This window comes from Bactrocera tryoni, chromosome 4, assembly GCF_016617805.1.
Source record: "Bactrocera tryoni isolate S06 chromosome 4, CSIRO_BtryS06_freeze2, whole genome shotgun sequence".
Classification (NCBI taxonomy): domain Eukaryota; kingdom Metazoa; phylum Arthropoda; class Insecta; order Diptera; family Tephritidae; genus Bactrocera; species Bactrocera tryoni.
Window position 1 is genome coordinate 20,630,558 of NC_052502.1, and position 72,089 is coordinate 20,702,646.

General features: G+C 35.7%; 3 protein-coding genes and 1 long non-coding RNA gene across 7 annotated transcripts; 3 read left to right on the forward strand and 1 right to left on the reverse strand.

Moving 5' to 3' along the window:
- Positions 1 to 3,828: 3,828 nt before the first annotated feature.
- Positions 3,829 to 15,439, forward strand: LOC120775228. 2 transcript variants are annotated; one of them, XM_040105300.1, is made up of 3 exons: positions 3,829 to 4,546; positions 12,443 to 12,637; positions 14,613 to 15,439. In XM_040105300.1, the coding sequence occupies exons 1-3, from the start codon at positions 3,830 to 3,832 to the stop codon at positions 14,943 to 14,945; spliced, it is 1,245 nt and encodes a 414-aa protein (XP_039961234.1). In that variant the 5' UTR covers position 3,829; the 3' UTR covers positions 14,946 to 15,439. The 2 variants fall into 2 exon arrangements, with proteins under 2 accessions (XP_039961234.1, XP_039961235.1); XM_040105301.1 differs by having other exon boundaries at positions 12,443 to 12,641; positions 14,613 to 14,871.
- Positions 15,440 to 21,749: 6,310 nt separating this feature from the next.
- Positions 21,750 to 31,314, forward strand: LOC120776198 (putative ATP-dependent RNA helicase SoYb). Of its 3 annotated transcripts, none has more exons than XR_005705404.1 (10): positions 21,750 to 23,209; positions 23,268 to 23,417; positions 23,611 to 23,808; positions 23,870 to 24,055; positions 24,541 to 24,606; positions 24,677 to 25,035; positions 25,698 to 27,132; positions 27,206 to 27,709; positions 27,784 to 28,869; positions 29,489 to 29,577. XR_005705404.1 is itself a non-coding variant. In XM_040106825.1 (10 exons), the coding sequence occupies exons 1-9, from the start codon at positions 21,902 to 21,904 to the stop codon at positions 28,801 to 28,803; spliced, it is 5,226 nt and encodes a 1,741-aa protein (XP_039962759.1). In that variant the 5' UTR covers positions 21,750 to 21,901; the 3' UTR covers position 28,804; positions 29,489 to 29,558. The 3 variants fall into 3 exon arrangements, 2 of the variants coding, with proteins under 2 accessions (XP_039962759.1, XP_039962758.1); XM_040106825.1 differs by having other exon boundaries at positions 27,784 to 28,804; positions 29,489 to 29,558; XM_040106824.1 differs by having other exon boundaries at positions 21,752 to 23,209; positions 27,784 to 28,725; positions 29,489 to 31,314.
- Positions 31,315 to 35,817: 4,503 nt separating this feature from the next.
- Positions 35,818 to 45,997, reverse strand: LOC120774762 (DENN domain-containing protein Crag). The gene is made up of 16 exons (XM_040104522.1): positions 45,727 to 45,997; positions 44,853 to 45,157; positions 44,246 to 44,792; positions 44,028 to 44,178; positions 43,758 to 43,859; positions 43,525 to 43,694; positions 43,252 to 43,465; positions 43,015 to 43,170; positions 42,433 to 42,835; positions 41,067 to 42,369; positions 40,690 to 40,986; positions 39,669 to 39,749; positions 37,427 to 37,796; positions 36,732 to 37,148; positions 36,485 to 36,663; positions 35,818 to 36,422 (listed from the first exon to the last, which is right to left on the reverse strand). The coding sequence occupies exons 2-16, from the start codon at positions 45,151 to 45,153 to the stop codon at positions 36,104 to 36,106; spliced, it is 5,010 nt and encodes a 1,669-aa protein (XP_039960456.1). The 5' UTR covers positions 45,154 to 45,157; positions 45,727 to 45,997; the 3' UTR covers positions 35,818 to 36,103.
- A 3,121-nt stretch (positions 45,998 to 49,118) lies between these two features.
- LOC120775384 lies at positions 49,119 to 52,219 on the forward strand. The gene is made up of 2 exons (XR_005705326.1): positions 49,119 to 49,375; positions 51,968 to 52,219. It is a non-coding gene; the product is annotated as an uncharacterized LOC120775384 (long non-coding RNA).
- The last annotated feature ends 19,870 nt before the right edge of the window (positions 52,220 to 72,089 follow it).

Consider the following 72,089-nt stretch of genomic DNA (forward strand, 5'->3'; position numbering starts at 1 on the left):
TTATGTACCGAATTTCATTGAAATCGGTGTAGTAGTTCCTGAGATATGGTTTTTGGTTCATAAGTGGGCGACGCCACACCCATTTTCAGTTTTTAAAAAAAGCCTGGGTGCAGCTTCCTTCTGCCATTTCTTCCGTAAAATTTAGTGTTTCTGACGTTTTTTGTTAGTCCGTTAACGCACTTTTAGTGATTTTCAACATAACCTTTGTATGGGAGGTGGGCGTGGTTATTATCCGATTTCTTTCATTTTCGAAGTGTATATGGAAATGCCTGAAGAAAACGACTCTGTAGAGTTTGGTTGACATAGCTATAGTAGTTTCTGAGATATGTATAAAAAATTTAGTAGGGGTCGGGGCACACCCACTTTTCCAAAAAATATACGTCCAAATATGCCCCTCCCTAACGCGATCCTTTGTGCCAAATTTCACTTTAATATCTTTATTTATGGCTTAGTTATGACACTTTATAGGTTTTCGGTTTCCGCCATTTTGTGGGCGTGGCAGTGGGCCGATTTTGGCCATCTTCGAACTTAACCTTCTTCTGGAGCCAAGAAATACGTGTACCAAGTTTCATCAAGATATCTCAATTTTTACTCAAGTTACAGCTTGCACGGACGGACAGACGGACGAACGGACAGACAGACATCCGGATTTCAACTCTACTCGTCACCCTGATCACTTTGGTATACATAACCCTATATCTGACTTTTTTAGTTTTAGGACTTACAAACAACCGTTATGTGAACAAAACTATAATACTCTCCTTAGCAACTTTGTTGCGAGAGTATAAAAATATATAAATTTATATAAATACACACACATGTTAAGTACATATGCACCTACATATGTATGTATGTACTTGGATATAACTTATGCATTTAAATTTGGTTGAGATTTCCGCGCGAATAACGGCAATAAGAGGAAATTTTGCAAAAACCGTATTTCATGTTTGCCTATTTTATGGTCCTTTCTTGTTTACGTCGTAAATTACACACAATATGAAAACAAAGGCGTGTTGCAGACTTTGGTGTGCCAATATAACGGAATCTTCCACCAAAACACCTTTCAACATTTAAAGCAAATATTCATTTGTAAACATTAAGTAAGGCAACAATTAAAATACATTAAATTACTGCAAACATTTACATTTGCATATGTATACATGTATGTCCTTTTGTACATACATATATGGATGATTCTAACAAAGTAAATTACGCGTTAAAATACTTGTATATAAGATTACTGATTTTTAAAAAGACGGTTTAGATACAAGGAGGCAAGGGCCACATTTTAGAAAGAGTCCACATTATGATCAGAAATAGATGGACCTTTATTATACCCTGAACAGGGTATATTAAATTTGCCACGAGGTTTGTAACACCCAGAAGGAAATGTCAGAGACCCTACAAAATATACATATATAGAATTCACCAGAGTAGCGATCTAAGTGGATTTAACCATATCCGTCTGTATATACGCGAACTAGTCCCTCAGTTTATGAGAAATCACACTGAAATTTTGCATACATCCTTTTCTCATCGAGAAGCTGCTTATTTGTTGGAACGACCGTTATCGGGACACTGTAGCATGTAGCTGACATACAAAGTGAACTATCGGAACCGAGTGCTTGTATGGAACACTTTTTTATTTGTGAAGATATTTTAACGGAATTTTGTGTGGATTATTGCTTAAGATAATCGTGCAATCTCCGTAAAAATAGATCAGATCGGGTCACTTTATCATATAACTGTCATACGAACTAAACAATCGAATTTAATTTCGTTATGTGTGAAGGTTATTCTAGCCTCAATACAACCGAAGTTAACATTTTTTCTTGTTTTTGTTAATATATATTTTTAACGAAGTCAATAACCCGTGACCAATGACCTTTTTGTTTATATTTTGGCGAAGTCGCCAATCCTAGTTCAATGGCCATTGGTGAGGTCAATTATGCCTTTGTTTACCTTTAGCGAAGACAACAACCAATTAACGTGATCAATGTTCCTTAAGGTTGTTGAGGTTAGTTTTAATCCAAAAGTGGCAATTTTTGAGACTGGAAACTAGAAAACTGGACATGCCCAGATACTTTAGAGGATTATAATATGTTTGAAAGTAAGACTAAGAAGTACTATTATTGTGATTTTCAGCAAGAAGTAGGTGTATGAAAGTTTTAAGGGGTCACATGGCGTTCCACGGGTAAAAAACAGCTTTTTTTCAACAATTTTTTTCTCATGCAAAAAATAAATTATTTTATTAAAATTTCAGCCGATGCGATGCCATTTCCGGTGACGCCTCGGAAAAAAGATGCGCCCGCGTTGGCAGGCTAACTCCTTACATAATCATTTAAAGTTAAAAAATACGTGTTTTAATTAAAACCTTAACTTAGACCTTGGACGAGGGAAAAAAATTGAATTTTTGGCAGACAATTTTACAAAAAAATAAAAATTTCAGTGAAAATTTGGCAAAATTTTTTTTCAAATATTTTTAATCGAAAAACATTCTTCGCCCAAGTCTTTAAGACATCTCAAAGACCTGTGTAAAATTTCATGAAGATCGGCTTAAAGACGAAACGCGTTTAAAGATGGCGCACATAGCTTAGCTAGCCTGGAGCAAACAAGTCCCCAGAGCTGTTTCTCCGAAACTATTTCTCGGATCAACACAAAATTTAGGACCATATTCTAGAGGTGTTGTAGAATTTAATAAGACAATAAAAAGCATTCGATTTTTTGAAACCCGTAAACCCATGTAACCCCTTAAACACGTTTTCTCGAAACTTTTATATAAACAATATATAGTATAATAATATTTTCGGTGATAAATTTAACCTTTTTTACAAAAGCCTATAAAATTTTTTTCTCAACACTCCACTCCATCTTTAAAAAACCCATAAAAGCAGAATTGCAATAACATATATCTGACCACCACTGTACTTGTATGCATATTTTTACTTCAACACCTGTATATATGATCAGCTGTGGGCAATATTTCATTCATTTAACAGCCTAATAATAAATAGTAATGATACGAAAAAGAAATACCAGAATATCCGCTCATTTGAAGTTCTATTACAACTGTTTTGGTTGCGTATACGCACTTGTGCACACGCAGCCAAGCATACTTTCATGTTTATTTGTAAATAAACACAGACATACTTTGCTACATACACACGCATGTAGCAGTAATAGTAGCAACGAGCACTTAACAGCATAAACGACACCCGCTGCTTCGCAAATGGCCGATGAATGCCAATTAGTAGCAACAGCAAACCAAGCAAACACAATGCTTGCGCAGCATGCTATAAGTGCATGTAAGTACGTTATAAGTATGCTGTGCGGCGACGATCGCAGCCGATCCCTCCTTGGTTAATTTATTTATACGATAAACAAACATGCGATTTTCATGGACTTCGTTGAATATGTCCGAGTGTGATATGCTTGGGAGCGCTTGCAATGTTTTCTTAATTTTTTCAAACTTTTTTTCAGATATTTTGTTTACAGCATTTTTTTATTTTTTCCAAAGCCAATGGCAATCGTGAGCACTTGTGTGCAAGAAATTCGCAAAGTGTTAAAGGAGAGCGAAAATAGAAAAAAATTGCCGATGATTGCCGAGAAAGTGTGCAAATTAGCGCGAGATCGGCACTTTTCGCTGGAAAATCTGGTAAGATTTCAGTAGCAATTCAGAAAGCGGCGCGTGCAATACTTATTTTATAGAAAACGGATTGTGGACTTATTATAAAATTTTAAACACAAAATTTTTTTTCAGTTTCCAATTTAATTTTTTTTAAGAAAATCCAAAAAAAAAAATTATTTATTTTTACAAAACAAAAAAAAAATGTCTGAGTATATAAAACTCGAAGTGAAAAATGAGAAAAATAACAGTAATTCCGTAAAACCACAAAATAATAATGCAAAACACGATATACTTTTCGAAAAACGTGACAATTTCAAAAATGAACATGTGCGTTTCAAGAATAACATACACACAGTTATAGTGCCAACACATCACTCGCATAGCCGAACTCTACCCAAAACTCTGCCAAAAAATGGTGTTAAACATTACAATGAAAATCTCGCCAAAAGTGATCCCAAACATATTTCAAAAATCCTAACCGTTAACGACACAAATAATGATTTCATCATACAAATTAAAAACGACACAAAACCAAGAAGAAAGTCAGATACAAAACCAACAGCACACACACATTCAACGCTTTCGAAGGCTGAATCGAAGACGTCACTGCGAAGCGATCACCGAGTTTTAATTAAAACCGATTCGAAATCGACGTTACGCAGCGGTGAATCCAAAAATGATTTGAAATCACTTTCGGGCACTTTGCCACGCCACGCATCGAACAGTACACTAAAAAGTAACAGTTTAGGTAAACCGTTGCACAAGTCAGACTCCAAGGCGACACTGAAGAGTGAGGCGATCTCAATCACAGATGTTTCAAGCGGCAGCAGCACGCATGCGAAGAAAAGTCTGGAATCGATGACCGACGAGGAGATCATCGAAGAGAATTTGAAGGAGTTACTCGAAAACAAAAATCGAGTAAGTTTTCAATAAACTTAGATTATTATTAATAAGATTTCGAAGTGTTATGCTTTGGTCAATGGGATTTGACGTTCTGAGATCGAAACGTGTGCCTAATATCAGATTAGACCAAATTTGTTTTAGCTCGAAGTAGTTTAGGGTACAATAAGATACTTATAGATCAGCTCTTCCAGCATTTTAAAATATGGCCTCTGTCAACAGTGACGTGAGAGCCACGTCGCAAGTGCGACGACTGTTTGTTTGATGGTAGGAGATATTTCATCTTGCCCTCGTTCACCACCAGACCCCTTTGTCATTTAGTCTATGAAAAAGTCAGATAAATATATACATATGTACGAATACTTATAAACATTTAACTTGGGAAGGTACTCTCCATGCTGTTCCCTATCAAACTGAATATAAGATTACTAGAAAAATAGTTAAAGAAAAGACTAGAATAATATGATAACAACTAAGATCATGGCACATATGCGGAATTAGTGATGATCTCAAAGACGTTCCATTTCTTCGACAGAGCTTAACAAACATAAGCATATATACTTATAATTCCAAAGTTTTCATAGATATTCCTCAAGATATATAGAAATTACGCAAAATTTTACCGTCACTTATAGGTTTAAAGTTTTAATTAAAGTTAGGTTAGTTTGGTAGGCTACTAAACAACGCATAGATCAGTTTCGGTGTCATTAGGTGTGCCATTTCGTAGTTCATCAAAGGTAGTCATCCTTTATAATGACAGCGTTTAACGGAAATGTGAATAAGTGGCCTTACTACTGACATCTCTTCCAGTGTCCTTATTAAGGAGACCCCAAAATACTTGAAGTTTTGCCTTGTCAATGCGGGATGCCACATTGTTTCCCTGGTGCAGTCATCTCAATCAACTCCATTCTGCCCTGTGACCACTAAGTACTATCCCAATCATGTTTCTACAGTCTCTTCTACATATGAAGATTATAAACTTTTTGTATTTCTGTGCTATCGTTTTGAACATGACTTTTGTGGTTTTGAACCCTAGTAGTTGATTCCATCGGAATTTAGCTCCCCTTGGCGTACTCCTGTTCAGATCGTCTTCAGATGACAGCCGAACACCATTCTTGGCAATCTCGTCCACTATCGCTATATCATTGTCATCGATGCCTTTGTGACCTGGCACCCAGTGGAAGTGAAGTCCTTATGACAACCTACACTGTTGCAATGTTTCCCAAGAAACTTCTGGACAAAATGCGAAACGATATTATTACCTTACCTGCTTGGCTATATACATATATAGTATATGTATAGATGTTAGCTTTGCAGTTGTCTGCTGATGCATTAGAGGCTAGCTCCTTTAGCAAAAACCTCTGTTTGAAATATGCTGGAACATCAGCTAAATTAATTGAGAATAACTACAAGAGATTCACTTTTTGGAAATATGTATACATTTCTGGCTTCAGACAAACCATTATTTGAAGCGCTATTATTATTTTTCATAGCTCGTTGAAATTAGGGAATTACTGCCTAGTCCATTGCCGTTGCCAGGTGTAATACCGGAACCATTCCTTACACATAGTAGACCCAACTGCTCAAGTAACAGTAAAGCGTGTATGCACGAATTCGTCTCGGCTCTACAGGATGCTGCCCACAGAGAGGAGTGCTACCCTTCCTGTTATGGAGTCTTGTCGTGGACGAAGTGCTCTTGTTGTTAACTAATGAAATCTGCTGTCAAGGATATGCGGACGACATTGTTATCTTAGCTAGAGGGAAATTTGTACAAAGGGCACTAGGCCTAACCAAGAGATGGTGCAGAGGGCTTGGACTGAACATCAACCCTTCGAAAAGGACCATTGTTCCATTTACGAAACGCAGGTCTGACCTCAGGAACCTAACCCTTGATAGCAGAGAGATAGATATGACTAATATGGTCAAATATCTTGGTCTCACGCTGGATTGCAATCAGCGGTGGAGACAGCATGTTGATCTGACCATGGTCAAAGCTACAAAAGTACTTACGGTGTAAAATCAGCTAGCTGGTAAATCCTGAGGCTGGGGCCATGATCGTGCGACCGATTATCACATATGGAGCGGTGGCTTGGGCATCGAAAGCATCACCGACTTGGGTAGGACTTGGCTCCAAATGACAGAGATTTCGCTTTCGAGCTACTGCTCAGGAATAGAACAATCAAGTGAACGGCTCGAAAAGACCAGAAAGAATTGAAGCAGAGATCACAGGACTACGCACCAAACTCTCCACACCTATGGGTTGTTTCCGAGCATATTCCAATCAGAGGTCTTTGCTACAAGACTATTCGTAGATATATCCAAAGCAACTATCGCAATGAAAGTGTAGTTATAAGTACTAAGCGATAGTCAAGTGACACTCAAAGCGATCTCTGCGTACGAGATCAAATCGCAATTGGTGCAGGAGTGTATAGAACGACTGAATTGTTTAACAGATCGTAGCCTTATCCAGGTGCCAAGTGACAAAGCTATAGCCGGGAATGAACTGGTTGATGACCTGCCCGAACCTTTCATTGCGGTTGGTTCCCATACTTTAAAGAAGCTGCTCCCCAAGCATGAAGCAGTGGGTTGGGAGAAGTATTGACAACAATTCCTAGGCATGCGCCGGGCCAAGTTGGTAATGGATGGTTACAACCTTAAAAGGTTAAAATATGTAATCAACCATCCAATGGATAAACTTAGGCTACTTGTCGCCTTCTGCACTGGCCATTGTAAACTCAAAAAGCACCTACTTGTACATATACATACACAGCTATTTTCGATAGCAGCCACGCAGATTCCACAATTTATAGATCAAAGGTGCTAATTATGAAAATCAGCGCTCATCCGGTATAAAAATGTGCGGATGCATGATTATAAAAGTTTTACACATATATGTATACACATACATATATATCTATTTAAACACATGTAATTGAAAATATTATTTTTTCCAATTATTAAAACACTGCGCTAAAATTAATATTCCAAGCACTACCTTAGCTCATCCGGTACATGGCATACTAGATATACTGAATACTATATATATATGAAAACAACTACATATTATATCTAAAACCTATTTATATACACATATACATGTTAGATATGTATGGAAGTGCATAGTAAAGGGTGATCCATTTCGAGGTTCCCTACTTTTTTTAAAGAAAAAACAAAGAAACTTCAAATTTAATGAGAGGTGTTTATTATCATTCGAAAAAATATTCGTTGGCATTTTTTTTTTTAATTATCTATTTCTAATGTTCTCCCCGGCTACGTCTTAGATGGTACATCCGTATAGTCCAATATTCAATTACTACTTCGATCATTTCGGCTAGTAACTGGCGAATGATATACGTGATTTTTTTCTTGAAGTCGTGAATCGAAGCGGAGTTGTTCGCACTGATTTTTGACTTTACATATCGCCACAGAAAAGATTGTAACGGTGTGATATCACACGATCATGGTGGACAATCCACCGGCTCAAAACGTGAAATTATCTGTTCACCGTAGTGTTCTCTAAATAAATCCATTGATTGATGCGATATGTGAGAAGTGGCGTCGTCTTATTGAAAACAAATGTGACCGAGATCACGAGCTTCAATTTCAGGTATCAAATAGTCGGTTATCATGGCGCGATAACGGTCACCATTGACGATTGCGTTCTCATCGGCATCAGTTTTGAAGAAATATGGACCGATGAGTCCACTGGCCCACAAATCACACCAAACCGCCCTCTTTTCTGGATGAAATGGCAACTTTTGAATCTCTTCAGGTTACTCTTCGTCGGAAGTGGTGAAAAGTGTTTTGTTTACATACCCATTGAGCCAGAAATGGGCCTCACCGCTGAACAAAGTTTGGTTCGAAAACGTCGGATCTTCTTGGAACCTTTCAAAAGTCCCTTAAGTGAAGCGTTTTTCCTTTGGGAAGTTCGAGCGGCTTCATTTCTTGCACAAGCTGTACTTTGTGCGCTTTCATTTTACTATCTCGACGTGTGGCTACAAATGGCGCCGAATCGACTCTTCACAGTCTTCGTATACACTTTCAGCTACGGCTGCTATATTCGTTTACGGCGTACTGAACGTGGTCGAATATTATCCAACAATGGATACTAGGTCTCAACGTAGGTTAAGGTGTTGCAAATAGCACGCTCAATAGGCCGATTATATTGACCATAAGTTAAGGCTATTGAAAAAATTACCTCTACATGGATCACCCGTTACATACCTATGCCTGCTAGACTTTGCCCAGATACTGTATCAATCATTTCATACAGTAAATAAATAGCACTCACATGTCTGGAGGATTTCAAAATGATGGACCAGTCAAAATTGCTGAGATTGAGTTATGCCGGCTGTCAGATATTGAAAACACAATTGATTTGTTTGCGGTGATGTTTTTTCCAGCAACAACATGCATGCACATACACATCTGTTGTCGGCAGTTGGACCATGCGTATAAAATTTTGTTTTCTTAAGACATAAATCTCGAATGAGCGCATCAACAACGGTATATTATTAGGAATTCGATTTAACGAATAAATCATTGTTTTATGATAATGAAAGCGAAGCGGTGAACCATGAAAATCGACAGACGTACATCTTTATATACATATGTATGTATGTACCCTTACTGCATTGAAGCGAAACAGCTTTCGAGGCTTTCAGCATTTCACCGTTATATAGAATGTACTTTGCCCATGTGCAGATAATTAAATTAGTGCGATTTCCAAAATTCTGCGTAAAAACGCCGCGGAACGATTTAAGTATCATTTCATATATGTGTAGTACAAACATATATGTGTAGATATGTATGTGTATTTTCATATTTCAATTCAATTTATACATACAATGATGCAATTTTGTTGATGTGTTTTTGACATTGTTGCTGGAGACGATTTAAATATGACCTTCTTCATCAATCAAAAAAGTGCTCGATATTATTTACGTTTCCTTGCGGCTTTCATGAGTAAATCGATTTTTAATTACTTTCTGTCTATTTATGCATACATATATACATGAAAATATGTACATATATATACGTGAACATGCATATAGTACATATTATAGGCTTCGCGATTCCTTGAACTATCACATTGAATAATTTGGTAGGAAAATTTCGCAATAAAATACAAAATTCGCACAGGCCGCTCGAAAAATTCGATGGAAATTTTCATATTGACTTTTATATATGGGCAGACTCATTATACTCGTGGCATTGAATTTTTACTACCTATTCAATTAAATAACACTACTCAACGAGTCTCAAGAAAAAATTACCGACTGTTGTGCTAAGCGGTCGTTCGTGTATTTGAGGTGTTCTGAATACGAATTTGAGTTCCAAAATTCTCTATTACGTACAGCTATTTTTGACATTTTAGTAAATGGTGGTGATTTGATCTCTATCCCTTCATTATAATACACAAATTCCAACTTATTAGGATATCTTTACCATCATTTTCGGTTTTAGCAAAACAAAATTAGCAAGAAACAGCCTTAACAGTCCACAAGTTTCCACAAGATGAATGCTCTCCAAAAATTGAAAACTTTTATCAATTACACTGGTCTAAAGCGGAATTGTTGACATTGATATTAGAACAATTTGGGAATAAAAGGTTAATCCAAATATAGGTACTTTTTTCCACAGCCTTTTTTTGACAGATCATGCGTGAGTCGTATCACGCTCTCATGTTATTTTTGTTCAGTATTGTTTAGCATTTCATCATGGAAAGACTAACGCCTGAACAACGTTTACAAATCACAACACCTTCGCCCATCTTGAGGCCCAGCATTCATTACTGGATAATATTCAACCAAATACACCACGACCAGCACTCAGTAAAGAAAATATAGCCACCTTAGCTTAGCTTGAAGCTCGTGATCTCGGCGACTTTCGGCTTCAAAAAGACGGCGCCACTTCCCACATCGCATCAATCAATGGATTTATTGAGAGAACACTTCAGTAAGCAGATAATTTCACGCTTTGGACCGGTTGATTGGACACCATGATGGTGTGATATCACACCGTTAGATTTTTGCCTATGGAGATATGTAAAGTATAAAGTCTATGCGGACAATCCTGCTTCGATTCATTCCTTGGAGCAAAACATCACTCATGTCAATCGCCAGTTACCAGTCGAAATGCTCGAAGGAGTCATCGAAAATTGGACTCAACGAATGGACCATCTGAGACGTAGCTGCGGCCAACATTTGAAAGAGATAATCTTGAAAGAAGAAGTGACAAAGTATGTTCTTTCGAGTGATAATAAATATTCCTCATTAAATTTGAAGTTTCGGTGACTTTTTTTTAAAGTGGGGAATCTCGAATCACGCGATTGCTTTGAAACTTTGGGAGAATTCGAGGCATAACATAGTATTTAAAAAAGACCAATTTTTCATAGCCCCACGTAGCCCCATAAGTAACATTATTTGACTAGTTCTATGGGAAAAATATCAGAAAACGTAGTACATAAATAACGATCAACAGTCCTAGTTTATTGAATATTTTTGAAGTTAGTATTTTTTTTGTTAAGTGGCAACATCAGTATAACCTATTTTTATATGATATCACTTCCATAAATATTAGCCATTTTATACTTATATTACTTGTGAATATTGGTGGACTATTAACTACTGAAATATAATAAAGATGGCAGCTATATTCCAACTTGTGCTTTAAAACGCTTAAAGTATTGTACATATGTATACTCTAAATAACTACATATATACACATGCAACACTAAATCTATGGTATATATACATATGTATATATAAGGATATATAAGGAACATCTGTGCTACCATACAAGCTTCACGAGACCAATTATTAATTTCTTAGTCATCCAGCCTAAGTAATTTTTGAAATTTTGTTTATAAATTTCAATTTTTTTATTTATCAATTAAAGTAAAAGTTATAAATTATTGCAAGGAATGTAAAACGAATGAAACACTGAGTGTATGGAGCATAGATATGCATGTAATACCTAAATGAATCATTCCTTGTACACGGAAGCCACGCGCATTAGTAAGAAGAACCAGGGCCTATCCATAACCTTTCTATCACCAAGCACACATTTTCAAACACTAAACAAACTAAATAATTTGTATAGCGTATCGTGATCTTATAAAAATGTTGTACTCCTACTCGTTCCACTCGCTGAGATACGTGTGCAATTGGTGTGGGTGGTTAGTCACCTTTTTGTAGGTTTTCGCCGATTTTAAAATTATACTTTATATTTGTTTATGCACATACAGCAACGAAAAAATCAATGACCGCATGTGGCAAAGGCAACAACTAAAATTAATTGCAATTTAATGGGTTTTCATTTCGCCTGTGGTTTCTTTCACTTCCTGGTCTCAAATTCAGTGTACATTGTGAAGAATGGATATACTTATAATAATAAACACGTCTATAATGTACTTATCTGAAAATATTAAATAATGAAGAGTGTCGAATCGAAGCGACAACTGGTATTAGGCACATAGACTGCGATAAACAAAAATACAGATGGAATATGAAGCGGTTATGTCACTTTAGCGAGGTATACTCTATTGGATTAAATTCAACTGAATGCTTTTGTTGTTTTTTCATCACACAAGTTTTTTGACAAGTATGTAGGGTTCAAATTTAGTGAGTAGAGAGGCCAAGAAACCAAAAAAATGCAACCAAACTTTTAACAAAAATGGCAACTTCTACAAGAGTAAAGTTGGTTCGGCGCCAATCATAGATATATTTTCCATATGGCGTCTTGAAACCACTAAATTTACGATTTTATCTGTAAGTCACTCAGAAAGTTATGTATTTCTAATACTTTCCTTCTAAAAAATATTTCAGTTTCTAACATAAAGAGAAAAAAGACAATTTTTTTGAACTTAAGAATATTACAGAATACTTCAATAATCTTTCTTTTAAATTTCAGGAAGAGCGAAAAGCAAACGGACGTCTCATAGCAGCCATCGTTGCCTTTCTGGTTATATTTGTGGGACTCTATAATATGTGGCTAAAGAAAGCCAATGGCCTGGCGGGCATTCTGGTGCCGGTGATAATTATGGTGTCCTATGGCGGTTGGGTGGTATTGCTCGCCAAACGCGATAAGCAGCGTCAAGTATTGTATGTAAGTAAGTACTAATATAATTTTATTGAGTAAGGATAGGATAAATTCATATGTTTGTCTGTAGGCAGGTCGTCATTGTAGGGTTCCGCGTAAAAAATCCACATTTTTTTTATTTTTATTTTCAAAAGGATTAAGAAAGATGTAGAGATCGCTTATATCTAAAGCAACAATTTTGAGTACATAAAGTATTTTTTTTATTAAAACAAGAAAAAACGTTAACTTAGGCTGCACCGATGCTAATATACCCTTCACAGGTGCATTTCTTTTAGTAACTATGTGTTAAGTTCGTATGGAAGCTATATGCAATAGTAATCCGATCTGAACAATTTTTTCGGAGATTATATTATTATCGTAGAAAATAACCTTTGCCAACTTTTGTGAAGATACATTGTAAAATGTGAAAGTTTTCCATACAAGAACTTGATTCCGATCGTTTAGTTTGTATCGCAGCTATATGTTATAGTGATCCGATATTGGCAGTTCCGGCAAATGAGCAGCTTCTTGAAGAGAAAATGACGCTTGCAAAATTTCAAAACGATATCTTAAAAACTGATGGACTAGTTCATATATATACAGACCAGACGGACAGACAGACGTGCTGATCATTTATATATGTATGTATATAATTTATAGGGTGTTACAAACTTCGTGGTAAACTTTATATACCTTGTTCAGGGTATAAATATGTCTTGAATATGTTTATAACGAATGTAATATGAAATATAAAACAGAAAAATTACTACTAGATCAGGATCGATAGTTTTTGAAAGCAGCGCTGTATGAAACCCGTTGGAAATGGAAGTTAAAATAACAAAAATTAAAAGAAAAATAGGTTTCGAGATATGATCAACCTCGTCCGAGACAATTTCCGTCTCTCAAGAAACACTTGTTCAACATGTTCATAGTTTTGCGACATGGAACAGGAAACTCCAGAACACCTGATTCTAGACTGCCCAGCAATTCGTAGAAGCAGGCTCAAAACCTTAGGATTCATCTACGTAGACAGGGATCACATCACTTCCTTCAAGCTCCTGAAACTATTCAGAATGCTGAACCTCTGTGGCCATACATATGTGATATAGGAGAGGGCACAATAGTCCATAGGTCGTTGTGCAAAACCTCAATTATTTTCTAACTATCTTCTATCTAAGGAAAAATAGTTTAAGGGTGGGAAGAGGAAGGTGTAAAAAGGATTTATTTAGATTTTCAGCAAAATTAGGAGTCCTATGAAAAAAATTGCATAGTAAAGTTTTAAGTAATTAAAAGATCTGTATGTACACCTTTTTCACATAACCTCAAAATATAGATGAAAAATTCGGAAAACCAAGTTTTTGGTTTTTATTTTTATCTCTTTGCAAAAAAATGTTTCTTTCACGAAATTTGGGGTAAACTAAACTTTTGTTTGTATTCAAAACATTTCTGAATAAGCATTAAGCAGTTTTTTGAGGAGAAAATGAGATCAATATTTCAAAAACGGACAGATGGACGGTTATGGCAAAATCGACTCAGCCGTCACGCTGATCTCTTATATGTCTATACATACATATGTATGAAGTTTATTAGGTATCCAACGTTTCTTTCTAGAAAGTACAAACTTCGTGACAAATTTAATATACTGTTTAGGCTACAGTAACTGTATACATGTAGACATGCTTGTGTCCGAAGGATGTTAAGTTTTAATTTTTCCCAATTTGATTTAAAAAATCAATGAATTTAAATTTTATTTTTTCTAAAATTCTAATGTAACTAATGTAACGAAATTCAGGGAATTTATGACCGAGCAAATACTTTCGCTTTGTTTACTGAAAGATTTTTCTCACGCTCTGTTCAACGAAAATGAATGAATTTTCAATGAAACCCATAAAATCGGCGCCAATATTTATTATTGAATAGCCTCTAAGTAATTTAAATTTATAATAATTTTTAAATTTTATTTCAATAACAAAATAATAATATTTATCGCATGCCATTTTAGGACAAACACGTGGAAGAAGTAATGGAACGCAACAAAATCGAATTGGCCGAAAAGGCGAGATTGCTGCGAAAGAAAAAGGCGGAGGAGGCAAAACGCAAGGAAAGAGAGAAAGCTGCCAAGCTAAATCGTTTAGGTCATCGTCCCAGTTTCCGAGAGAAACTATTCGGTACGCGTCCGCCGGCCTTGCAGCCCTCGGCTAATCTGCTGACAATCGCCGTCACTGCAGCGGCGCCATCACAAATTGTTGTAGAGTCGCCGAAGAAAAAGCGGCTGGAGCGCATGGATGCATTGGTGTTGCCGCACCCGCCGATGCGCACGGGTTCAGCGCCGTAGTGTACGCAAAACATAACAGTACTAAAGTTGCAGCACACATAAGCGCAAGTGCGAACACATACAGACAACACAAGACGCTTGTAAATCGAAAAGAAGAAAGAAACTTTACACAAACAGGAAACGTGCGAAACGTTTATACGACCGGAAATGAGGGTATTTAAAGCATTTTCGGTATGTTTCAGAAATAGTGTGTTTACGTTTCGTCGTGCCGTCATAGTGTAGTATATATGTATGTATCCTTTTCATAAATTACTTCATAATTATCGCTTTTTATTTTGATAAACACAAGAACTTTGTATATAAATAAAAACGAAACTAAACATATAAATCTCTAAACACGCGCGTGCTCTCTTCTGCGTAAACAGCTCAATTACTTTGAATTTTATCGTAATCCGTCCTTTTTATGACTTTTCTCATGGCTGTCTTTCGCTTACAACTACACACACACACGTTTGTGTATTTTCTAGTCACTACACTCTTATGCTACTTTTCTACACACGCATGTAGTATATAAAAATACATTTTACTTTTATTTTAGTTGTAATGATAATTAGTAATTCTATTTAAGACTATAATGTTAACGTGCTTTACATATATTAAAAAAAAGGAAATCTTTAAATAAAATTACGATTTTTTACACAAACTGTGTTTTTTTAGTTTTTCTCCTTTTAATTTTTCAAAAGATGAATGTTTTAGAGCATTGGGAGGGATAACAACTAGAGCTACTTTTTTCAATAGCCTTTTTTTGACAGATCACGCGTGAGTCATGTCAAGCTGTTTTGTTAGTTTTGTTCAGTATTGTTTGCCATTTCATCTTGAAAAGACACGAAGGCCGTAAAGAGTCGATTCGGCACCATACGCAATCTACGTCGAGTTCTTAAATTGAAAGCGTACAAAATACGGCTTGTGCAAGAACGAAGGCCGATCGACCTTCCCAAGCGACATAACTTTGCTCTATAGGACGTTGAAAAGTTCCAAGAAGATCCGACGTTTTTTTCGAGCAATACTTTGTTTTGCGATTAGGCCTATTTCTGAGTCGGTATGTAAACAAACAAAATTGTCGCGTCTGAGACGAAGAACCTTGATTTGGTGTGAATGGTGGGCCGGTAGAATCATCGGTCAATATTTCTTCAAAATTATGCCGGTGAGAACGTTGCCATCAATGGCGACTGATATCGCGCCATGATAACCGACTATTTGATGTCTGAAAGTAAAGTTCGTGATTTAGGCGACATTTGGTTTCACCAAGACGGCGCCACTTCCCACACAACGCATCAATCAATGTATTTATTGGGAGAACACTTCGGTGAGCATATAATTTCATATCTTGGGTCAGTCGCTTGGCCACCAAGATCGTGTCATGTCACACCGTTAGACTTTTTCCTGTGGGGATATGTAAAGTCTAAAGCCTATGCGGACAATACTGCTTCGATTCATGCCTTGGAGCAAAACATCACGCGTGGCATTCGCCAGTTACCAGTCGAAATGCTCAAACGGGTCATAGAAAGTTGGACTCAACGGATGGACCATCTGAAATGTAGCCATGGCCAACAATTAAAAGAGATAAACTTCAAAAAAGAAATTCCAAAGAATGTTCTTTAAAAAAAGTAGGGAACCTCATAATAAATCACCCTTTATTTGTAAGGAATAACATCAAGATGAACACTACAAATAGCAGGAGATAATCTGCTAATCATGATATGAAAAACCACATCCTAACTCCACAGAGAACCTGGGTTCCATATCGAATACGATAAATATAAAAAAAATTGAAATATCCTTCGCTTCTCGGAAGGTCAAAGCGACGTTTTTAGTTTTTTAAATAGCTGTAATTGAACAAAAAAAAACATTAGTTCAAGACCTTTTAAATTATATCTCGAAGACCTGTAGAAATTTTCTTTAAGATCGGTTGAGTAGTTTCGAGAGATATATTGAAAACCGATTTTGAAAATACAGTTTCGAGATTCGAGCGCTCACCTTTTGAAGGCTGTATCTACAAAACTGTTACCGGGATCAACTTGAAAATTTGGAACCATATTTCAAGGATGTTATAGAATTAAAAATTACATAACATATTAAAAATATTTTTTTTGAAGCTGTGAAATCCCTTAAAACCCCACAATGAAGAAATATCGTTATATTCGAGATCGTACCCCGTGGGGTCTATATAACACAAATACCATCTGATTTTTATCCACCAAATGAGTATCGAGTCAAGAGTATTCTGAAAAGTTATTTGTGGAAAAATTTCCGTCGCTACAACAACAATGATAAAATCATACCTGAAAAACATTTGCCGAGAATTGTCAAAATTGTTCAAAAATAGAAGTCTCTAAAAAACAATATAACATTGTTATATAAACAATATCACGGATAACCGTTTTTCGACAGAGAGGGTATACCATCTGATCAAATTTGACACGGATGGGTTCATATAACCTGCGCGTCAGAAATCGATTCGATTAAAAGTATTTTCCTAGATTTTCAATGTTAGACTCTGAATCTTTTGCAAAACCCACGTCGAATAGACGTCACAAAAGGTATCCTTGACAATACAGTTGAAGGCTCTACATTCATCAAATGCATCAATATTGGTGACAGGGCGTGGGCTAAACTGTTCAAAAATCTAGCAAATGGCACTCCAAAATGAGTCGAAACCGAAAAATCTTAATCTAAAATTTTCTTAAGGCACTGAAGGCTATCCCGATGCTTATAACAAGTGTATAGAAAATTGAGTTTGGCATTGGCATGTTTGTGTTGACTAAGAACAACATTTTGAAGACCCTATTACAGATTGCTATTAAAATACGTGAAAATCTATTTTTTTTTTGTCAGTCCGGGTCAAAATTGATCAGAAGGAATTTTTAGTAAAAAATCGATTTGAAGATTCGTAAAGTTTTATCTTTTGTTTTCGATCAATGTTTTAATCACAATCAAAGCGCTTTTTCTCAACAAGTGCGCATATACTTGTACTCTGCAAAAAACACACAAAATCAATTTTAGATTTATTTATTTTCATTTCTAAATATGTATATCACATAGGAATATATACATATGTATCGTATGTATGTATGTGCATTATACATATATGTATATTAGGAATGTGCATTCCTCCTCTGAACAAAGATTTATATTTTAGGATGCTATTTACGCCAGCAAATCTAAAAAATGGAAGCTACAATTAAACGGTACCGTTGCTGTGCTTAAAACAATATACAATTAGTATGATTGTATATACACACATATATGTATGTATATATGTATGTACATATATTCGTATATAATCAGATATGTAAATATTTTTCATGCAAGTCACGCAGATTTTTCTTTCAACATTGTAGGCACTAAGTTCTCCGCGCCTTATAAAAATACTTGAATACAACAAAAAAAAATTACAACAACAATGTGAATATAAACATGAAAGCAAACCATAAAAGTGCAGATATAAACAACGCTATGTGGATAGAAGGCTGAAAGTAGTGCTATTTGCAATATAAAAAATTTTTATTGTTTCTCAATGCATTAAATAATGTAATATAAATAAATATTTTTTGTTCGTCTAATATTGCGCCAATGAAAAATTGTGAGCAAATTATTTACTTTAAGGCTAGTGAAGTACTTTTAAGGCCTGACGGACCCGCATCTTGGCCTTGGATGTTACATGCTATACATATATTTTGAGAAAATTTTTTATTTTTGCATTAAAATAATAGTTAACTGTATTCATATTGATTTTACCAAAATCCCGAAATTTTGCGGGATCCCGATTTCAAATACCGAAATTTTAAAAATTGGAAAAATCGCAGTTTTGTATATTTTTTATGCACACTGCATTAGAAGACTCCTAAATTTTTCGGGATCCCGTTCTCTAATTTTGAAGTATCACAATTTGAAAATCAACACACTTTTAAATAATTATTATGCACACTGCATAAAATTAATTGTAGTTAAAAATTATTAGCATTCATATTGATTTTATTAACTATCGCGATCAATTTCGGGATCCCGTGTTGATCTCCCGAAATTCCAAGGCTAGAAAAATAGCACAACACTAAATTCAATAGCATTGGTATTGATTTTACTATCATTTTCGGGATCCTGTGTTCAAATCCCGAAATCTTAAAATTCGGAAAAATCGCGGTTTTGAATACCATTTATGCACACTGCGAAAATGTTACTAAAGAATCCTAAAGTTTCGAGATCTTGTTTTCAAATGGGAGAACTACCATTTTCTGTATTTTACTACTAATTAATAGCATTTATATTGATTTTACTATCATCTTCGACATTTTTTGGGATCTTGTGTTCAAATCCCGAAATCTTAAAATTCGGAAAAATCGCAGTTTTGAATATAATTTAGTACGCTGCAAAAAAATTACTAAAGATTCCTAAATTTTTCGGGATCCCGTTTTTATCTTTAAACTCTCATAATTTGAAAATCAACACTGTCTTAAATAATTTTTATGCAATCAATTTATTTTAATTGTCAATTGTATTGAGTTTACTAATAATCCCGAAAATTTCCGGGATCCCGTGTTGCAATCCCGAAATCTCAAAGTTCGAGAATTAGCACAGCAGTAAATACCTTTTATGCAGACTGTTTAAAATTTACCTTAATTGCCAACAATGCGTAATTGTTTTTAAACAACCTTTGTCTATAATAATGTATTCATATTTATATATGTATGTATGTACATACATATGTATGTATGTGCGTGTAGTCAATGTAATGTATTTGGCAATATGATATGCTCATAACTAAAATTGGTGAACGCTCTTATAGACATAATAAACAATATATTGAATTTTAATATTTTCATTCAAATTTCATTCATTCATTACATCATATCGCAACGCAACAATTAGCATATTTCATTCACAATGCTAGTGAGCACATTTAAATAGATATGTATGTACATACATATGTGGCTGTGTAAATAAAATGTATTAGAGGTCAGTACGCTGTAAAAATAGGCTTTTATTCATGAAATAAATATGCAGACATAAATATGAAAATAATGTTACTCATACGCCCCGCTGGCTGTTTAATAAACAAGTCATGGGGTTTCCATAACAAAACAATATTAAACATCATATGCATGCCGAGAGTTTTGTCGGAGATTTTCCAAAAATATGCCAAAAATAAAAGTAAAGTAGTAAATAAAAAATTCTTTAAAAAAATAAATTCTAAAAATATTTTATTTTATTAAGAAATACATCTTATTTTATTATAATGTAAAAAATATAAATAAATTAATAAAAAATAATAATCGAGAAATATGACCACATAAGTTATAGATACCGGTGCTTCCTATAACTTGGATTCGCTCCCGATTCCGACAAACGCCAAACGTTTATTCTTCAAAATAGCCCACGAGCTCCGGACTACCTCTTCATTGTCGATATATTTCCCGCGAACAATCTATTGTGATCTAAGAACAGAAAAACGTTCAGAATGGGTTACCACTCATAAAAGATCAGGACCCTCAAATCGCTCTTAATCGTTTTTCGTTTGAGAGTATCGCTCTGCCTTCCACATTTTACAAGTATATCTACTTTGCACTAAGCTTAAGCATACCCAGCTCAATAAATCCAATTTTAGGGTCATCTGTAATGTTAATATATATTTTTAATTTTTTTATCCTGAACAGAGTATATTCAGTTTTATCCGAAGTTTGTAACGCACAGAAAGAAACTTCGAAGACCTTAGGAAATATGTGTATGATCACCATGACGATCCAAATCGATTTAGACCGACATATACGTCTGTCTGTTTAAATACGAATTAGTCCTTCAGTTTTTGAGATATCGATCTGAAATTTTCTACACAAGCTTTCCTTAACAACAATCTATTCATTTGTCAGAACCGTCGGTATCGAACCGCTTTAGGCCGGCCAAGGACTATGAACTCGGCAGATTTTTGCCGCTATAACAGCAACAACAACAACCGATTTAGGGTATAGCTGCCATACAAACTGATTAATCGACCTCCCCTGGCGAAAATTATACACGTGCTTTTTGAAGGTTAGGTCTTACAACAAAAACTAACGCTTCAATTCTATTAGCGCCTTGTTATAAATAAAGCGAATTCCAAGTTAACATTTGCCTAGACAAACTCGCATAAACAAATATACATACACATCTACACATATAGTGTAAAATTGTTTATTTTTAAATTTTTTGCTAGAAAAATGTAAAGCTGAAATCAATAAAATAGATCAAGTGCACATTGCCAAAACACATATCTGATATGTTTTTGTACATACATACATATGTATATTGCACCTATGTTTGTCTCTGTGTATGTGTTGCATATATGACGCCTTTAAACTAGTGATGAGCGATATTTCGCCACCGGTGATTTTATCATTGTGATTGAGAAATCGCTTATAGTCACTGCTATTGCTAGCCCAAAATATCAGTGATTGGTGATTTTTCTTCATGCCAATATTTCACTGTGAATGAAATTCAACACCTGATGCCAATATTAAAGTCGGTCACTAAATACTTTACAGATATTTGAAACTTAAGTTCATTTTTATTATTATATTTATTAAAATTTCAACGAGGAATACAAAGTATGCAGTTATTTGAGGTTTCGAAATATTTAACTTTCCACTAATTTATTTATTGCATTTTTACTCAGCATTTTCTTATTATTTATGTACTAAGCACTAACTTTTTCTCAACAAGCACTATTGAAGTCTATAAACACACTAAATGTACTAAAAATCGATATTTATCGAAAAATTTGAAATAAATCGATTTGTGAGCGGCATATCTAGCCTGCGTTATTGCATTTTCAGACGCTGTGAAATAAATCCTTTCTTTGTGTTTTTGTTAACGGCATTAGCAGAATTAGTTTCTACAACCAAGTGCCATAGTTTGCTAAAAATCATTGTTTTCTGATGAAGTTCATAAAAGCATAAAGTTCTTCGTGTGGCAAATAATACAAGATGACTACGGAAAAGGATAAACATGTTTCTGTGACGCACTTCATTAATCCGCAACTATTTTGGTTTCACGAGATTTGTGTGCCAAATCCGGCTTATCACGAAATTAAAGAGCTGGAAGAGCAGCTTGAACAATATTATAAAACACATCAACCATGGACGCAAGCGATACGTAAGCCTACAGTTGATATGCTGGTGGCTGTAAAATTCCTATCCTGGCACAAAATGATAAGAGCACGTGTTGCACATATTGCGAATTTCAGTAAAAATACGCAAGGTGGTGAATATATTATGTGGGCCATTGATTATGGATTTCCATTTCAAACAAAATCTGAACAAATATTTCGTTTGCCTGATAAGTTATCATGTCCAGTGGCGCATATACAACGTGGTGGTTTGGCATACTTAACACCAGCCGAAACGGACTTTGATTTTCGTATGAGTAGCGCCGTGACAAATGCCAAAGAGAATTGGTGTCAACGTGCATGTGAATTGGTGGACAAATTATTGAACGAATCAGAATCGGTTGTATTTGTTGAGAAGTTTCAGCACGACGCACATTTTTGGGGCGATCTAATAGTGACCACGCATTTGGGCTATAAATGTAATGTGCGTGATTATTTAATTAGTATAAGTCTGGCTTTAGATGCCGGTCCGAGTTTTCGTGAAACATGTGCAAATTTGAAAGCCACCAAAATTTTGCCATGGATGACAAATAGTGGTAACAGTAAATTTAGTGCAAATAAAGGATTTTTGTGCGAAGGTATCGGACGCGATGGTAAAAAGCTGCAACAATCAATTAACACTGAATTGGATGATTATGCAAAGAAAAAAGTAGAAGATTGGTGTGCAAGAAATGAGATAGCTAATCTTCAAGAAGCCGCAGATTTCGAAGAGGACATATTGCTGGACAGCGTCAAATTCGACGATTCAGTATCGAACAAAGATTTTGAAGTACGCACTCTAAACAGTGTTGAGACTGTGGAAATCACTAAAGAAAACGCTGTTGAATGCGAAAAACTACTGAGTGACGACGAATCTGCCAATTCCATACATAATTGTGAAATAACTGAACAGAAACTCGGCAAGGCTGGTACATTGACAAAATCACTAGAGCTAAAGTATAGTAAACAACAATTGCCGCCAGAACCGAAAAGTATTGATTTTGATGTATCCGTTGATTCCGAAAAGGAATCTTTGAAAGAAAATGTGCCGCATGGAAAAGAAAAGCTGCTCAGTGGTGTGGAATCGTTAGCTTCCACGAGAAGCGCAGTTTCGAGGAAACAAAAGTTGCTCGAAAAACGTAAACAGGTAAACAATTTTAGTTTTAAAAAAAGTATCTGTTGAATACATAATAATTTCTGCACAGATAAGCAACAAACAAACTGATGAATCTATTATAACCGACAAGCTGCAAGAGTTATCACTAAAACCTGAAATTAACAAGAAGAATAATAACCTTATAGAACTAACGTCCAACGCAAGCACTACGGTGGAGTCTGATATTGAAAAGCCTATGGTATGTGAAATTAAAAACCTATGGTAAATGTAAATAATTGAATATTTGACTTAAATTTTCTTTGCAAACTCAAATGTGGATTTTCACACCTAAATTTTTGTATAATAATACTCCCCACCTTGCTTCTTATAATAATATTAAATAGTACGTTTTGTGAAGTTTTTTTTATATTTTATTTGGTTTTATTTTTAAGCGCAAAACTATTACTGAGAGTAGCGAAACCAGCGTGGTTTCAACAAATGTAACCAGTACTCGCGCAAAACGCCATCTACTCAATCGCCAACGCGCATCGATGAAGCAGGAAGAAACCACCACTGACAGCACATCTACCAATGAACTTACACCACAACCAACAACCGCCTCCTCCAAACGTATGGAATACTTACGAAAGGTATTTCAATAAACTTTATGGCAAGGTTATGCAATAATAAAAAAAATATTAATTTTTGCAGCAACGTTTAGAGAAGCTTAAACCGGAAAAGCATGAAGAACCCAAACAAGAGGGTGCTGCAGAAGAACCCATTGGCAAAACTCAAGACGAAGCACAATCGAGTGAGGTGGTTGAAAAGAGCGCAGCGCCGATTGCTCCCGCTAAGTCCAGCGCGCATTTTGGTCGTTTGTTAAACTTGCGCAAAAAGGTAATGCTCGAAAGTATTCAACAGTCAGGCTAATTTGTATGACTTAAAAATCACCTTAAAATTAGTATATATGTAAAAATAATGCATTTTATGCAGCATAGCGAGCCACAGCAACCCCAACAAGTTATTAAACGCGCATTTTTACCCAGTAAAAAGGTAAATGAAAAGCGTTTGATAATAGCAAATATTAAAAAGCACGCTCTTTGTGAATTGCACCAACATACACATAGTATAGATTATCCTTAATATTTTTTTTTTCATAAATACTCGTAGCTGTTGAAATAATATTGGAAATGCAATATATAATTTATTTACGCATGTAAAACATAAATTTATATGAATTAATTGAAATAAACATACATACAAATATGTATATGGTTATGTATTTTTTTAAAATTAAATATCGGCTGCAACCTATTTTAAAGTGGAATAGCCTATAACTTAACGAAATACTAGGGTAAAAGAAATGAAACGATCTATTTCAGGTTAAGGATGTAAAGCCAGAGTCATATTTCGAATTAACGCAACCCCGTTTACGACCTGCTACTGAGGTGCGTATACATATACAATGGAAATTATATTTCGGTTTCAATAATATTTTTTTCTATGCACATTTTAAAGGCTTTAAAACAAAGCACCACTTTCCATGGTTTACGCATGATACCGGCCGGTTTTGATATAACCAATTTAAATCATTATAAAGACGAGAAAAACCATTGGCATCGCAAGGCAACTACGCGCTTTGATCATGTGCCACACGACCTAGATGTGGCAGCAATGGAAAAGAAAGAGACGCAACAACACAAGAATGCTGATAGTGCTGGAGCCAAAGCAGTTGAAACTGCAGCAAAGCATGCTAATATATTAGATACCACAGTGCCAGAGTTAAGCGAAGACCCCATTGATTTTAGCATAATTTCGGAGGCCAAAAGCAAGGAGTCTACTACGCCGGAGGAGCTGTCAGCCTACAGCAGTAGCAAGTAAGTGGTAAAGATAATTTGAATTTCTATGTTTTTATAGGTTGTAACATACAGAAGGGAGCGTCGGATACCCCACAAAATATATACATATGTATACAAATGCTTAGCTCGGCGAGCTAAGTCAATATAGCCATGTCTGTCTGTATAAACGCGTGCTAGTCCCACAGTTTTTGAGTTACCGCTCTGAAATTTTGCACATGGTCCTTTCTCCCAAAGATGCAGTTCATTTGTCGGCATTGCTGATAACGGACCACTATAGCGTATAGCTGCCAAGCAAACTGAACGATCAGAATCAAGTTCTTGTATGGAAAACATTTTTATTTGATGAGATATCTTCAAGAGACTTAGCATATATTATTATCTAAGGTAACGGCACAGTCTCTGAACAATTCGTTCAGATCGTACGACTATAGCATGTAGTTGCCATATAAACCGACCTATCAAAATCTGGTTCTTGTAGGCAAACTTTTTTATTCGCCGACATATCTTCACAAAATTCGGCACGGATTATTATTCGGTGCAATCATCGAAGAAATTTTTCACATCCGACCACCTTAGCAAATAACTGTCAAGTTCTTGCATATAAACTTTTGTATTTGTGAAGAGTGCCACCGAAGTTACTTTTTTTCTTGTTTGTTTTCACAAATTACTTTTATTTCAAGCTCACCGGCGCCAAAAAGGTATGGACGCTATCGCTCGTTGAAATCGCCCGCTACGCAAATGAATAAAATCGACGAAATACTACGTTCCGCCTATAATGAAAAAGCCGGCGGTAATAGTGACATACTAGACCTAGACAATCTAAATTCTAGCGCCTGCAAGGATGACTCGGACAACACGGATCTATATTCTGCCGACGATACAAACGGCACCACTACAACCGACAACGAAGATATTGAATTGGAACATAATTCTACATCCAATAAACGTTCACTTATCAGAAATCGCCTGCTGAATAAGTTAGCAGCACAACAGGAACATTTGAAAAAGATCGAGGACAAATTAACCAACGAATTGAATACACCAAAACCCGAAACATTTCGTATACACTTGCCAGAAGTGAAGGAGCTGCGCGTTGTAGAGGGTGAACACAAGTTGAAAACCAAATTTATTGATCACTTGGTGTTGGCGCATTCGAATGTACCGCTTACGGCCCTCACAAGCATAACGGAGGCATTCTTTTTGAAGGAAATACACGATGAAATGGAAAATATGCGCGTGACAAAGCTATATCGCATACAAGCTTACGCCTGGCCACACTTGCTACGCGGTAATTCAATGTTCGTCGTAAACCCACACAAATCGGGCAAAACATGGAGTTATTTGCCGGCCATTTGTAGTCTCGTTGCTTATCGCATACAAAGTTGTCGCATTGCCGAGACTTTCGGACCGGTCGCCATCATACTGCTACCGACCTCCGCACATGTCGAAGTTGTGCATAATTATTGCAAACGTTTATTGTTAGGCGTGCGTCCGGCAGTGACCACGGTTGCTTCGTATGGTGTACGGAATGCGAATGATGCTAAAATACAATTGCTCAATAGTTGTGGCATACTGGTGGCAACGCCGGCTAGTTTGCTGCGTTTGTTGCGTGATAATGAGAAGGAGCCGTTGCTTGATATGGAGCGGTTGAAGCATTTGGTCATCGATGATTTAGATTTAATGCTCTCTCGTTCGCAGAACGATATCGAATTGGTATTGAAGACCTTATTTAAACTATCCAAACGCAGTAAGGACACTGCACTGCCCTGGCAACTGATAGTTACATCACGCGATTGGGACTCCCTGCTTGTGGCGCTTATGCGTAAGTCAAATCAACCACTACTTTTGATTGGTGATTTTCTCGAAGCTGCCGTTTATGGCAGAGTCATGATATCGATCAAGCTCTGCCCGAGCGAGCGCAAGATAACCACAATTCTGGAATTCATCGAACAGTATTCGCTCGAAAACGAACGCATACTGGTGCTGTGCAACAGCGATGATGATGTCTATGAGGTTGTGGACGGGTTAACCACTTCGGCGCATGTCTGCATTGCCTACGACAATCACGCGTCAGCCGATGTGCGCACAATTATCGAGGAGTGGCGCAAGAAGAAGGTATTAATTGCAATTTCAAAATTTGGAAAGAAAACATGTTTTAACACTATTTTTTTTTAAATTTCACTTTTAGGTTATGTCATCACGCATACTAGTGTGCGCCGACTCTTCCTTTCCGGAGCTGCAAATACAGAATGTCTCACATGTCATACACTATTCAATGCCCACATCTTGGACTAAATTCACAGCGCGTTTTTCTGCTTTAGCTCAGACCTATGACAACTATGTGAGCACAAATTTCGAAATTCCCACTGGCTTGGACCGCCCCACCGCGCGCTCACTAATACTGCTTGATGAGGAGAACAGCATACAATTACCGCGTTTAATGGATTTTATGAAAAAGCACGATCAATTGAAATTTATACACGCCGACATTTTAGCTGTATCCAAGCGCGTTTTGGTCGAACGCGAGGAAGCGCGCATATTACAAGGCACACGCATGTGTCCTTTTGTCTTGGAGTTCGGGGAATGTGATGAACCGCGTTGTGAATTTCGACATAACCTCACACGTTTCGATGCGGTTGCCAAAAAGGATAAAATACCGACCGACGGCGATATGCGCATACTCATACTGAAGGTATACCTCGCTGAGCAACACTTAATATATGTGAAAATTAAAAAAAAATATTTATATATTTCCGATTTTTGCAGGTCTTTTCACCCACCCACTACGCTGCACGTCTACTACAACAACGTACAACCAACTCTAATAAATGGCAGGATATCCGACGCTCGCCGGAAGTCTGCAATTTTAGCATGCAGTTGAATTTGCATTATATGAAGCAGGAAAATTGGAATCTGCTCTGGCCGCTACACATCGGTGATTTGTGCATCTACAAATACGCCGAGACATATCAACGCGCGCGTATACTTGAGTTGCCTGATGTACCAAACACTGCTATTATTAAGGTGATAAAGCTTACGCTCAAGCTGATCGATGAAGGCAGCATTATATCGAGCGTTAAATCGGATGAACTCTACGTATGTGCTGACAAATTCAAAGATTTTCCTGCGCAAGCCATAAATATACGTCTAACGGGAGTCGTGCCGTTCGACAACGAACGTACCTGGGATACCAAGGCCACTAAAACGGTGCAGAAATGGATTATGACCGATATAAAGCAGAATGAATGTGTGCATGTGAGCATTAACTTCACGTTAATCGATACCATTTGGGTGAACAATGTGATAGTGATGGAGCAACTCGAACAAGTGGGCCAATATGTGTACCGTGTGAACTTGAAACGCTCATTGATGGAGAAAAATATAGCCGATGTGGGTGATAGTAAGAAACAGGGTATACGCGAAATAGCTGAGGAGTTGGGATTGCTTGCGTATGACGACGAATCGGACATGCTCAGTGACTCTGAGGGTGAATTTAAAAGCTTCAGTGAGAATGACACAAGTAATCTTATGATATTTTCCTCGAACGATAACACCGCCGAAAGTGAGAAGCTGCAGCAGGTGGAAAGGCATGCAACAGAAACTCAAGAAGTGGCGGAATCAAATTCGCTAATAAAATTCGATGACGACAATGACAATGTGGAAGATTGGGATGCTCAGTTGAATGATAATGCTAATAACGCTAAAGAGGTTAGTGTGCAACCATTGAAATTTAGCAAACGTGTGCTGCGGCTTCGGCAACGTAGGAGTTTACTCAATCACATGTGATGTACTTAACATTTTATTTGCTAAAAATAATACAACACAATAACAGAGTGACAGTCGAAATAACGGGTATGCTTTATTACACAAATTAATACATATGTAGTATACAGAGTTGCAAAAATGAATTTGAAGTAATATTCCGTTTTTTTTTTAAGAAGTATAAAATAAAAATAAAGTTTAATCTCAAAAATCGCATTAATATTTTAATTGAAAATAATTTTTAACTCCAATAAATAAAAAATAAAATAAAAAAAACTTAATCCGTAAACCCGGATTGAAATTTGAATGAAATTAAAAATTGATATAAAAATTGGAGTAATAAAAAAATTTAAATTAATTTTCGTATTAGAGAATTTAATTCTAAAATTTTAATACAATTTTTTTTTTTATCGAAAAAATTGCAACGCGGTTAGTATACAACCATATAAGAAGTATTAATTAGTTGGTATAATATAAAAATAATTATATTAAATACTGAAAGGTATTAAATAAGAGTAAAAACTTAAATTACTTTAGCAAACTGTTTCTTCAACAACAATATTCATAAAAATTAATGCATGTAATCATTTTTGCTAAAACCAAACCAAACAAAACTCATCCATTTGGAATTTTCGACTGTGAAGCCTCTAACCATAACTGCATATTTGAAGCACACTCGAGTAAGCCACTAATATACTGCATTTTCCAGATTTATTTACCACTACAAGCAACAATTAAGATCGAAACAGACGAAGCCTCCACAATAACAACACAGGAGACAAAAACGGACGACAAAATTATTTCAACGGACATACCAACCTCTACAAACGGCAAGGAAGCTTGGCTGGAATTGCCTTTAGAGCAAATTGTAAAAGTGGAAATTGGTAGCGAGGACGAAAATGGCAATTGGAGCGATATTTACTTGCAACACATCGATAGCGAACTATTGGATAAATTCGATGAACTGCTACTGCTAATTAATAAACACATTGCTAAATTGAAACGCAACCCGGCAATGCCATTCCCCGCCTCATGGTTCAAACCAATGCAGAATTGTATAATACATTATGATGACCGTTATTTACGCGCCAAATTGTATGGTATTTTCAGCAATAAGACAACAACTAATGTAGCGCCATCAACAATTTACCGTTTCTTTTTGTGTGATTACGCATGTTTCGTAATGGCTACATCGGATGAGTTGTACAAAGATTTCCTATATCCCACCACCCAAGAAATTGTGGAGTTCACGCCGTATCAAGCCGTACACTGCCGGCTAGCTGGCATACATTTCAATAAATTCGCAAAAGGCTATAAAGTCACCAAAGATTATCTTTTCGCTTATGCTGTGAAAGCGAGCGGCTGTGCCTTAACGTCAGCTATCGCCGATTTCAATATAAATTCTTATGAAATACTGTTGTATGAAAATGAAACGGAAGAAAATTTGCAAACGATAGAATTGTTCAATAATAAATTAATAGAAAATGGTGTTGCCACTGTGGATGAGTCAGCCAAAGATATGCTGCAAAAGGATGTAGCAGTGCCTAAGACACCTAAGGATTTGTGTAATTTTGATGAACTGCTACAATGCATACAACGTTCCTTTGAGTTAGAAATGTGTGAGTTAAATGACGCGAGTACTATAACGCCGCTACAGGCAATTGAACCGCCTTTACAAGAGGCGACGGAAAGTGTTGACAAGCTTCCACCGATCACAAATAAACCGCTCGGTTATAAAAAATTAAAATCAAGATCCACACCGAACTCAAGTGGCAATGAAGAAGAGCAATTACTACCGTCCAGCAAAACATCAAGCAGCAGCGATAACAGTCGTGCACTCAACTTAACCTCGACCACCTTGGACACAACATCTTCGTCCACAAACTCTTTACCGCCACCACCTGCTCTACAGGCGAAACACAAACGTCCACAACTCTCCTGGTACGATACAGACTGTTTCATTTATCTCGTTATACATGCGCCCGATGTTGCTGACTATTATCTCGAAGTTACAGTAGATACATTGATATTCGCTGCCAATATACAAGATGTGCCACATGCGTTAGTGCTCAATTTGCTTGGTATAGTTGAGCCTTCTCTAGTTTCACATGAAATACGCGGTCTAAATGTGCTTGTGCGCTTGGTTAAGGGTGTTTTTATGAAATGGCCACGTTTGTTGCAACAAACTTTGCGTTATCCTTGGCTCACGTACAACTTGAATGCGTTAGATTTGTCAGAAGTTGAGAAGTTGCTGCCGCAACAGCAATTGGAAATGATACTACAAAAGACAGCAGCACTAAACCACAATGACAGTTATAGTAGCGATGAGGATTCTGATGACGAGCGCAATTTATTCCAAACGTATACGCCCATAGTTAATAGTGAGGACCTACACGATCCTACTACGGAGCTGCTTTGAAAGCGGGTCTCTGTGAATTTCAAGCCATATAAATATGGTTGCTTGTTTGTTGGCCTAGGAGTGACTTTAATCGCGCTCAAATGGCACACCGTGCACTTACCTAAATTTTAAACATTTAACACGTATTATTTATAATTTGTTTATTATTCACTCAACAATATTAAAGTTTTTACTTGAAATTTCGAAAATATTTAATTTTAAAACTCATAAACAATTGAATATTATAGTTTGAAATAAATTTTTGCTGCATAGTTTTAAAGAAAATATATATTTATATGCATATGCATATATATGTCAGATAAAATGTTAGAATATGTATATTGAATTTAAGTGGTTTTGAATTACTAAAAACTATAATACTACAAATAAATGCTTTGAAAGTGATTATTTTTATATCATAACTTTTGTGCGTTTCAATTACTTATTCTAAATTTTTTTGGTATTAATAGTAGACAATGCTAGATATTCGCTTTCATTTGAGATCTTTTTAGATATTAAAATCGACGCTGCACCGCTATGTTAGGAAACACATGTTAGAATGTTGGAAAAGCTATATGACGCAGTTCTTCTAAACTCTTTACATCTTCCAAAACAGATATTTCAAAAAATTTATAGAGTCGTGATAAAGGAAACTAGGAGTTTCGATTATTTCGTGCATTGGAGTGGGTTTTTATAAGAATGTTTTAGATTTTTGTGTTGGTTGAATAGCTAATTAGTTTCACTTATAAACGGAGAGTAACAGGTTGTTAATCGTTATACGATTTCTTGCATATATATGTTTACTTATAAACTACTTGTCTCTAGTTATCTCCGTACATAAAGAGGTATTAATTTAAATAAATATGAATATCTTATAACTTATATTATCTAGTAAGTATCTCTGTATGACATATTTAAATAATAATAATTTTTAAATTCCGTGCACTTACCAATGAGCGTTTTGCATTTTAAATAAAAGTTGCGCTTGCTTTCACGTTTGTAAACTTATTTCACACACATACACAATCACACTTTTTTTCATTTATAAAAATTATCACACTTTTTTCATTCATAATAATAATCACTAAACACTATTATAGCACCGACTTTCCTGCGAAGCACTTATGTAGGCAAAACATTTGCCTCTTTGGTTATGTCTTTTTTGTAAGATATTCTTAAATTATCCAATAAGGAAAAACAGTGCAAATATTATTACTAAACAATAAATATTTGCCTTATTAGGTTTTAAGCAATTATTCCCCTTTACTTTAAGTACTTAATTTTGAGGTTGCTTTTTTGTGTATGAATTTTGTAGAAATCCTTAATTTTTTCGCCAAGAAAATCTCCACTTTACTTAATTTTGTAAATCAAGTGCTTAAATTAAACTATTAAGTAACTACAAGTTCCTTTGGTTATGGTTTTACAATAATTGCTTTCTTTATTTCGGGCACAGCACAATTAAATTTCAACATCCGCAGTTTATCCTGTTGGCCGGCCAACTGTTGAAATTTTCGGTGAAATAATAGAAACAAAATGTCAGATGTTAACTTCCGTTATTTTAACTTTTCAGTTGTTGCAATGCCAGTTAATTCGATGTTTTCTTTTGTTTTGATTATTTCATTCATTTTAGTTGGATAATTTAATGATATAGTTTTAATTTGGAGTTGGTAAATAATTAATGCAATATGTAATGTTGCTAATTGTTTTGCTGTAACATCAACAAAAGCATTAAATAAAAGTAAATGTATGTGTGTGACGTTTGACAGGGCGGTTACTCGTTTTGTTTTATTCAGGTAGCACCCTGTGCGAGATTTCCTTTTCATGCTTAAATAAATGGTTTGATTTTTAACCGGGTCGCAAATATGCAAAATGGCGTTAGTTTCACTTGGCACTAGCTAAAGTTCAAAAATTAATGGATTTAGGAGAATATTGTACACAATCATATATAAATAACATGTAAACAAAGAAATTTAATTTATCCTTAAGATTTACTAGCGTTACAATACAATACTGTGGGAAACAGCTGTTATTTATAATTTCGCTAAAATTTAATATCACAAATAAATATATGAATAGTTGTGCAGTGCGTGGGCACTTAAACGCCGCTTAGCGCAGTTGACCTTTTGGCTGTATGTCTCAAAGTCTGTATTCTTACATAAAAGTAATACAGTCCTACATAAAAGTAATACAGACTTTGGTTTATAACTTGCTGATACGCTGTCATTTTGAGTATTTGCAACGCTCTAAATAATTTAATTAAATTTGTGAGCTGTATTTTGAGTTCATCCAAACGCTTCAGCGACTTAGGAAGTGTTTATATAGTAGCTAAGCCTTTTTACTCACATAATAATAACAATCATTTTAAATTCTTGTATAGTGATAATTTTTATTTACTTTATGTAAACATATTTAGTTGTAAAACATTTCTAAAGGATATTCTTTCTGTTAATGTTGTAATATAAGTATGAACTTCTTGATTTTTTTTGTTTTTTGCTCATAAACGCTAACTTGGAGATACATACATACATACGTTTATCATAATTCAATTTATTTTGTATAGTATACAATATTTTAAAACGAAATGATGTTCGAACAAACGTAGTTGATAATATTGTATATGTATGTATGTAAGTTCGCAGTTCTCTTAGTCTGTATAAGATATTAAAATACATAATTATGCTTACAATAAGTAACAATAACTGAAGTTTTAGTTTGTTATTATTAATATTGTTCATTTGGTCGATTGATATCATTAATTTATTTATGTATTATTTGATTTTAGGATACTCAGCGCACACAATTTGAATTGCTAAATTAAGTAGTAAATTCTGTGTGAGTACGTTCGTTTCGGCTGCTAGCTAAGTAGTGTTTGGTGCGTCCCATAATAAGGCAAATTACGAATGAACGGATTACGGGTATTTAGCGAGTGGCTGAGAGTGATATCAGTGCATTTCAAAAACACAGAAAAAAATTACACTTAGTTTACATAATTATATATACATACATGCTATATATTTACGAGTAGGTTTACGAAAAAGTACAAAATACCAAAATGAGCACGAAAGTGTATTGTCTCTAAAACTAACCTAAAATGATGCGTGGTTGCGTGGATGTTGCTGACGCCGACTTAACGTTGCCATCAGTGGTAAGTGCTGATTAGGGCAGTCAATCTGCAGTATTAACGCCAGTTGTGTAGGAAATGACGAAGTACAGAGTGCGCTTTAAAGCTAAGTTACGTGAAGGAATTTTTGTTTTTTTTAGTGTTTTCATGCTTTTTAAGTACCATTACCGGAAATCGTACCAAAACCTTCTTGTATTTTTATATTTTGTTTTTCTTCCGCAATTTTCTTATTCGTTTACTAATATTAACACACATTCAAGCATACACTTCACCTCATGAAAACGAAACTCGTTCGCTTACATATTTTCATTATTATTAAATTTTTATTATTATCATTAAAAGAGTGCGTAAACTATGGAGTAATCATGTTAAATTAAATTGAGTAGAGACAAGCTTTGGAAAATATTAACATTTCGAGCATTGAGCAATATAAAAAATTGAAACAAAATCATCAACAATTTTTTGAGTAAAAAATAACAAAAAAAAGGAACTAGAGAAATTTGAAATTTCTATCAAATTCCATACCAAGAACATAAGTGTATATTTTTTAAGTTGAAAAATTAAATTTTGTAAGTAGTAATATTGAATTAACAAACTAAGTAGCCATTTTAAAAATAAATTCTGTAAGTAACATAAAATTTTCAACATTTAAAATGTTTCGAACATATTAAATAATTAAATGCGATAAAGAAAAAAGATAAAGTTACTGCCCTCAAAAAAAGTTACTGGCAATAAATTTGTAATTTTCTATTTTAGAAATTTCGAGACTGAAAACTAAAGGTTACTGTGTTATATTGTTAATAAAAATATTGTTATGAAACAAACTTTATGAAAAAAATGGTTTATTAATAAAGAAAACAAAATTGTTTCAATAAAGAGAAACAAAATTTTAATACAAAAAAATATAAAAATAAACAAATATTAAAAAAAATAATAAAAAATAAAGTTAAAAACAAAAAAAAAAAAAAATTTAATAAAGAAATCAATAAAAATAATAATAAAAAAAAACTAATAAAAATAAATAAAAAAATTTTTTTAGAAAATTAATAAACTTAAATAAAACTTAATAACAATTGTAAAAAAAATTGTGAATTTGCAAAAAATTGTTAATAATAACAAACTTTTGTTATCAAAAAATAATAAAGTATTTTGTAATGTTTTGTATTTTAGCGAAATAAAAAAAAATAGTGTTCAGTTGATTTATGCAGATTCCATATAAATATTGCCTTTTCTATCACCCTGTTTTATGTTTAACATAAAAAAGAACCCAGCGCTGCATAAAATAAAACGTTATCGATAAAAAAAATATTTCCAACTAATTTCAGGGCCATAAAGTTGACAGATGAATTCCGTTATAATTATGTATGCGGCATAATTTCATTCGCTAAACTATATTTTAAACTTTCAAAGTGTAGACGTGATTTCGCGGCATTCATCACACACGCATACACCCTAAACACCTCTCACCCATGCACACAAATTTATCAAACCTAACCTTGTAAAGTTATTATGTACCGTCTTAAGATTGCCATTTCCGTTCGAAACCACAGCATCATCGTATATCTTACTTGTTTTTCACGTTATTATCATATCATAATCATTATCAATTTACATTTTCATATTACACAACAGCACCTGCGCGCTTCTTTCCCCTCGGCATGCAAGTTGTAAAGTTTACCGTTTTAATTGTCAACTGCAGCATCGCTTAACGCTGCCGCAATGCCCTCTTCATGCGCATTGGTATTTGCCGTCTTCGCATTGTTGTTGTTGTTGTGAAAATCGTGCTGCATATAATTGATTTCACGTCAAGGAAGCAATAATGGTTTGAAGTAGGCGCGACAGAAGATGGTTGCCGCCGATGGTGGCAAATCTTGATTTCGATAGAACATTTTGCATTCCTTTTCGGTCAATTTGTCGAAGATCGAAGCGTATTCGCGATGGAATGTGGCTAAGTCGACATTGGAGCGCCCGATGGCGGTGAGCGCCAAAAAGAGTATATCACGATAGATCGAGTGTGTGCGATTTACGCCGTTATTCTGTAACTTGTGGCGCTCATTGGCCAAGCGCTTGACGGGTGTTAGCAGATCATTGCAGCGTATGGCTGAAATTATTTGCTGAATGACGCTAAAATAAAAAGAGAAGATTAATAAATGAATAAGTGTAACAAAAATGGGAGAGCAAGTTACTTCTTATTCAAATGCGCCTGATCTGTGAGTAGCGCTTTCAGCAGCGGACTGGCTGGCTGATTTTGTTTATGCAGTATATACATGGGCGGACCGGCTTCGCTGTGTAGTCTTAAATTGTCCCATAGGCATTGGATGCTGACAGTCTTCACTTTGCTGAGCGGATCGCACTCCTCATCAGACTGAATGTGAAGAAAAATAAATCAATTATTAAAAGTAAAATAAGTTGCAGTAATTATCATTCACTCACCGCCACGGGCAGACAAAGCTCCGGCAAATGTGTTTTACTCTCAATACGTTCCATGATCCACAATAGATTCCAATAAATGATTGGATGCTCTTCCACGAAGCTTGGCTTCACCAACGCAATATCACCTTCCTGTGTCAGTATATTTTCGAGCTCTTTACGCAACACCAGCGGATTTAGATATGGAATTGTCAAGCTGTCTGATTGCTTAAGCGCCTTCAAGGAGTCGTCCACCACAATTTGCACGCTCAGGAATGGCACGGTTAATTTATTACATGCATGGCAGGTTGTATTTAAGTTGGAATCCTCGGCCGACCAGCCGGACATAATCTCCTCGTCATAGAGTAATACCGAACAGTTGTGGCATTGCGAACACGAAGTGATTTGAATGAGTATATCACACTCGGGACGCTCCACTACCTGTGTTTTAGCAAGGTTATGGATGAAAGGGAAATTTTAAATGTACATAAAAATAGCAGGTGGTTATACAATTTTTAATAAAAAAAAAAATTTAATAAAAGTTAATAAATTTAATGCAAAATAAATAAAAAAAAATTTATAAAATCAAATAAAAAATTAAAAAAAATTTAAAAAAATAAAACAAAAACAATCAATATACAGAAAAAAAGTAAATAGTAAACTAAAAAATAAAAATAGAAACAAATTACTGAATAGTTAATTTTAATTTTCCAACTCACATCCGCCAAAGGTGTATATAAATTTTCTGGCAGCACTGGAAATGCGCTCAAATTCAACGCCGAAGAATTTTCACCCAACGGCACTAAGTTATTATAGCTCGACTTGCGTGACTCGCTCAGCCTGCCCCAGGGGTCCAAGTCGCTGGAGACACGTCGCATCTTCAATGTGCCATCCTCATGTGCGATCATGTCCTCATCAGTCGCACCCTCGGCGTGTCCAACGCTACCGGGCGTCTTCACCGGCGTCGTTTGGGTCGAGAACGCCCCTTTAATCTCATCGAATTTTCGTGTTAACGAATTGGCTGCGTACTTTATGCTACTCAGACTACCTTGAATGATCTCATTCGATTTTTTACTGGTTAAGCTTGGACTGAAAGAATTTGTCAAGCGGTAAAATATTAAATATATTCGCTTTAGAAGCGTAAAAAACTATTTTAAAAGCGGAAATGTAACTTTGTAAGCAAATTTTGTTAAAGGCTTGTTTTGTTTTTTTTTTTTGGTAAATTAGTGCAGCAAGGGATGGTGTGATTTGGGTCTAAGGCCATTTGTTGGTTAAAAAGCAATAAAATAAATGTAATTAAAAATACATAATAATTAAATAGTTGTAAAGAATAATAACAATAAATTAACTGAAAAAATATAAATTAAAAAATGGCTGATTTGCGGAATTTTAAAAAATATGAATTTTGGCTTTATTTCATATTTTTAGTGTAATATTATATACATAATTTAGGTATTAAAAATAACATTTTCTATTTTTAAGAATAGTAATACAAAAAATTTATTCTAAAGAGACTTCACAGGAAAAATAAAATATTTCTAAAATCAAAATTTTCCAAAAAACAAAAAATTAAATAGAAAAATAAATATTTTGAAAAAAAGGTTTGAAAAAAATATTATCAGAAAAAAATTTAAACTTTGAAAAAAATTAAATAATTTGGAAATAAATATTAAAAAAATTGCAATATTGAAAAAATGCTTTGAAAATATACATATGTACATACTACATACATACATACATACATACGTATATACAATTTTTTTATAAATGTTGAAAAAAAGTTTGAAGATAAAAAACAAAAGATTAAAAAAACAAAATAAAATTTTGCAAAAATAAAATTTATCAAAACTAAAAGTTTGAAAAATAACATAAAATTTGTGAAAAAAAGCATATTAAAAAACATGTACACAAAAGAATTAGTATCAAATAAAAATTTTGGAAAAACTAAGAAAGTAATAAGATACACACAGATCTCGAAATTCATAACCTCAATTTTGATAAAAAAAATGAACTGGTTGATAAATATGTATTAAAAGAAGTAAAAAAAATAGCAATTTTGGAAAAAATTGTTTGAAATAACAAATACAACTTTTATAAAAATTAAAGCTTTAAAAATAAATTATTAGAAAACAATTTAAATTTTGAAAAAAAATAAGGTATTTGGAAAAATTTTGAAATATTAAAGCAAAAATAGAATATTTGAAGATAAAAAATTTTGAAAAAATTAAAAATTTTGAATTTCACAATTAAAACATAAAAATTTTGAAAACAATACAAATTAAAAAAAAAAAATAAATGCTGCAAAAAAAACAAAATTAAAAAATTGTATACATACATATAACATATAAAAATTTTAAAAAGAAAGTAAAAAGTTTCAAAAAAAAATTAAAAAATTTTAATACATATAAAGATTGTGAAAATAAATAAAAATTAAAGACAAAATAAAAAAATTTTAAAAAGTTTCAGACAAAAATTTTTTGAAAATAAAATTTCAGAATAAAATAAAAAAGTAAAATTAAAAAAAAGAATAAAAATTTAGAAAATAAAAATTTTGTAAACAAAAACCAAAATTTCTAAAAAAAAAATTCATAATTTAAAAGTACCCAACACCTCTTTGCACATAAATTTTCCATAATTAGTTACACAATAAACACAACTAAAACCATGGGGATTTTATTTGAAATCAACATAGAGTTTTTGCACCTTGTTTTGGATCGGAAAAAGCCAAACTTAGAGAAAACCATCACCGAAAATACATTTGTATGTATGTGTGGATGTGTTTGTGTAGAAAATTAAAAAAATAGTGGAATTTTTCATAACAAAGCAGCTAAAGTAGGGTAGTGTGTGGCGCCGTAACCGAACGAAAGAAAAGCACAAAACAGAACATAATATTGGAACAGAAAGAACTGGACGCGCACACACCGCACAGCATAACTGTGACTTTGTGACGGTGGCACTTACCTTATATTCGAAATATTTTCTATAATAATGTTGGGCTTGAAACTGTCTTTCTTAAATGAGAATCGTGCAGGTGAATAACGTCTACGAAAACATGGTACAAATTTGTTTCATTAAAAAATTGGGGGAAGTGACAATTAAATAATAATAAAAAAGAGAAACAATATAGCAAAAAAAGTATACTACGAAACATAGAGGTAATAAAAATAAGGAGCGCGCGCTAATAGCTTCTAAACAAAAAATACATATAAAATTTTTAGTGGATGGCAAAAATAAATTTAAATAATATTAAATTAAAGAATAATATTAAAAAAATTTTTAAAGTAATAAAAAAAAAATAAAAACAAATATTAAATAAAAAATTAATTGAAAGATATTTGGCGAAAAAATTAAAATTACATAAAAAAAAAAAATAAAAATAAAATAAAAAAGAAATAAAAAAATAAAAAAAAATAAAAATAATTAAAAAATAATAATTTTGATTAAAAAAAATATAACTTAAATTAAAAATAAAAATGTAAATAAAATAAAAAATAAATATTAAAAAATAAAAATTTAAAAAAAAAAATTAAAAATATATAGAAAATTTAAAAAATATTAAATTAAAAATATTAAAAAAGAAATAAAAATAATAAAATTTAAAAAAATACATAAAAAATTTAAAAAAATAAAAACAATTAAAAAAATTATAATTTAAAACAAAAAAAAATAATTTTAATGAAAAATAAAATTTGTTAAAATTTAAAAAATAGGCAGTTGCATGCATTAAGTTTGCGATAGCCACGATTTTTTTTTCCTCAAAAAACAAAACAAAATAAAATTATTTCATACTGATTTGTCTGTATGTATATATTGATTGTGTCCGCAGTTTTGGCACGGCAAACGAATTTTTCAAAATATTTCACTGATCTACTAGCATATTGCTGAGGCTAAGCTATATAGCGCTTTGCTACTTGGAAATTAAGCTACTCAAGTTTGTATGTATCGTAAGTATGCATGTTTGTTTTGTGCAAATAATAGTTACCCAATATTGAATTTAATGGATGAGCCGAAATTGGCTAAGCTCGAGGCGACGCTTGAGCCGGGCATTGTCTCCGAACGCTGCATGCTCTTGCTCAAATGCGTCGATTCGTCGAAGGTCGCGCTACGTTGACCCTTGAACAATATGGGCTTATCGGTATACATAGTGCTGTTATTTGCGCCAGCATTCGGTTGTTCGCCTGTTGGCTCTTTGGTGTTTGTGGGCGTGGTCTGATCTTGCAGTTCTTCATTCAAGGCGCCGAGCGGATCGTTTTGCGTGACCGGCGTACGCGGCGATATTCTGTAGGAACACAAATAATTAATGAAAGAAATGTTTATATATATTTATGATATATATTTTATAAAATAACGCGCGCTTACTTTGTCGGACTCTGCAAGTTGTTGATTTGCTCGTGCTCCGCACTCATATCTGCGCTGTGCGCCACAAAGTCCAGCTCCTCCTGCGAGCTCGCGATTTCATGCTCCATCTCGTTTTCTTTCAGAACTGTTACATCATCCGCTATGTACTCTTCACCATCACCAATATTCATAATCTTATAGCGCGGCCCACTCGTCTCGCTCGGCAGCGATTGTTTGCGCTGCAATTTATCCAGCAGCTGTGCGTCGCCGCCAAAGCTCTCGGTTTTAGTCAACTGCAGCTTGCCGCCAGCGCCCACAACGCCCAAATCACAGCCCGGGCTGTGTGGACTGCTTGGTGTGTGTGGCGCAGATGTGCTCGTCGGCGCCGCGCTCTTATCGCCGGTCGACTTTTCACCACTCGCTTTACTCTCACCCGATATCAGCAGACCGGCAGTTGAACTGATTACATCGCCTGCTGGATCCTGCGCGCCCATTGCCATAGCCGATTGGCGCACAATACTGCCGAGTTTGCCGCGCAGCTTGTCGAATGCCGAAAAGTCCAGCAGTGTCGCGCTGTATGCATGCGCGTCGCCAGCACCGCGTTCCATATGCGACGACGTCGAGGAATCTAAGCTGGTGCGCGAGGTGCCATCCACCGTTTCCAGCGTGCTTAGATTGTTCTCACAAGAGGCTGAGAGTGGTTTCTTGGCCGCATGACGCTTGCCGGCGCGTCGAAAATGCGCTGCGCCAAGCACCACGTTCTTAATGCGATTCCAACGCAATTGGCTGAGTGTCGTGCTGTCGCTGGGCCAATCCGACTCGAGCACGCAGCGATTGTAGAAGCCGTAGGTGAGCGCGTTCGGTTGCACGCCCGAGCGCTTCATTAAATAGTGCAGGCGCACAGCCAAGACGGGCAAATTGTGTATGCCGCACAATTGCATCATGATGCGGTAGCAGAACTCATCACAGGTGATTTTCAGTTTGGATGCGCGCACCAGCATATCGTAGGCGGCGCGCAATGTATCGTGCTCCTTGTTCGCCTGTCGCGTCTCATTCACCATGGACGGTAGTATGAGGAAGTAAATCGAATAGCAGGTGGCTAGCAAATACTTGGACCACGCCTCTGGATGCATCTGACAGCGGCGCGCCATTTTTTGCGACAGTTTGATCTCGTGCTTTGTGCGGCGCGCTATTGGTGAACCGGGCGCCAGCGAACCATTCAGCTGCTGCTGTAGAAAGTGGTTCAACGCAGTCTTCTTCGATGATTTCAAAAGGCTGGGATTCAGTGTGAAGTTGGCATAGTTGTAAACCGCGCCGGAAGTATCTAGTAAGTAAGCGTAAATAATTTTAGAAAAATATGTGAAGCGCATAAATAACTAGTACCAACCTTGCTTGGGTCCCACGCTATCGGGTGGGAATATGTACTTCGTACGCTCGCTATTCTGCCCCGACTCCCAGTCAACCAAGCGCAAGTCTGATGGGGTGTCATCGTAGGCGCCCACCTTTTCGGCGCATTCGTCGAAAAATGTGAGGCCATGATCGCCATCGGAGACGAAAGAACGTTCCTCAATGAAACGTATGAACATTTGTGTCTTCATGAGTAGTTCGAAGAATTTCTGATGCGCCTTATCGCGCGATCGCAAGAACGCCTTCAACTGAAATAAGGCACTTGGATCTGTGGCGCCGACAGAGGGCGCCTTCGATATGGGCGTTAAGTAGTCACGATAGCCGCGCAAAATCGATGCCATAAAGAGTAGAAAGGCCTCCTGTATTCGTTGTTCGAGATCTTGCTGAAAATAAAAGTGGAAGAATAAATAAATATTGATATCTACTTTCTAATATTATATGGCTTAATGAAGTAAATAGTAAATTTTATCGAAAATGTTTGCAATTTATGTTATCAGTTATCAACATATATATAAAAATAAGACTTCGAAAGTAATTATTTTAAATGCGACAGATAAGATACCTCACGCTTTCGTTTTCTTAGATCCCTATCAAGGCTATTTGTTGATTCGATGTGTGTGGCTTTTAGAACTTCCAATTCGTTGAGTGTTTGTCGCAAAATACGCGCAGCACGTTTAGGCAATAATTTTATCGTCAAATGCTTTTGTGATTCACACAACTGTAATGCAAAACAAATATATGGGGTAGATAAGAATATTATACATTAAACTACGTGGCACGCTTGTATAGTTTAACTTACGCTGATCGTGTTTGTATCCAAGTCGATACAAGTCACATCTTGTGGCGGTTCATACAAATCGAAAAAACGTGAATCGACACCTATTAAATAAGGTAATGGCGCATGTAAGACCTCCGCCAAGCCAAGTGGGCACAATGGTATGTACGGACATTGCCATTTGAAGGGAAATAGCAGCGAAACAATGGCCTCACCAACTGCAGTTAATGTGGCGGGTCTAAAATTTTAAACTTTAATTAATAGACATAACCCTAAAAATAAAGCTTAAATGCATACCGTAAGGAGTGTATTAAGATTTTTTGCTCCGTCAGCGCCAACAGCATTACATGCAGACAATTATCAGTGCCCAAATTCTGCAGCAACATGTGGAAGCCAGCACCGCTGCGTGGCAAGGGCGAGTCTTCCGGTTGCGTGAGCAATATGCGATCTTTCGGCTCGCTGGAAAGCTGTCATTATACGAAAAATGTGGTGTAATGATCGGTAGAGAGTGACAATTCATTAAAACTTACTTGCAAATGTATGCTAGGCGCTGGAAATTGCACTTCATCCAACAATTGCGTTACGTAACGTTCAATTGATACTGGTAAATCTACACCGTGCACGGCCAAGCGCTAAAAAATTAAAAAAAAAAAATCAAATGCAATTTAGAATATTAAATTTTAATTTTAATTATAAAAAATATATTTAATAAATAAAAATTTAATATAAAATATCAAAAATTAATTTTGAATATCAAAATGTTATTTATTTTACTAAACGCATAATTTGTATCTACTTACATGTAAGTAACGCAGCCATCTGTCAAACGTGTCACCAAATGGATAGTGTGATAAAAGGCAAATAGATTTGATTATATGCAATGAATGCTGCTTCGCGAACACTTCATCCCAGCCCAGGAGTTCACGCTGTTTGTCATTTAATGCGGATTCCCTAAAAAGAAGAAAAATATAAAATGTCAATAATTTTGTCAAAATAAGTAAACAATGTTGCCACTTACTCAAAATCCTCATAGAATGTTAATGCAGAACCATACACCTTGTATGTGCCATCATTAACCGTCAGCACAAAGGTACTAAACACAGGACTTGTGGGTTTACGCTTCTCGCCCTCTTTCACATGCGGCCAAGCCTCTAGCGATGCGCCCATTGGTAGACAAAATAACGGCACACTTGGGCAGAGATTTAATGGAAAGTCGTTATGATCGACAGTTGGATAACGTAGTAAAATTTCTGGCTGATAACTGATTAATTTCGGACGGTACATAGATTTTTTGTAGCATAAATACACATCACTGCCCATATAACCTCTATTGAGTGTTTTATAAATGAGACAGAATGCATGCGGTGGCCGTTCACCTTTACTTTGCACGATGACACATAAATCTGTGACGACTAGCTCGTTGCATGGCATGTCGGGTCGTGCGCGTCGGTAGGTGAGATAAATTTTCGAGGAAGAATTATTCACATTGGCTATGCGTCCACCCGGTGTTTCGGCGACGATTTCGGCGTCAGACATTATGCGTTCATGTCCATCGTACAGCACACCTGCGAATATTTTTTTATATCAGAAAAATATAAATTAGTTAAAAAATTTAATATATTTACCTATATCCACCAGAGGCGGTCGATCTTTGCCCCGTTTATAATAAATATAACACTCTGTTGAACGCATAGAGCCATGATTGAGATTCGCAGGCAGTCCAGTGGGTGTTGTTTCCAACACCTCATAACCGTCGGGCACTTCTTCATCGAGTAACGGAAAATATACACCAATATCTGTTATAGGCTCAATAGTATTGGCAGCCCGTAAATGCCCAGATTCGCTAAATATATTCTCCTGTAGCAATTGCGGTTGTTCTGGCATGCCAGCGACTACAAAATAGTCAGCAATCCGTTTCTCTTCCATTGCGCTGTATAGATTATAAAATGAATAAGAATAACAAAACTGATATCGGAATAAGTAACAATACAATGATTTTATATCTATAACAATTGCACTTTGTTTTCATTTGACGTTTTCATCGCCTTTGTTTTGGTCACTAACGAACACACAGCAACCACAATCCAATCAGATCTTGCTATGCCGTTCACAATAGTTGGCACAAAATGCATTCACTTGCAATTCGATGTTTATTGAGCCAATACACTGGTTTTTTTTTTCTAGCACAACAACCTGTTCTGCCCACTTTAAGGAATCCTTCGATTTTACATTGAACAATATATATTTGTTAACGCCTTCCTTATTACTAGTTTTCTACAAGGAGCTGTTTCAAACAAGTTCGCCCTTGCAGCTTTGCACTGTCATATGAATCACCGCCCCGTCACTTCCTCTTCTAGTATTTCTACACTTACTGTCGGGGTCAAATTGCTATTAGCCTCATCGTAGGCCACCCGTTGCCAATGCGAATTTTACTTTGCGGCTCAGTTTACTTCTATTAACTCACAATTTATTTATTTGTGGTTAAAAAACACAACTCACTTTAATTGATTTTGCTGGGTTTTGCAATTTATGATTCAATTTGCTCATTAACCAGCCTGCTGCCTTTTACTTTTGCCTTGTACTCCTTTTTTCGTCGTGTGCTTCTAATAGAAAAATTTTCACAGCACTGCGTAAAAAATGTCTTGGCCTTTTACACCAACATTGCTCACTTAAATACTGTTACAATTATTCACCAATGATAAATAAATGATTAAAAATGAATATTTAAATATTCTAACGAAGAATAAAATTCAGAAATGCTTCACTATTGGAATTTATTTTCCTTTGCAAAATCCATTGGTTCGGTGACTGCCAAGTGAGTTGAGTGTTGCCAGCTGTATCAATTCGGTTATGTCAAATAAAATATTTGACGTTTTAAGAAATATGTTAGAAAGAAAACTGTTTGTTAGGAATTAATTATAAATTTAATAAAATTAGAAAACAACTTCGAAAGGGCATTCAATGATAAAATAATTCGTATTAAACTATAGAATACTTACGATAATTGTTGTAACTTTGCACTTTATGGCAAGTCTAAAATGTCCAATTGTCATTATATCAGTGTTGTTACAACAAGAAACTGTCATAAACTGTTCTAAACGCAATGTATGTACGTTAGTGATAAAATTTGAAAATAATTCTTTTAAAGGGTAAGGCCCGTTTCGGTATCTTAAAGAAAGGTCTTATAATTAAATTATAATTTATTGTAGGAGTGTGGGAAAAGTCATTTACTTTCAATTTAATACAAAATGACAGCTTCTGGGTCTTATTCTACCAATTGAATAATGTTTGTTCGGACCTTGAACTAAAGGCTAAATAGTCCAAAATTTGATTTCTTTCTCCTGTTTCTAGCTTTTTATATCCTGAACAGTAAATATTAAGGGGTTACCTGGGATTAGGCTTTTCAAAAAATCGTTTTTTTATTGTCTTATTACAGTCTACAACACCTCTAGAATACTGTCCTTGTCCTGTTTTCAAGTTGATCCGTGTAATAGTTTCGATGATACAGCCTTGAGAACTTAGGCGCTCGAGTCTAGCTAAAATAAGTGCGCCGTCTTAAAGGGGGTATTCTGGTCTAGGATTTTGAAAAAATCGATTTTTTACATATTTTGAAAGTTTAGACTTTGAAAAATATGACCTTAAAAGGATTTTTCAAAATTGGACTTATTTTCGGAGATACAGCCGATTTTGTGACGTGGCGTCTGTGTTCACTAGAATTGTCTCCTAAACTTTAAACGCGTCTTTCTCGAAACTGTGTTTTCATCATGGAAAGATATGCGATCCAACAATGAGTCGAAATTATTAAAACTTATTACCGAAATTCGAAGTCAGTGGCCTCAACTTTAAGGCCGTTACGTCCAATTTATGGTCGTCATAATCGTCCGGTCAGATCAACAATTAAGCGTTTAGTGGAAAAATTTGAATCCACAGGTACAGCACAAAATGTTCCCGTTCCAGTGAGACGAAGAAGTGGCCGCAGTTTCGAGAATATTGCTGCCGCTAGCGCATTAATTGAGGAAGACCCAAATCAGTCTATCACACGTCGTTCTCAAGCATTTGGCATATCTGAATCGTCGTATGTTCGTGAATTGGGCTGAGCAACAACTTTAAAATGATCCGAATTTTCATCGAAAAATCATCTTCAGCGATTAGGCTCATCAATAAGCAAACTATGTGTTATTGGTCAGACAGCAAGCCTCACGTACTCTATGAGTCGCCATTTCATCGCGAAAAAAACACGGTTTGGTACGATTTATGGGCCGGCGGCGTCATTGGGCCATACTTCTTTCGTGATGATCAAGACGGGCACGTTACTGTGAATTGGAATCGCTACCGCGCATTGATAACCGAATATTTTTGGCCCGAATTGGATGATAGGGACTTGGTCCGACATGACGGCGCCACAATCGACACAGCGAATGTCATACTCGATTTTTTGAAAACCAATTTGGTGAATGTGTTATCTCAAGAAATGGCACCTGTTTCCTATGGAGCTTTGTCAAGTGTTTGGTCTATGCCAACAAGCCAGCGACGATTTATGAACTTCGTACGAATATCGAACATGAAATTGAAGCAGTATCGATCGATTTATGCTTGAAAGCCGTCGAAAATTGGGTTCAGCATCTGTACTTCTGCAAAAGTGTCCGTGGTGGCCATGCAAAAGAAATTGAGTTCCATGCATAATGGCATGGAATGTGCTTTTACAGGAATTAAAAATTTCATTGATATCCCATACCATTTTTGTTCTTTGTAGTGCTCTTATTGAAAACCACGTTATATGAAAAAAATGTCGCGAAATTTTCACTGATATTTTCTTTTTAAAAATGTCTGCCAAAAATCTAATTTTCAGTTTTTTTCCTTCATTTAAGTTCAAAGTATTTTTTTCTCTTTAGATGATCCTGTAAAGAGTTATCTTGCCAACGCAAACAGTTAAAAAAAGGCTGTTTTTTACCCAAGGAAACTCAAGACCCCTTAAAATTTGCCACGAAGTTTGTAGCACCCAGAACCCTATATAAAAGATTTAGCTGTGTCCGGCTGTCTGTATATACGCGAACTAGTCCTTCAGTTTTTGAGATATCGATCTGAAATTTTGCACAAATCCTTTTCTCCTCGAAAAGCTGTTCATTTGTCGGAACCGCCGATATCGGAAGACTATAATAGCATATACGTAGCTGCCATACAAACTGAACCTTAAAATAACAGAACTTGTATGGAGCGCTTTTGTATTTGACGAGTTATCTTCACGAAATTTGGCATGGATAATTTTCCAAGTTACTGTTATAATCTTCTGCAAATTTGTTTAGATCAGACTACTATAGCATTTAGCTGCCATACATACTGACCGATCAAAATCAACATAAATATCTTTTTATACCTTTATGCTATGAGAAATGCCCGTTTTAAAGGTATTTTTATTTTCTTTTTAAGTTCCATTTTGAAATACAAATTCATGCACAAATGTGGTGTGAAGCCAAGTGCACGTGTGTTCTTAAGCAAGCCATAACACGCCCACCTGCCAGTGGCCCAAAAAGATAAAGAAATAAAGAGCAGATGAACACTTCCGCAAAACACATCATCTAACAAGTGTTTGTTGGTCTCACATAAGCACAAAAATAAAAACAAGTCTGTAAGTAGTCGTAGAGAGGAGTCAATCATAAGGAGAGTGTGACTCTAGTACCTATACTCATTGTAAAAAGCGCTCAATGAGTAATAATAGTGAAAGAGCGGAATGAAGTTGCTCAATCGTTGAGTATAAGAAAAATTCGGCTCGTGGAGTTTACGAAGCAACCATTACAACCCACACACAACTGTCCCAAAATACCAAAAGTAAGAGCTGTTATCAAAACAAGTTTTGTGCGATTCCTTTTAGTTGCATTTCGCGTCCTTTGAGCGCAGGTCTAACGAATGCATAACGGCATTGGATTTCATTTTGATATGTGCTATATGTATATGTAACGGAACCACCTCCATACGATTTTACGCGTAATTTTGGCGCAAATTTAAAAGACAAGGGGAAGCAACGCCATTAAAATGGCGATAATCCTTTGCTTTATTGCAACAACAAGCATGCGAAAGTATAGTTATCGGAAAATGATACCTTTGGGTCGCATAAATATTGAAAGAGGAAACCAAACAAATGCAATAAGTGGTAAGTGCAAAAATTAAAAGGATTTCAAAGTAATAAAATGGAAACTTTTTAATTTGTCTCGTAAAATTGCAGAAAAAGGTTGCAAAATTGATGGACCCAATTGCCACCAGTACATACATATATGTATATAAGTACATATTTCGGTCTAGTTTTTATAAAAAATTCGCACATAACACATCCCAACCGTTCATTTCATGTTGTCCCGAAAAATATGCTCCATTAGCCTAAGGCAAATGGCTGAATTTCCAACACAGTTGGCGGCACGGAAAGCCTCTAAATAATTTATTTTAATGCGAAATGTGTGTGCAGTACATTTGTATCGCTGTGTTTTTGTTTTTGTCATAGAGGCAGGTAGTTTGAGGCACATAGCGTTAAGTAAAGGACCGCGCCTAGGGCTATGCTACACTTGTGCATGGATAATGGAAAGCAAACAATAAATTGTAGGCGGAGGCTTGTCAGTTGCAGGCAACAGCCGCAAAAAGGAGGGGAAAACAATTATGACTTCTGCCAACATATGTGTCTGCAAACAAAAGCACACGTGCTGGAATTTTTTGCCGCTGTTTTGGCTGCATGCGATATCAGCTTTAATGCTAGATTATACAAAATATTTAATATTAAAGCTTTAAAGGGAGGATAGTGGTTTTTAAGGCACCTATGCAGGAAAATTGATCAAATATATGAAATTTTATTGCTGTGTTTTAGGGTTAGGTTAAGTTATGTCAGATTAGTTTAAATTAAATTGAATTATTTTTGGTTAGGCTAGATGATGAAACATTCATGATTACATTCCAAACTATTATTTTATGTTTTGTTAGGTGTAAAGATTTTTGGCTTGAAATTGTATTTTAATAATACTTTTATGGTTGCATGGGCTTGCTGGAATAGGAGGAGGAAATATTTTCTGAAGATTCGTTTTTGCTTATTTGAAATGAAGCAACATTTACATTTGGCCAGGAACTGTTTGAACAGAATTTCGCAAAATTATTTTGTGTTCTTTTTCTGCCATTTCGAGTATAATAATAACATTTGCAACTGATTGATTTAAATTTGCTCTCTATAAAGTTAAGTTTCAAATTGAGTCGCAGTTCCTCGAAGAACTTTTGCTCGGTAGGGGTTTTAATATAGCTGAAGAGTCGGTTCCTTGTGGAGAATTTTGGAAATATTCTATTAACTTGTATTCGAACACAGCAGTTCTTCTTTTTTATGGATTCATAAAGGACAACATACAACAACATCCCCGTGCAATATCTCTAGATCAGCCATCTAACTTAACCTTACCCTGTATTCTTATAAGGCTATCATTTGGTGTTAAACCTTCATTAGTCTGCAATCACTTTCATAAATTGCAAAATCGTCTTCTAAAGACCTCACTTAAGGTGCTATAAACACTTTTGAATTTCAAAAGTTCCAATTATTTTTAATAAACAGGGTTTGTCCGGAAAGTAATAGGACTGGATTCGGTAGAGGGCGTTAAGGGGTCAGTAGGATAATCTTTTTTTTGTTTTTTTTTAAAGCGGTTCGTCAATTGTCTCAGAGCACCTGGAGCGTCAGGACAAATATTTTCGCGCGATGAGAGACTTTTGATGTGACCAAGCAGAGTCATGGATCTTTGAGCATGATCCCGAGGCAAAAAAGGCAATCTTCCGAGTGGTTCACGCCGGCGTCTCCTCACCCCAAAAAAGGAAAGAATGAGCAAATTCAAACTGAAAACGATGCCCATTGTCTTTTTCGACATCAAAGGCATCGTCTACCATGCATTTGTTCCTCGTTTTACGTGGAAGAGACTCAAACGAAGGGTCAATTGGGTCCGACAAGACATTGAGCCGATTGAAACTTGCACCACGACAACGCCCCGGTTCACACCGCCTTTCTTGTGAACAGCTACGTAACCAAGGCCGGCATTCCTACGCTTCCGCAGCCGCCCTACAGCCCAGATGTGGCCCCCGAAGTGTTTGTTTCCTTGGCTGAAAAAGCTGAAAGGCAAGCATTTTGAGGCGACAGAGGAGATCCTAGCAGCATGCACCTCGGCTCTCAAGGCTATTCCGGAGAATGTCTTCCGTGACGCCTTCAATGCTTGCAAACCGCGCTGGAAGTGTCTTATCGATGCTAAAGAAGCCTTCAAAATAGGCTTTTTAAAGAATTGTAAAGATTCGTTCAATATTTTTTTTTAAATCGACTCAGTTTGATTACCTTCCGGACAACCCTGTATTTTAATGAAATGTTGATCAGCAGTTGATGTTTATTGCCGTCCTGGACGTGGTTCGTATGTTCGTGTGTATTTTTGACCGAAACTGAAAGAAAAACTAAATAATGAATACTTTTATATATTCGTAAATAATATTTCGGTTTTTCATTAATCATTTTCTTTTTTAATAAAATATAATTTAATACATAAATTATTGATTTTGTATCAAAACATGAAGAAAATCTCAGACCAGTATCTAGAGGAAAGTACATACATATCTACAAACTTAGATATCCATCTCTGAATAGATATACGCGTACATCTGTATATATATAGACATAGTGTATATATTTACACTAACGTTGTTGTTGGAAAACCTTTTGTTCCATTATGCTTGTTGTTTACAGGCAGCTGGGAGCAAATCTACCGCAACCGGAACCGCATCATTCATCATCCAGCCAAAGCCCACAGGGCTGCCAAAGCAGGCGCTTGTGTGCCAAGAAGAAACAGCAAAAACAACGCCGGAGCATAAACAATAGCCAAACAAGCACTTAGCAAATTTAGGAGATACAAACAATGTCGGTGTGAATATGAAGCATGGCGAAAAGCAACAAAAAAAAATCAAAATAAATAAAAGGCAAAAACTCGTCGCATTCAAATAATGATTTATACATAAAATGGAAATCAAACTTGGCGAAAGTTGGCTTTGTTGCTGGCAAAGCGTCCTTGAAGTGTATCCCCATTTGCATATTATTACCTTTTAGTACCCAAAGCAACAGACGCATCAAAAACAAGAACAAAAATGAAAACAACAATAAGATGGTGAAAGAGGAAAAAGTAAAAAAAAAACAAAAGAAAAGACAATATTCACTACTGTTATTGAAGATAGCAGAGGAAAAGGCGAAGAGTGAGGAAAACTGGTGCGTAGAAGAATACAAAGGCAGCCAAGCTGGCAATAAACTGATAAACAACAAATGTGGAAGAAGTCAACAGAAGCTGACACACCCACGAGCACACACACATACGCATACATACATACTTGCTCACTCTTAGGTTACACACCCAAGAGCCATAAGAGCTTTAAAGCTAGACGACGGAGCTAACCAGGTTCATATTAGTTCAGCAATTGGCGACAACTTGAGTGGCGGGGTGTGACTGCTATCTTCAGTTACTTGGAGACACACATACCGACATATATGCTCTGGTTTTGCACATGTGCGTTTTTGTGTTAATGTGTGTGTGTGTATGTGTGTCACTTGGCAATAAATCCAATCTGACATGCTCCAAATTTATCTAATAGCTTTTTCACCGCGATAAAAGGATGGGAGGTGCTGCACACAGCTGCAGACACCTACTTGCTGACATACTTAAGTGACATGTGAAAGGTATTTAATACAATTTTTATTGCCTCCAGTGACAGTTTCATGGCTTAAAGTGGTGGTTGAGATATAGAAAAGAATTTTGGTTTTGTAAGAATTTTACTTATTTTTCGTTGGAGTTAGGAAGTTAATAAATTACTGGTTTCAGTAAGAAAATTCAAAGACTGACATTAAAAATGTTTTGAGAAATGTGAATGAGAAAATAAAAGAGTTTACAACAAGAATCTTTCTGTTAATTTTTTTCCTTCTCATTTTTGACTGTTACTAAATTCAGCTTGTCTTTGACAGGTACTCCATGAAAACTGTATTTAAGGCAAAAATACAAGAAAAAACACTAATTTCGGCTGCATTGAAGCTATAATACAGTCAAATTTAATATAGCAACAACATGTATATATAACTAAATATAACAAGTACGGAAGAGCTAAGTTCGGGTGCAACCGAAAATTTTATTCTCTTACAACTTGCCAACTTTTTTTATTTGAGTTCCTATGGACCGTGGGGTCAGGAAGATACGAAGCAACCCTGCTGCAAGGCTTTGCTCCAGTGACATTAGTCAATAATCCTGTTTGTGCTCCTGTACTCCTCATAAGACCGCGATTATCGCCAAAGTGTAGAGCTTTCGCAAAAGTCATCATTGTAGTCCTAGGAACATCAAGAGGTCATTCCTCAACTACGTCGACGACATCAAACAATACACCGACTAGACTTCGGGCGCAACTAAACTCTGAAAAGCACTGACCACCATTCACCGTGGAGCCATTAACACTTTCACTGACTCCCTCTCTGTGAAATGCGTAGTTGGTGTCAAAACACTACCCATTGTAGACGAAGAAATCGGGTTGCCGCGAGGAACGAGAGTGACCCTTGCGCAGCTTCGTTCTGGATGCTGTGTCAGGTTAAACTCCTACTTATTCAGAATAGATCTTGACATATCAAATATATGTCCAGCAAGCAATGAGTCTCCGCATGACATTGGCCACCTATTTGTATACTTCGCTAACCCTACTCATCAGATACCCTTCTCCCTTTGGTCCGACTATGTCGAAATAGCACGTTTCCTGGGCGTATGATAAGCTATCTAAATTCTTATCATCTTAACAAAGATTAGGTAGCATTTACAACAACAACATAAAAAGTTTGCAATTGGAACTTTTATCGATATCTGGCACTTCAATAGTTTTACTCCGATTTGCACAATTTTTGGTTATAAGGTGGCAGATCTCAGCATCACTATATATGGAAAGTAGGCGTGGTTGTAGGCTGACTTCGCTCATTTTAGCACTGGAACATAGAACTGGAAATGATATTGTATGATAAATTTGGTCGAGATCGGTCAAGTAGGTCCTAAGGTATGGATTTTCATTTAATTGTGGGCATTGCCACGCCCATTGTCTTGACATTGGCTCCTAAACGCTCCTCTTGTATCATTCCACATATAAAATTTAATGTGTCTGGTTCATTTAGTTATTTTTTATCCCATGGCTTTTACCGGAATCGTTATGTGGGGAGTGGGCGGGGTTGTCAACCAATTAATTTTTTGTTAAATAAAAAAAAAATTCCATATAAAAACTTGTTTTTGATCAATCATTTGGCATGACAATGATATGCTATAGTAGTACGATATTGGGGTTATCTGAAAAATTTATTCAAATATTGTAGTAATATTTTAGTTAATACATATATATATGAGCTGTTTATTCTTTAAGCCTATACGGCAACGTAACCTTAGGCGCCAGTACAGAAGAGCATTCTCTCCTCTAAAACTCATTTAGATACACTCACCGGTCGTAACAATGACCTAGCTTACTAGTTGCGCACTTAAAGCCGACAATTTTCTTGTGCGAAAATGTCTTTGCTACACACTTCTTTATTTTTACGCCTAGCAATTCTTATTACTTGTTTTACCTGCCCTTTGTGAAGCTGATACTTTCTACTATATACACACACTTTGCATTGTTTCTCCACCTTTTGTTAGTTCATTTTATTGTTCATGCCTTGATGCATATTATAGTCAAGCTGTGGCCGCTAGGCGTATACGCAACATTAAAGCGAGCGAAAATCATAAAACGTAAACACAAAGGATCCGTGCAATGAAATGCTGGAAGAATGAGAAAAAAGTGAACGAAAGAAGAAAGAAAAACTAAGCGTTTAATATACGAAGTGCCATAAAACATGTGTGACGGATAATAATAAATAAGAAATACAATTAGGTTGGTAGTAGGCGAAATGTAGGCAACTGTGGCTGTAAACACAACGAGATTATTATAAACATTGAGGATATATTGAATGAAAAATATATTACTTTGACTAAAAAAAATTGTAGGAGCTTTAAAAATGCATAGAATATTTTTATGTCTGCTGAGAAAAGCAGAAAAAAATATTTTGATTACGACAAAAAGGAAAAAGAAATTTTTTTTATGGGCTTATCAGCCTTAAAGCTGCAAATAATTTTTCATTCAATATATCGGGTGATTTTTTTGAGGTTAGGATTTTCATGCATTAGTATTTGACAGATCACGTGGGATTTCAGACACGGTGTCAAAGAGAAAGATGCTCAGTATGCTTTGACATTTCATCATGAATAGACTTACTAACGAGCAACGCTTGCAAATCATTGAATTTTATTACCAAAATCAGTGTTCGGTTCGAAATGTGTTTCGCGCTTTACGCCCTAGAAAAGTTGGCAGAAAATCCGCTTTTTTATCGACAAATTTTGTTCAGCGATGAGGCTCATTTCTGGTTGAATGGCTACGTAAGAACCGATGAGATTTTGCAAATTTTATGCGTTTTTTTTTTTAAAAAAGTTATCAAGCTCTTAAAAAATCACCCGATATTTTTACTAAACTAAAGGCAGCTGAAAAGCAATTTTTCTTCGACATCCTTGTAATTCACACAAAAACCTACTTTGTATGCTTGAATGCCTCGCGACGCCACCCAGACTTATAACTTCTGACCATCTCTCCAATGCTACTTTTTATAGGCAATATTACTTATTTCGACTCATTAATTTTGTGGTCGTGAGTTGCATAAAATGAAAGCAAGAAAATAAGTGATAACCAAAAAGTTGGTCAGCCAAAGGCGACTATATTAAAAATTAAGCTTTTCGATGAAATGAACGGGCACAAAAAGTTTGTAAAGCAAGCGAGAAAGCGACCGCAAGAACCACAAATGGAGAAAAATGAAATGGTTTTCGGTTGCAGCATATCAAAAGAAAGCTAAAGGCGCCAGTAAATGATTAAGAAAGAGGAATGTGGGTTCAATTCATTTGAGCTTTTGTGTGACCCGAAAGCTGCTAAGCTGCTATTAAGTGAAATCTTCAGACGCTGAAGTCGTCAAATGATTTTTTTTCTGGTAAATTCGAAAATACTTGCAATCATTTAGTTTAGTTTGAGTTTTTTCCATTGCATCGTCGGTTGGTGGTTTCAGTCTTTTTGCAATGAATTCGATGGTTGAATGAAGTACATTATCAGTTTGGTCTATTGAAAAATGTTTGCGGAATATGCACAAGTAAAGATTATATTAAAATAACAAGGAATAAAACTTAAAAAAACGATTTAACAGGAAAAAACTTGGCTATAAATATTACTTATTTTGAAATTGAATTATCAAGAGCTAACCTTTTAATTGCTGTACGTTCTAAAGAGAGATCCATTTTGAGGTTCCCAACTTTTTTTTAAAGAAAAAACACAAAAACTTCAAACTAAATCGGAAATGTTTATTCTTATTATTAGAAAGAACATTTTTTGGCATTTAATTTTCGAAGATTATTTCTTTCAAATGTTGTCCGCGGCTACGTCTCAGATGTTCCATTCGTTGAGTCCAATGTTAATTCTCGTAATAAGGCTGAACGATTTGTAAACGTTGTTCAGGCGAAAGTCTCTCCACGATGAAATGCCAGACAATAGTGAACAAAAGTAAAATGAAGCTTGCCACTACTTACACATGATCTGTACTTATACTTGGAGCACCCGTTATAATAAGAATCGCTGCGTGATCTAAATAAACTTTAAAGCACTGTATCTTAAAAATTTTCATAAATCTTTTAAAAAATTTTACAAAATCTTGCACAACAACAACATATACCGTTAATGTATATGCTTTACCACAAAAACCGGCGCTAATTGAAACATAAATATTACCTTAGGTTACTAACGCTTGAACGCTAATATTTGCTCAGGTTCATATGAGTGTTTATGTACTTATGTATATACATGTACATATATGAAAGGAAACATATATGTGCGAGGTATTAATTTCAAAGGGAAAAGATAAAAGTTTAAAAGAATTGTGCGAAGGTTGAGATGCTTTAGGAGGACTGCTTGATATACTCGACAGCTGGGGGACTCCAAGAAGACTTTGAAGGTATATATCGACTTGTGAACTTGTGAAAATATTTGTTTTGCCTTGTTCCATATAAAATGTAAACACACTTTTCAAGTGTTGTGCTTATTTGACGGTACGTTTTGCGCTATAGAAATGTTTCTACTCAGAAATAAGTTAATGCCATGTTATTTATCAAAAATATTAAAAATTAAAACAAAACACATTCAGCGATAGACAAAGTCATTTGAAAGTTACTGAGCTTTACAAAATGAGCTCGAAATGTAAGAGACTGCAACGCGATGAAAAAAACGATTTTTTATTTTTCTAATTTAATTTTAAATACACTATAATTGAAATTAATGTTTTCTTTTATTTTGTTTTAATTGAAACACGAAGTTTAGTCACGGTATTACTTTGAAAATAGCAACATCATTGGTCTCAATACACGTGCCGCTAGTTCTGCTTTTTCCAGACTGAATAAGGAAGCAAAGAAGATGGGTCTGGCAGTGAACGAGGGTCACATTCGCGATTAGTCTCCCACGTCACTGGTGACAGTCATAACTTCGAAGTTTTGTCTACAGGGTTTGTCCGGAAAGTAATAGGACTGAGTCGATTAAAAAAAAATATTGAACTAATCCTTATAATTCTTTAAAAACTTTCAAAATAGGCTTCTCTGCGTCGATGCAGCGCTGCCAGCGCGATTTCCAAGCATTGAAGGCGTCACGGAAGATATTCTCCGGAATAGATTTGAGAGCCGAGGTGCATGCTGCTTGGATCCCCTCTGCCATTTCAAAATACTTGCCTTTCATCGGCCTTTTCAGGCAAAGAAACAAAAAACAATTTGGGGAAGGGGTCACATCTGGGCAATAGGGTGGCTGCTGAAGCGTTGGATGCGGGCCTTGATTAGCTAGCTCTTCATACGAAAGGCGGTGTGAGCCGGGGCGTTGTCGTGGTGCAATTTTCAATCGGCTCGATGCCTTGTCGGACCCGATTGACCTTTCGTTCGAGTCTCTTGAGGACTTCCACGTAAAACTTGGCGTTGATGGCTTGTCCAGGAGGTACAAATTCATGATGGACGATGCCTTTGATGTCAAAAAAGACAATGAGCATTATTTTCAATTTGGATTTGCTCATTCTTCGCGTTTTTGGGCGAGGAGACGCCGGCGCCACTCGGAAGATTGCTTCCGAAACACACCACTTCATGCTAGAGCAACATTTGAGTAAGCCTGCTTGATCATATCAAACATCTCTGTCGCAGATTTACCGAGTTTCACACAGAATTTAATCGCGTGCCTCTGGTCTAACTCCCAGAAACACGTCGCGCGAAAATGTTGTCCTGACTCTGCAGGTGCTCGTAGACAGCCGCTCGTTCGTTAGCTAGGAACGCCTTCTACCGAATCCAGTCGGTGCACGTTCGCTCCGAAGTACAGTAGTGGCAGAAGAAAATGAGTAGTATTACTTTCCCGGCAAACCCCTGTATCTTGGAAGCAGCATTAACACCAATAACAAATGTCAGCATCGAAATCCAACGCAGAATAACTCTTACCAAGAGGTACTACTCCGGACTGAGTAGGCAATTGAGAAGTAAAGTCCTCTCTCGACGAACAAAGCCCTAATACTACAAGCCACTCAACATCCCCGTATAAAAAGCGTAAAATTATACCAACATCTTGCTACCTTCAATGTCTTCAATTTCACAAAGCCTCATAGCAATAACGGCAAGTAATTAAAGAGAATATCACCACTTTCGAAAACTGCTAATATTTACAAAGAAATGAGAAAACAGCAAATTTTAAGAAAATGCCAGCAAAAACATCCTCGTTAAACGAGACATCAAGAGATCACCAGAAAGGATGGCATCATTGCAAATTGAAAGGCTAAAGTTACGAGACATCAAAGTTGTGAGCGCCGAAAAATTCCAAAGTTCGCTGACAAAATGCCAACAATCAAGGACAGCAGCGCATCGTTAAAGTTTATGTCACACCGGCAAACGGTGGGCAAACATAACGACAGCAAGAACAAACTGCAGGTGTGAGTACCGTTGTATGCTCGCACAGCACCTGATAGTTTCTTAACTTTGGTCGTCAAAGCAACTAGATGGGCTGTAAAGCAGGATCGACGTTCTTCGCCGCAATGAGGCTTCTGCGGTGGCGTGTAATTTGTGATTTCCTCACCGGATGTCTCAGGTTTCAATTAATTTACCTCATCTTGTACGGGGTGCGTTGCCATTGTCACTTGGCGAATGTCGTCAACTATTATATTACAAACTTAATTATGTAACGGTATGCTTTTACAGTAACGGTGTTTAAAGTTTATCCGCCTGAATCCTTCATAATTTTTGATTGCTTAGTTAGCGGAGAGGCATCTTTGAAATATATATTGACGTTAATTAAGAGGAAAACAAGGAAAATTAATGAGAGGGGTTTGAAGTGGTGGATTGAAAGCAGTTATGGTTGGGATTTTGGGCGTTAATAGACATTTGCTTTTATACCCCATAAATATTTATTTAATTGGTTGGTCATTAAGATGTGTTAAGGCGAAAAAAACAAAAGATTTGTATATATAACACTTTTCACAAGAAAACAAGAGCCACAACAACTACACAAACATCCAAAGTTCTTTTGTTATTAATTGTTGCCACTAGTTTGCTTACAATTTTTTTCTTTTACGACGTGCTATTTTGTATCAACAGTGCGTATACGTAATGCTCTTTGAAAAATATCAAATAAATTAATTTTCCCTTTTTATAATCTACTAAAAAATATAAATAAAATATTGTTTATCAAGAATATATATAAACATCGATTTATAATATGCTATACTGCTCTGATGGGGATATTTGGTTTCTTGCTATCGCAAAGAAGCTTAAGTTCAAAACCTCATACTTCGGCCTAAGTTAAAAAACTAATTTGAGGTGAAGAGTTCGTCACACAAGACATTAACCTTTTTTTTTGCGAACTTTAAGGGCGACTTGATGTCTACGTTTGATACTATCTCCAGTTCTTTGAACTCCGAAGTGTGTTAAAAGTTCTCTCTCATGCCAACTTCTCGGCATTTTCTGCATTATGCCAGTAGGTTGTGACCTGTCAAAAGACCAACAGACGTTCGGTAGTCCTTTTGAGACCGTGTGAGTAAGAAGCAAGTGAGTTTTGCTAAGGGTCTCTTGTACATTATCCTAGCGATCCTGCTTGTACTTAAGATATTCCATCTCGCTTTGATTCGCCTGTCAGCCCTTTCATAAATTTCGTTGCTTATCGTTCTTAGGCTTGTTCGGTAGCCATGACGGATGGCAATTTTGGTAATTTCGTCCGCTGATTCGTTTCTCGGAACTCCTCTGTGGCCTGGAATCCAATATAAAGACAGCCGCTTTCCAGTATGAAATTTTGTTCATAGCGGTCCACCACATCAGAACACCATAATGTATGATTGGATTGGCTACCGCTGTGTAACACCAATGAATGAGACCAGCTGATAGGCCCCAAGTAGACTGTAGCAATTTTTTTACTTGCGGGTAGGGCCCCACTGGCCTTTTCACTCTTTTCTCCACATTGAGTTTCCACATCATCTTGCTATCCAAAATTACTCCCAGGTACTTGGTATTCTCCTTAATTGTCAATTCAACTCCATTGAGTCTCGGTAGTTTCCATGGATGGATTTTGTACCTCCTTGTAATGAGTATCATATTCGTCTTATCAGCATTTATCGCTACTTTGACCGATATAGCCCATCGTTATATGACCCCTAGAGCAATCTCTGGATTGTATTTAAGAATTTCTCTGTGACAAATATAGCTATGTCGTCTGTCTATTAGTTTAGGCTAGTAGTTTGGGTGCTTTCGTTCCAAATTTTTCCAAAAGCTAATTAGCTACAAGTGACCGTAGGAGTGGTGACAATACAAACCACTTAGAGTAGAGAAAAGATCTATTGCTATGCTTCTGAAGAAGTCCATTATTATTAATGCCATATAATAGTAGCTGGAGTTGGAGTTGGAATTTTTATTTAAAATTTAGTAAATTTATTTTTCAATAGTTTTAATTTTTGAACCATATTACCCTATTTCCCGGAATTTGTTAACCAAAACCGTACTGCATATACCTAGTACATGTGCAATTATGCAATAAATTTTGAGCTGTAAACTTCAAATTTCATAATTGCGTGCAGTTAAACGTATAAATTAAAATAAATTAGATTATTTAAGCGTCATGCATGACTATCACATATAAAATACAAGGTTACGTATACGCCATGTCAAACGGATTATTATTTTGCAGTGTGAACCTCACAATTTTATATTTGCTTGTTTTTATTCTGTCAGAAATTGGTAACGTTACTTAATTTCAGGGAATGAAATATAGCTAACAAACATGCCAATTCGTGCCACACATGTGCCGGTCTAAATGGTGGCTTAAACGCCCATTTGATGCAGGAAATTTCGTGCAATTTGTTTCGTGCATACTCACTGAATTTATAAGCGTGTTTGTTATTTATTTCGCTTTTGGCATGTATGTGGATGTGTGAGTATGAATAAACACAACTGCAGTTTAATAGAAAAATCTCGTTGGTTTGCTTTATATTTTCTACATAAATTGGGTAGTCGAAAAAGTCTTTTCGTATTTTGTCCCATAGATGTCTTTGCAGTCGTATATCACCAGTGCTACCAATCACAATTTGTCATATCATATAGTGTTGGAAAGGTGAGATTTTAAGCTTTATTTATTAAAAAAAATATTTAAAAAATGAGTAATCAAAGTAAAACTTTACACTAAAATCTTAATACTGAAAATTTTCTAGCTAAAAAATTTGTAATTTATTTAAGTTTAAAAAATTTCCATAATCTTTATTTTTCATTGTAGACTTGTATCTCATAAAAAAAATTGTGTTATGCTATTTGCCACACAGTATCCTTTTCTTTCCTCGCTCTAAATGTCATAACAAACGACTTTTTGCACCCGGGAGCAAATGGTTTCTGTTGGCACACATCGTTTACTTGAGCTATTTCCCACAAATTTGTTTACCTCAAGCTGTGCTATGCGCATTAATATTCCGTCATAACATAACAAAATTGCTGCTAAACGCTTTACACACTCCTTCATCTTTATAGCAGCAAGAGATTCTTTGCCTTTTGCCTGCTGTGGTAGTTGCCCATAAAAGTCATGAGTGTGGTTCGCCATATTGTCTGGCACACGTGGTGCATACTGAATATTATTTCACAGAAAACTGTCTGCTAAGCTATACTGAGAACTAAGGCTATGCGCATAATTAATCAGTTGCCTGTGAAGTGAAATTAGCTTGGTATTCACTGTAACTACAGACAGCAACTGTTAGAGTTTCTTCTTGGGTAGTTTTAAATTTTTCTACTTTTTTTGAAATTGCTTAATGACACTTCTCATAAATATTTTTTCGCTTGGGGATTGATTATCAGCAAGCGATTCTTGAGTCATTGAATTCGCTGTGAAGATATTTTGTAGTTATTACTATTGACCATATCCAAATACCTGATGCCTATATATACGCAAACTAGTCCCTCTATATCAGATATCGATATGCTCATTTGTCGATATCGCCGATATCAGACCAATATGACATATGGCTTCCATACAAGCTTAACAAATTGAATAAACTGCTTTTAGGAAAACTTTTTCATTTGAAAGAATATCTTACGAAATTTGAGTAGGAGTGCAAGTTAAGTAGAAACCCGTTTAGCTGTCGGTTATGATCGAAAGGTTATAGTAAGAGTCGAAAAACATCGAAATAAATTTATTATACTTTCAATAAAGCGTCTTACATGGCGTGTTCTACTCTCTCATTTTTGATTTTTTCCGACAATATCCCGTTACTTAGTAAAAAAGCATTAAGCTTAAAGCAAAGTGTAACCAAAGAAAAATCTAAAAACTTCTCCATATTTTCTCATGCAATTAGCGATGTAATTGAATTTTAAATACGTTTTTATATAAATTTTAAAATTCTTTATAACAAAGTTCGTTTCAGACTTACTTTGGTGGTCATAGTAGTGGGCTTTTGCCAGTCAAGTTTCATTAGCAGCCATTCTCTTTCTTCATTTCCTCGAGGAAATTAATTTAATTTTTCACTTTGATGCAAATTTTGCAAATTAGTAACTGGTAAAGAAAGAAAAAGAAGAATTTTCAAGACGACCACAATTTGACTAAGATTGATTACATGAAATTAAGCGCGTGGAAGCTGGCGCTTTCATACATAATTTATTTCAAAGTCAATAATTCGAACTCTGACACGCGGTAGTCGAGAAGAATATGAATTTGAAGTAATTTCTTTCACCATTTCTTCTAGATTATTTACCACATTATTACTTTTAAATATAACCTTATTGTAGCAACTGCGTGTGATCACTTGAACAACAATGCGTATACGTAATGTTCTATGGAAAATATTATAGTACAAGAATTTTTCCTCCATTATTATATGTAATATAGTTTACCAAAAACTAATAATAAAATATTTTCGTATAGCATCTTATTTATAATATATTTCAAACCAGTATTGATATATGATATATTGCTCTAATGAAATATTTTGCTCCTTAGCTATCGAAAAGAAGCTTAAGATCAAGAACCATACACTTTGATTTAATTTAAAAAATATTTCATACAAACTGACATTATGACGTCTCAATCATTAGCACTTACTATGGTAATTTTAAAACCTGCGAATTTGCACATGAAATTTCTTCACTTACTTTCAATGACTCGGTTGAAATCTGAAACTGCTTGAATAAATTTTGAAAGTTATGAACAAAATGAGCACAAAAATGCAACCTATTTATCAAATAAATGATACCTAAAACATACTCCGCTGTATTTTAGTGGCAATTTGAAAAACTCAAATCAAAAAGTAAAGAAATCATAAACGAAACCCCGTCAGTTTTCTAAAGACTGTAAGCCTCATACTAACGATTAAGTGGGGATAGAATCATTAATTGATCATTTAGTTTTCATAGCTCGAAAGAGTTTATCTTATAATACACCGTAGAACATGTTTATATCGAATTTTATTGGATTTTCGAAAAAACCACGATATGTGATAATTTTGGTCAAAAAAATACAAGTAAGATCCAAATGCTTAATAGCTCAAATTACTGAAGATGCAACGGGTGAGATAACCAACATAAGCCACGTTGATATAAACATCTTTCCCCATGGGTAAGACAAGGTCAGCAAATTTTCTTAAGGAGACAAAAACTAAGGTTCTAAAATACGTTTAGTCTTTGGGTTTTTTACACATATCATTCTGAGCAAAAAAGAGTAGGACTTTGTCCATATTTTAAAAGTCTTAATTTTTTCTTCACATCGTCCCCTCAAAGTAGTCCTCATTGGCCCAAATAAACTTGTGCTAAAGTTTTTCTCAAACTTCGGAAAAGTTTTAAAGTCAATTTCCGGTATAGCCGGACTGACTTAGCTGAATAGTCAAACACGGAGCTAAATCAGGCGAATATGGTGGTTGCGATATTGGTTAAAAATTTGCTGAAAAACTCACAAAGAATCAATGCAGTATGCGACGGTGCATTATCGTGGTGCAGGAACCAAGAATTTTCGGCCTATAATTCCGTCCACTTTCTACTAGAAGTTTCGCGCAAACGATACGTTTCGTCAAATAGTATTCAATGTTGACAGCTTGTCCTGTCGAAAAGAATCGAAGTGCACCACACCTCGATAATCGAATAAGACTATCAACACAACCTTGATTTTGGACCTGCTTTGATGTAGTTTTTTCAGCTACGGCTCACCTTTGCAATAATATTCGGTCGATTGATGGTCGGTTTCCGGGTCCAAGACTCATCGCCAGTAATAATAAATTTAATTAAATCCTGGCAGTAAGAAAGCACTGTTTTAAAGACGTTAACGCGACGTTGTTTTTCGAAAAAATTGGGTAATTTTAGAATCAATCGTACTTTTACTTTTCTTAGGCCCAAATGACATTTCATCGTTCTTATTGGTCCTTTCGATATTCCAACTGAGTTAGTAGGAACTCTGACTGTTGATTCTTGCTTCACAAATACCAATTCCTTTATTTTATTGACGTGTTGATCAACAGTTAATGTTGTTGGCCATCCTGGACGTGGTTCGTTGTCAACGTGTTCTCGACCCTCTTCGAATAATTTGTACCAATCAAAAACACTTACTAGTGACAAAAATTTAAATTAAAACATGCCGAAAAACAAATGATATCTATTAAAGTTGTTCTGTCTTGTTATTCATAGCTCATGCTATGCCTACAGTTTTTGCTTGTGAAAAAAATACTTGAACATTTTTCTGAGTCACATAACAACTTGTTATGTTGTGAAGTGTTGATGCAGATCTTATGTACTTATCTTCTTTATATAACAATACGATTGTATTTTCCCTTTCATGTGAAGTGTCATATTCGTCGCCAAGTTGTCTCATAACTTTTGTATTTAACTTTCGCAATCAGTTGCAGATGCAAAAAATTGAGAACCAGAACAAGCGCTTACTTTTTTATGCAATCGCAAAGGCATTCAGACCGCCTAATAGTAGAGTATTTTTTTCGTAGTCATTTGCAGATGCAAGAATTGAGAAACAGCCTGCCTACGAGTACAGTTTTATGAAAAAAATTGTGTTTGAGTGCATGTCTAAGGACCATTTTGAACAAAGTTGGAGAGTACTAAAAGTGTGAAAATGAAAAGAGAGAAAAACAACTTGACTTGATCTTATTAACAGAGTCAGTCAGATACTTTTGTACTTAGCTTGGTCACAGGTACTAGTGACTATAACATAACTAGCAGACATGATTGTAAATAACACGACAATGCAACTCATTCAATTACAAACAATTACCACCATTGTTTCACCAATTACTTACAGCTCAATACTTCCCTTTCGTTTTACCTTCATCAGCAGCATAAGTTCTACTCAGCTTGGCTATTTGTAAATGTATAATATAATGTGGTTTCGAGTTTGCGGTTGTGCAATTGTGGTTTTAGAACAATTTCGCTTCCAATCACTCGTGCGTAATTTTAACCTCAAAAAGGTGGTTGAACTATTTTGGTGTAAATTTAACTATTAATAAAGTCCAATAATGCCTAAATAAGATGCAAGATCTGGGAGTTTTGTGTTTATTTTGCGATTTAGTACGAAAAAGTAATTTTTTATTGCACATATTTACCGTTGTTAAATGATCATTGTTAAATTTGGTTCAAATTACTCGAGTAGTCATAATTGAAGTATGAACTGTGGCGCCTCCTATTTAACCGTTTACTTATATATGGTATATTTTAAAGCTTCTTGGGTCGAAAATGAAATAAACCTGAATATTTCACTGCAGTTGGCTTTCAGACTTCCCCAACACTTACTCTTATTCAAATATTTGTGCATCTTGCATGAACTGATGCCATCTTTTGACGTCTTTTAATTGCATTAAAGTTCGCGAAAGCGCTTAATGGAAATGTCAATATCGGTGTCACCTACGACACTTTCAAGGATATTGAAGCGTAACGAGCAGGAAAGCAGCATTATTCCAACTTCCACCATTTTTACTTAATTATGTATGTATGTAAATAGGTACACGTTAATATGATATTTTACATTCAGTTTTAAGCTGTTGCAGCGTTGGGAATTATGTCACAACCACCGTCATACACATTATCTTATAAAAGGTTAAGTAAAAGGATGCAGAAATTAAGCGCAGTCAGGCAAGCTGACAACGTCAGTCAAGTGAAAGCTGATTGAATTGATAGGTCATGTAGTGAACCGAGGAACAAGCAGCTGTCACGACGCCGGTGCCTTATGAAAGCTGTCACACATAAGCATATTTTTATATAGACATATACAAGAGTATGTACACTTTGCTTGAAAATATAATAAATTACGTTAGTCATTTTATACCTTAATACATGTAAGACTACTCAACGCCTTAAATCGACCCCCAGTCTTTGAAATTTGTCCTTAATAATTTGGAAAACTATTTTTTTTTCATTTATTAAATCTGCACGAATGGTTTATTGCTTATATGTTATATTATATTATATTATATTATTATATAAAGTAAAATACGATTCCAATTAACCTTAAATACATTTTTCAGATGTGAACGAATCAGCTCGGGTTCGGACAGCTATCCATGTGATTGGTTCTAAATTGGTGTCAAGATTTTATTGAATTGAAGGAGTGATCTCTTAGTATTAATTTTTTATATAAAACTAAACGATAAAAAAACCCAAATCGGAAATATTACTCTGGTGTATAACCACATTTTTCTTTATATTAGTCTTAAGGCTCACTATCAAAACCGTAGTTATGCCCATGTTCTATCGAATGGACTCCAGCTCAATGCTTCTTAGGTTCTCTTATTTTTGTCGTCTGCTTTTTTTACGTCTGCTTCCATCTTCAGCTCTCAGCTCTATTCCACCCCGCACGTATTGTGGTCGATTGAAACGTTGCGAGGTAGGGAGTCTGCTTTTTCTCCATTGCGACATGGTACTCCTCAGCGTACCAGCTGTTCTTTTGTCTTTTCCGAAAACCAATGGTTTCGATTGCAGTTGCCCGTTAGGAGCTTGAAATGCCGTGACACAGTTCCCTTATACCGAGTTGTTGACGGGTGCTCTCAGAGAGCAGGAGTCGGGTGCCTACCTTGGCTGCAGCAAGGTAGTGGTCCGAAACGATGTTTGGACCTTGGAGCGTACGCACATCTAAAACACTAGAGATGTGTCTTCCGTCTATCACAATATGATCGTTCTGGTTAGCGGTGGCTTAATGAATTTTCCTATGCTGAATGCTAGTACTACAGACTACGATATTTCGGCCCCCGGCGAAGTCGATTAGCCTCAACCCATTTGCGGTCGTTTCGGAAGCTGAATTTATCGACCGTTGTGCCGATGATTCTTTGTTTGCCCACCCCGGCGTTGTCAAATGCGCTCATAGAATTCATCCTTGGTCACATCGTTCTTCTTTTCCGTTGGGGCGTGGGCGAAAATCAGCGATATACTGAAGAACTTCGCTTTGGTGCGGATTGAGGCTATACGTTCATTCATCGTGGTGAATGCCAGGACACGGCGACGGAGTCTCTCTCCCACCACGAAACCCACACCGAATTTGCGCTCCTTTAAATGGCCACTGTAGTAAATGCCACAATGCCTAGTCCAGTCCATCGCAATTCTCGGACGGCGGTGACGTCAACTTTTACCTTTACAAGGACATCAATCAGCTTGGCAGCGGCACTTTCGCTTTGTTTGCAGGGGTCGTCAACAAAAGGAGGGTCTCTCATCCGAGGCTGTTTTGATCTCTTCAATGGTTGTGTGCTTTTTACGTGGCGGGTGGCAAACCCAGCGCAACGTTAGGAAAAATTCTTGAATTAAACTTCCAATTGCAATCACCGTGTTCTTAAGATCTGATTTCCAGCGATTATTTCCTATTCTCAGATGTTAAATGAATGCTCGCTGGGAAGAAATTTTCGTCGAAGCGTAGAGATGAACGCCGAAACTGAGGCTTATTTTAAAATAAAGATAAATCGTACTGCAAAATGGTAGGGAAAAGTTGTAGGGTCGCTAAAATCGGTGGATCACAATTGAAGGGAACTATGTTGAATATAAAAAAACGAATTTAGCCAAAAAATGCGTCTCACTATGGCAGGCTGTGGACTTTCAATGGATCTGTTATATTCATATAATACAATTATTAATGAGCATTTACCAATTTATGTATCTTCAAAATAATTTAGTAAACATTACATAGCAAAAATAATTTCAAAAATTTTTAACATAGCTTAGCCTAAGCAGAATATTCAACATATGTGCATGACTACAATTTTTGCATTCTATCCTAAATAAACATAAAAGAATTTAGTATGAACAATAAATCCTCTAAGGGTTTCACCATATTTTGCATAGATATTTGCATTTACATACCTCAACACTAAGATTGACCTAGAGCACTTAAGCCTTTTCAGAAGCTGTCAAATAAAACCAATAATCTGCATACCTCTCTTAACAAGAAAATATGCATAACCCATTATAGGGATTGATGTAAACAAGTATTTTACTTTCACTTTTATGAAATATTCAACGACGAACTAAAAACTTCAAAAAAAAAAAACTCAAGCCATTTTCTATACCAAAATTTCGACCTACAACCTTTTAACTAAAGCAAAGCTAAAAAGGATTGTAAACATAAAGGCTTTCACGTGCCACAACAACAAGTTAATCCAAATTGGAAAAGTGTCAAAAGCATAAATACACTACAATTGAGTCTTCCGAAGATTAAAGCAAACTCTAATACAAATATACCTTGAAATACCTTCCAGTTCAGAAAACAATTTTGTGAAGAAGGTAAGTTACTTCAGCCACAATTTTGTTTGCATATCCCCTTTCACCTAAAATCAAGATTAAATTTCAATTTACTGTTCCTTGCCATCTTAAACAAATATCCAAAAAGAATAAAGAAGTAAGCAGTGGCCGCTCCTCCTGCTAAAATTTACACACACAAACAGGAAAAAAGCATTTCGATGCGCACCGCTGAAAAGGAAGCGTAAGAAAATTATATTCTCCACAAATGGATGGACTTCGATTGAATTTTTTTGTTGGTGTTGTAGAAAATAACAAAAACACATAGTGTCGTAATGTGCCCAAGAAACCAGCATTGAATTTCAATTTTACCGCCTAGACTGTGATGCTGTAAATTCTTTACACTTCCTTTGGACATCTATCAATTTGACTTTTTTCTCGCTTAAGCTGCCATTTGTCTCTTCAATTGCTATGCAAAACATTTTACACGCGCCATTTAAATTTCGCTCGACCGCAGAATTCCATTTACATATTAACAAGGTGGAGTGAGGTCATTCCCCATTGAGGGTAAGCCGTTTAGAATCAAGGCAGCAAATTTGTTTTGAAGAGGAAATTATTGACGAAAATCATTGACTGATTCCACTAAGCAATTTATAGGTGAATTTCAGAGTATATAAAAGTTTGTAAATACAATAAATAGTATATTAAAAATAAGTTTATTAAATTAGTTGTCGTAAAAATAAATCCATTATGTATTAAATTGAAGGCTTTCGTAATCGGTATCTCGCGTTGTAAAAATGTATTTGATATGATATTCGCTATAAGCCTTAAAAAGATAAGATTTTGTACAAAAAAAATTTCGGATAGTTTTGTGATTGCTTGACTTAATATTATTTGAGAACGCGGTAAAAATTGTCACTAGAAAGCACTCGAACAGTCGGTCGTGCACCATTTAGGCTTCTGCGATTCCGTTTCGTTAATTATTGTGTCAAAAGTGTACCACATTCTGAAAAGACAATTATCGAAGATATTGCACTATGTGAACACCGTTTACAAATCGCTCAACTTTATTATGAAAATTCACGTTCTGTAAAGAATGTGTTTCGCACGCTTCGCTCAACTTATGGTCAACATAATCGGACTACTGAGCATACTATTCGAAACACTATCAACCATCTTAAGCCCAGCACTCATTACTTGATAATATTCGACAGAACAATACAAAACAATGATAATATTCCAGTAAGCAGTGAAGAAAATATAGCAATTGTGGCTGAGAGTGTGCATGAAGGCTATGGAGAGCCGATTCGGCGACGTTTGCAGCAACTCGGACTGACGTGTGAAACAATTTGGCGCATTTATCGTCGAGACCTTAAATTGAAAACGTACAACAGCTTATTCAAGTACTGAATCCACTAGACCTTCCCAAAGAACATCGCTTCGCTCTATGGGTTTTTGAAAATTTCCAAGAAGATCCGACGTTTTCGAACGAAATCTTGTTCAGCTATGTTTCCCATTTCTGACTCAATGGGTACGTAAACAAGAAAAATTGCCGCATTTGGGACAAAGAGCAACCTGAGGAGATTCAAGAGCTGCCATTTCATCCAGAAAAATGAATGGTTTGGTGTGGTTTGTGAATCGATGGTATCATCGGTACATATTTCTTCAAAAATGATGCCGGTGAGAACGTAACCGTCAATGGCGACTGTTAAAGCACCATGATAACCGACTATTTGATGCCAAAAATTGAAGCTCATGACTTCGGTGACATTTGGTTTCAACAAGAACGGCGCTACTTCCCACATATCGCATCAATCAACGGACTTATTGAGAGAACACTTCGGTGAGCAGATAATTACACGTTTTGGACTGATCGATTCGCCACTAAGATCGTGTGATACCACACCGTGAGACTTTTTCTTGTAAAGATTTGCAAAGTCTAAAGCCCATGCGGACAATCCCGCTTCGAATCAGAACTTGCTCGAACAAGCAGTCAAAAATTGGACTCAACGGATGGACCATCTGATATATCTTCACAAAATAAATGCCAATGAATGTTTCTTCGAATGATAATAAACATTCCCCATTAAATTTGAAATTTATGTGAAATTTAAAAAAGTAAGGAACCTCGAAATGGATCACGCTTTATAATAACATTCGTCAAGTTTGACCATCATGAATAGTCATATGAAAAAACTTAAATATGGTTGAATATAAAAAGCAGTTGTAAGAATGTCACAATTAGTGCCAAAAATTCTTTTGAACCAAATTTGCATCTGCAAATCGCTGCTGAATCGGAATAAAATCTCAATAAAACCGATCCATTTCTAAAGCACATGGTTAGTAGTGATGAAAAGTGGCTAGAAGATTACTTAAAACAACTTAAAACAACTCACGATGAGTCGGTGCAAACGGTGATCAAGCCCTGATTGATGATTGGGAAGGATTTGTCAGGTGTTTGATTGGATTGGCAGATAACCATGTAATATGTTTTGCTCCTATGTTGTGTTGCTTCTATGATCAAACTCTTAATTAATTAGAAAGTCTGAAGGTATT

What these genes read in the sequence shown, in the direction of transcription:
- LOC120774762 (XM_040104522.1), bottom strand. Translation starts at nt 45,153, where the DNA reads ATGGAAGAGAAACGGATTGCTGACTATTTTGTAGTCGCTGGCATGCCA. An exon ending in ACATTCTATGAGGATTTTGA is followed by an intron (nt 44,179 to 44,245) that starts GTAAGTGGCAAC and finishes TCTTCTTTTTAG; the next exon opens with GGAATCCGCATTAAATGACA. An exon ending in GAAAATATTTCGAATATAAG is followed by an intron (nt 37,797 to 39,668) that starts GTAAGTGCCACC and finishes AAATTCTTTCAG; the next exon opens with TCCAAGCTTAACCAGTAAAA.
- LOC120776198 (XM_040106824.1), top strand. Translation starts at nt 21,902, where the DNA reads ATGACTACGGAAAAGGATAAACATGTTTCTGTGACGCACTTCATTAAT. An exon ending in AGGAGTGGCGCAAGAAGAAG is followed by an intron (nt 27,133 to 27,205) that starts GTATTAATTGCA and finishes TTTCACTTTTAG; the next exon opens with GTTATGTCATCACGCATACT. An exon ending in ATGCTAATAACGCTAAAGAG is followed by an intron (nt 28,726 to 29,488) that starts GTTAGTGTGCAA and finishes TGCATTTTCCAG; the next exon opens with ATTTATTTACCACTACAAGC.
- LOC120775228 (XM_040105300.1), top strand. Translation starts at nt 3,830, where the DNA reads ATGTCTGAGTATATAAAACTCGAAGTGAAAAATGAGAAAAATAACAGT. An exon ending in TACTCGAAAACAAAAATCGA is followed by an intron (nt 4,547 to 12,442) that starts GTAAGTTTTCAA and finishes TTTAAATTTCAG; the next exon opens with GAAGAGCGAAAAGCAAACGG. An exon ending in AGCAGCGTCAAGTATTGTAT is followed by an intron (nt 12,638 to 14,612) that starts GTAAGTAAGTAC and finishes ATGCCATTTTAG; the next exon opens with GACAAACACGTGGAAGAAGT.